General features: G+C 36.8%; 1 non-coding gene across 1 annotated transcript; it reads left to right on the top strand.

Annotated features, from left to right (window-relative positions):
- Positions 1–44,698: 44,698 nt before the first annotated feature.
- On the top strand, positions 44,699–44,805 carry LOC145167980 (small nucleolar RNA R71). The gene has a single exon (XR_013741577.1). It is a non-coding gene; the product is annotated as a small nucleolar RNA R71 (small nucleolar RNA).
- Positions 44,806–72,089: the final 27,284 nt, after the last annotated feature.

Raw genomic sequence — 72,089 nt, 5'->3', positions numbered from 1 at the left:
TGATTTTTATATGATTTACTATATACGTATTTTCATTCCTATAATATATTGGGCAGTGATAGGTAATGAGGGATGAATAAAACAATGAGGGAGATGGATGATAACAGATGAAAATAATAATAAAAGGCCTTAACTTACTAGTACTATTATACTAAGGGATGTAGTCATCTAAGAATGTATAGATGACGACCACCAGACTATTTGATGACAGTCCCGTGGAATAGGGGCAAGATTATAACCTTTAGGTGATGGACTTCGTGCCCATTTGATGTACTCTACTTCCTACTAACACTTATTGCGGAGAAATCCCTGTAACAATACTGTCGGCAACGACGATTAAAATAATACTTAGGACAGATCCTTAGGAATGAAAATAGACAGAAACCTACTAACATGTGTTGCATAGAAATCCCTGAAACAATATCGTCAGCAATGGTGACAATAATAACCCTTAGGATAGAACCTTAGGGAAGAATAAATAAACGAGAATGGGTAATTGGGTTAACTGTTTGATAATTAAATATATTACTTATATTATTGTGGGTTGACAACCTTTTTTACTCACCAGGTTTCCCAACCTAACCCACTCAGCTTCTTTATATCACAGGTAGCGGTATAAAGGTATATGAATGATGAAAGATTCAAGGAGATGTAGATTGGTAGTCTAAGATACTGTAAGACCTGTTTATGCTTATCTTTCTTGTATCAGTTACGACATCCTAAGTTTTTATAAATCCATGAAAAATATTTCTTCGGAAATACTTTTATGGGTCCATTTCCCTAAAATAAAGAATACTTTCTTTTAAAATAAGCATAAGTAAAAAGGTCTTTTCTGACCGTGAAAAATTGGGATGTCACTCTCACCATCGCTGGTTTTTTCTCTTAATTTCTCTTTTCTCGACTTCTCTGATCCATCTTCTCCAGTCAATGGATTTCAGTCCCCATTCATCTGATTTTTAATACAACACTTTTTATATCAATTCATTGAAATTATTAGTTATCATATGTTGTATGTATATATGATTATATGCATATTATTTCGTTCTAACTTTAGTGTGTGGTTGAATTTAACAATTCATTGAAAAAGTTATCATCATTGTTTATAAACAAATATTTGATAAGAAAGTCAAGATGAATCAACCACACACTAAAGTTAGAAAGAAATAATATGCATATATACATACCACATATGATAATTAATAATTTTAATTTATTGATATAAAAGTGTTGTATTGAAAATGCAGTGTATTGATAACGATCCAAACAAGTAATAAGAAAAAATTACTACAAATGGTAGTACAACACCCAAAAAAAATGAAACAATAGCTTTTTGGCTGAAACAGTAGACCATTTTTGGTCTACGGTTTGGGAAACAGTAGATCATCCAGAGGAAACCGTAGACCATAAAAAGGTCTACAGTTTTGTTTTACAAAAATGTTTTTTTTCCTTATATACATATGTGAAATAGTAGACCATTTCATTCACCTACGATTTTGATGGATAGTTTGGGATAAGTGCTAATTTTTGGCTAAAAACTAATATGTAATTTAGGGTTTTGGCTAGTTTTGTCATTTTTTATATTACATTTCGTTAAACAATTTAACTTATTGATTTATGTTTTTTGTAAAATACTTAACCAATGCAATTAATTAAAATCAAATCAATTATCATTTTATCCTTATATTTTATAATAAAGATAACAATAGTCAATAATCGTCATTTACTTAAGAATATTGTCATGGGTTCAAGTCTCATTAGGAGACATAAGTGGTTTTAGGAGTATGTTAGTTTACCGTTTCAAAAAAAAACTTAAGAATATGGTCAATAAATGTCATATCATGCTATGATTAGATCTACAAGGAATTATTTACTATTAATAAATATTCTTAGTATGAGTATTTGCCATATCTCATTAGATCTACAATAATATTATTTATTATAACTATTAATACTCAAGACATTTACTATGATCAAATCTGTTTGCCATATCTCATACTAAGAATATGTATTAATAGTTAATAATATCTTTGTGGATCTAATCATAGAAACTTGTAAAAAGTTTGATCATAGTCAATACCATGAGTATGATAACGATCAAAGTCAATGGCAAGAGTATGAGAAAATTCGTTTATGACAAGCCTTGATAAATGTGTATGGATATCCATGTATGTATTCTTTCTAAAAGAATCTCTTACTCCTTCTAACCTTGCTATTGAGAGGAGGATTAATTAAGCCCATACTTTATTACTAGACATGGATTACATCTCACTATTAATGACTCTAACTAATTAACCGGATTTAAAATTTGGTATAGCATTTTGGTAGTTGATGGATTTGCTAGAAACCATCAAGAAGAACTTATCAATGAGAGATTCCGCATTTTTCAAGTCATAGATGATTGCTATCATTAATGGGAACATATTGTATTTATGAATAGTTGTTATTCAAGTTCAACAATTCCTTGTTGAAACTAGTGCTAACTCTTGCAACATCAGGCTATAGTTCTTGAACTACTTCAAGTTATATGCACCTCCCACTTGCTTTCTGCTGACTCACCTTTCATGGGAATAAGAGAACTTATTCTTGGTGAGTTTTTATATAATAATCTAAGAAACTTTTAGAGTATTCTACAAATATGTAATTAGTATATTTTAGGATTATAAGCTTTACTCTAACATAGGCTTTAAATCCATAAAACATTAAGTAAGAGAAGGATGAAGCATTTACATACAAAATCTTATGAAGTGTTTTGTCTACTTATTAGTTGGTGTTTGTATTCAAGATACAATTAATAGTGATTATAGTATAATCCCAAGAGAATAAATGATGATTTTCTACAGCCTACAAAGTAAACCATATCAAATAATTTAATTCATCCTTTAATATCACTAAGGCTTTATATGGTGTTACTGGAGTGTATCTCGTCTTTATATTTGAAAACTTTAAAAAAGATTTCACAATTGTGTTTTAGCATATAAAATATAATTATAACTACTATAGTTATTAATAAAGTTGATTGGTATCTTGCACTAATTCTTGGACTTTCATTAGAAAGGAAGTCATACATCACAATGTATAGTTCCTTAGTAATTATTTTCTCTATAGTTTAGTGAACATATCATTAGGAATCTTTTATATATAAATAAGATTCACATAAGTCAAATAAACTACATTATTTTCCCTCAAATATTCATTTCTTGAAGTTGGAATATGTATAATAAAGATAACAATATCATAGATAATTTTGATTGAAAATAAGTTGAAGTCAAAACTGTTTGCATATAGAACTTGTTATTTATAAGACATTGATATTTACTTTATTATTCCATTATGAGATCTAGTCTCATAAATAAAATATAATCATTATTGGAATATGAATAATATCGTTATGAAAAATGATTTAAGTAAAGAATCAAATTTTAATAGATTAACGTAGACATATATTTAGAGATGCTAAATTAAAACATACATTGTCCAAAACAAACATTGTTTTACAATACAAGTACATTATGTTCTAAACATAAATTATAAATTAAACTCCCAGAGTGTAGTTCCAACTTGAATGTGCTCAGCCGGTTACTCTTCTTGAATATCTGCAAGCAGTTTACAAATACTAGCTTAACCTCTAAGTACCAAGTACTTGAGTGTTATATGAAAAGTAAGTTCTATCTAGTAGATACCTGAAGTACTAGTCTCTTCAAACTTTCTTTTAAGATAAAGGAGCAGTTCCTTTTCCAGTATCCTATTTCTTCATAGAAGTAACAAGATCCATCTTTATGGGTCTTATTGGATTTCTTGCGCCTAAAGGTATTCATTACCTAAACTATGGGTCTCTTATATCACGGGTGACTCTTTTTAGCCTTGTAATATTGTATTGTTTGAACTATATTAAAACAAAATATTGTTGTATTGTTGGAATATTTACATAACATGTTATATCATCATATCTACATATATATTATCCATTACTTCCTTGAATCAGGAATAACTATTCCAAGTATGATGTTAGAAGCATCTTTTACATCATAGTAGTGCCTTTACCAGGTATCATGTTCAGATATATTGCTCAAAGCAGGTGTTTAGGATTAGGTCATTTAAGAGTGTACAATTTCTGTTCTCTCAAGATATGAAACCATTTATTGTAATTGTATCTATTGCATGTTATTGTTTTTCAGATCATTAAGTAAATGACGATTCATGGTAATGAGAGTGGATTATATATATACAAAACTTTAACAAAATTCATTTAGTATTTTCGATATTTAATCTTTAATAATTATTACCCTTTTAGTTTTTAAAAACATTAATTATCATAGTCTGGGATCCAAGTTGCAAAACAAATTGAATGGTTAGGTGACCTTTATCCCATTTATCTGAATCCAACTAGGTAGATATCGATTATCAGTTATATAATAATATATAATTCCTAGATTTATGGGATCGCTAATAACAAAGTTTAATACACATGTTTGATCCCATCTATGCCTCAGATCTCTATAGCTTAGGTGACCTTTATCACAACAGATTTCCGATCAAATCATCCAATTTGAAGAACATGTAGTTACGACACATAACTAGCGGTTAGGTGATTTTTATCCCTCTAGAAAGTCTGAAACTACATCGGCCATCAACAGACAGATCTAAGTGGTCAGGAGACCTTTATCCCACATGAACCATACAAGTGACGTGCAAGTTTTTTGCAAAGCGGATTGCATAGATTTAAGGTTTTAAGGGGTCTTTGATGTTTTTATAATTCTAGTTTAAAAATAGACAAAACTGTAAAAATGGTCCCTGTGGTATGCTTTTTTTATGAGGTTTAGTCCAAACCTCGATATTTTTGGCTTCGTGGTCCTTTTGTGCTAGTTTCTTTGTGGATCTGGTTCCTCAGTAAACTGAAATGACTTTAATACCCTTGGGGTATTTATTTTTTATTTTTCTTTCATTTTTTTTAAATCTAATACTTATTTATTTATTTAAACAATTAAAATAATTTGAGGGGCCCTTGTGACATCCCCAAATTCACGGCCAGAAAAGACCGGTTTAATTTATGCTTTTGAAATAATTTCAGAGTAATCATTTGATTAAAAGTGTTGCGGAATTTGTTCCCAGAAAAACATAATAAATATGTTATCAAATCATTTCCGAAGAAATGTATTTTATTCACTTAAACCATTGGGATGTCATTGTCAATACAAAAACATAAGCATAAACAAAACTTACATTCATTTACACTAGTGATCTACTTCTCTTTTAATCTCTCAGTGTAAAGCAACTTCGTATCGATACCTGTGATACAAATAAACTGAGTGGGTCAGGCTTGGGAGCCTGGTGAGCATATAGGGTTTTCAACCCACAATAAATAATAAACTTATTAAGTTCTCAGTCAATAATAAATTTATTAATTTCATCAACCAAAAATAACCCTAATAATTACCCATTCCCCGTATCCTCACTTTACGTCCCTAAAACAACTATCACAAGGGACCTAGCCTAAGGATTATCACTAGGGGTGACAACATTGCTTTGGGGGTTCCTCAGCAAGTTATGTCAAATAAAACAAACATCGGGGTGACAACATTGCTTTCCCTCAGCAAGTTATGTCAAACAAGACATCCTAACATAAAACAACCAACAAGGTGACAACATAGCTTTCCTTCAGCAATTTATGTCAAATAGGCACGAAGTCACATCGTCGCCATGTGCTAGTCCATAGCTCTTATTCATCGACGGTATTTCCCAAGGGAGTTCCCCCCCCCCCCCCCGGCAATACATGTCAATGGTTTTTCCATATACTAAGTCCATAGCTCTTATTCATCGACAGTATTTCCCACGGGAGTTCCCCCCCGGAATACATGCCAATGGGTTTTTCCATACAGCTGATGAACATACTTAAGGGGTTTCCCCAGCCTTACTTGCCCTAAGGGCACTCATGAGGGGAATAGAGTACAGCGAATGAACACTTAAGTCCATTAACACCTACAGGTTACGAGCCTGCTAGTGTTCCACAGACCGTCAAAACAGTCCATGGTTGTCATCCATACTCTGCTGAATGACGGGGGTCTTAGAGTACAGCGAATGAACACTCAAGTCCATTAACACCTACAGGTTGCGAGCCTGCTAGTGTTCCACAGACCATCAAAACAGTCCATGGTTGTCATCCATACTCCGCTGAATGACGGGGGTCTTAGAGTACAACGAATGAACACTCAATTCCATTAACACCTATAGGTTACGAGCCTGCTAGTGTTCCACAGACCATCAAAACAGTCCATGGTTGTCATCCCTACTCTGCTGAATGACGGGGGTCAACGTTGGGTAAGGGCTTTTCTCATATTGCACCACTCACGCCAACATTTGGGTAAAAGCTTTTCCCATATTTCACCACTTACTCTCAATTCATGATCTATATCACTGATCATCTCATCTATCCAACTCACCTTTCATCACACAACCACTATTTAACTCATAATCTATATCACTAACTCATGAAGCTAGTCCGATCACTTCATAAAAGAACAAAGACTCCAAAGCTCTTCCAAATACAAGTATAGGGAAAATACAGATAAAGTACTCCCGTACGCTCCCGTACCCCGACACGTAATAGTGTCAAAAGGAAGAACTAATGGATGAACACATAGTTCAAAAATACCTAATGAACATACAGTTCAAACATACGTACCGATTACAAGTCTACTAACGTTCCACTGGGCTATCTAAAATAGTATGTGGCCGTTGTCTATACTCTGCTAGATGACTAGATCATCTTAAATATCGATACCTCTCACCACTTTTATTCCATCACACATCATCTAATTCATCTACCCACGTTTTACCCAACATATTTGTAGATAAAAATATATATACAGTTTAAAACTTGTATAAAACATCAATTCAACAGTCACCTCAAATAAAAAATTAATATATTTACACATAGCACGTATTTTAAGGTAAATACTTCATATCTATGTGTAAGGTGAAAGTGACTATACAATCACTTGATTTAGTGAAAATCGGGCAACAATTCGTTTCCTAAAACGATCGTTTCTAATAAAACCGGGAGTTTTATTGAGAAACCGGGCTCTGCGAAAGGTCGGGCTTCAAAACCGAAAAGATAAATTTTCCGGGCTTCCCGGGCACTTCAGGACGTGTTTCAAGCGTTGGAAATGATCTCGGGGCATCGGGGGATGTGAAAATAGCCAAAATATGAGTTTAGGGGTGAAAAAGGGCAAAATCCCAAAGTTACCCGGGAAGTCTCGCAACCCTCTATTTATAGGGGGAAGCTTCTGATCGGACGGCTGAGAAGCCTCCAGGTGGCGAAGATCCGAAGTTCGCAGGACATAGGCTCGCACGTGGCTGCGCATGCGAAGGCTTTGCTGGCAGTTCCTGATTGGACCGAAGTCTGGATCCGAGGAGGGAAGCTCGTGGCTTCTGCGAGGGTTCGGACACAAGGAATAGGGGGCACGCGTCGGATGACTCAGCAACATTCCGGACACGCGTCGGATTCCTAGTGGACCCCTTCGGATGACTCAGCAGCTCGGATGACTCATCCAAATTTCGGACACGTGGCATGCTCTAAGCGAAGGTGACGTGGCAAAAACGTGACTATGCGAATTTTCTCGATTTTTGTGCAAAAACTTCTAAAATCCATATCTTTCGCATACGAGCTCCGTTTTTGACGTTCTTTATATGCACGCGTAGGTAAAATTACGCTCTACAACTTCCATTTAGACTTCGTCGGCTAATTTTGATTTTAATTTTTAAATTATTATTTTTAACAGATCGGGACAGGAAATCTGTTAAAAATTCATAACTTCTTCATCCGACGTCCGTTTTCTTCAGACTTTTTACCATTGTGCTACTAATGACGAGACCTTTGATTCTCGTTTAGGTCGTGTCGGCTAAAAATCATTCGATCTAAAATTCGAGTTTTTAGTTGTCTACTGTTAAGCTGAAACTTCGAAAAATCATAACTTCCTCATATGAAGTCAGATTTGGGCGTTCTTTTTATACCTACTCTCGGTTTAACGAACACTACGAGTTTCATTTAGATCACTAAGGCTAAAAAGTAGTTTATCAAAAACTCACTTTTTACGACATTCGGCCCCGTGCCGGTTTTGTCGCGAAACTTCGACAGGTCATAACTTCTTCGTTATAACTCGGATTTCGGTATTCTTTATATATCCGTAATCCTTGTCTCGCCCACTACAAGTTTCTTAATAGATATCGGCTTTATCTAATATTTAATTTTTGACGCTCATTTTTATTCTTAATTAATTAAACCCTAATAATTAAGCATAAAACACATAATTCACATAATATTCACATAATTCCTTTTCATTTCTTCCAAATGAGTTACAAAGGTTAACCTAGACCATTATGTCAATATTAATGCCTAGCCTAGAAACACGGGCGTTACAACTCTCTCCCCCTTAGAATGATTCCGTCCCCGGAATCACACATCAGCAAACAAATACGGGTAGCGACTCCTCATGTCACTCTCCGTTTTTCCCAGGTGAGATTTGGCCCATTCGTATGTTTCCAATGCACAAGCACTAAATCGACCATTTTTACATCACAACTTCTTAGTCTTACGGTCAACGATTGCCTCAGGTTCTTCAATCAACCTCTTGTTTTCATCCAACCTTAATTTAGAAATGGGAATTATGTCGGGCACATCTCTCGTAAATTTTCTCAAATAACACACATAAAAGGTATTATGAATACCCTCCAGTTCTTCCGGTAATTCTAGCTTGTAAGCTTGATTCCCGATTCTCAGAAGAACTTTAAATGGTCCAATAAACCTTGGACTCAACTTTCCCCTTCTACCAAATCTTATAAGTCCCTTCCACGGCGAGACTTTAAGTAAAACCGAATCTCCAACTTCAAATGATATCGGTTGTCTTTTCTTGTCAGCATAGCTCTCTTGAGCAGCTAACATCCTTTCCCTAATCACTTTCAACTTTTCAGCAGTCTAATGGACTATTTCAAGTCCCATAAACTGCTTTTCCTCAGCTTTTCCTCAGCTTCCAGTCAACATGGCAGCATTCAACACTTTTCCCCATACAAAGCGTGATAAGGTGCCATCTTGATGCTTGAGTGGAAACTATTACTATAGGAAAATTCTACTAGAGGTAAGTGTTTACCCCAGTTACCTTGGAAATTCCAGGGTACATGCCCTCAGCATATCCTCCAACGTTTGAATTGTTTGTTCGCTCTGACCATCGGTTTGTGGATGGTAAGCTGTATTCAAACACAACTTGGTACCCAATTCCTCTTATAGACTCCTCCAAAATCTTGAGGTAAAACGGCTGTCACGATCGGATACAATCGTTAACGAAACACCGTGAAGCCTTACACTTTCCTTCACATAAGAATTCACAAGTTTATCCATAGACCATTTCTCGTTGGCTGCTATGAAATGCGCACTCTTAGTGAAGCGATCAACGACCACCCAAATCATGTCGTGATCGTTCCTTGTTCTGGGCAGTTTAGTCACAAAATCCATAGTGATACCTTCCCATTTACCCATGGGTACAGGCAAAAGTTCTAAACTCCCATACGGTTTCTGATGTTGTGCCTTAACCCTAGAACATGTTACACACTCGGCCACATACTTAAAAACATCGAGCTTCATCGTCGGCCATCCGTAATAGGGTTTTAGGTCCCTATGCATTCTTATACTGTCGGGATGAATCGAGTACATGGTCTTGTGAGCTTTTTCCATCAGAAGATCTCTTACTCCTCCCATCTTAGGTACCCAAATCCTATCTTTGAATACCTTTAGTCCTTGACCGTTTGTACCAAACACCAACGTTTTTCCCAAACGTTCCTCCTTTCGGTCATTTTTTTCTCTAAAGCTTCCTCTTGAGCTTTCTTTATACTTTCCACAATTGTAGAGACAACTTCAATTCTCAGCGCTCTTGGCCTCTTCCTTTCAAGATTCACCTTCTGACTGAGAGCATTAGCAACAACATTCGCTTTACCAGGGTGGTAAAGTATCTCACAGTCGTAGTCATTGAGTAACTCTAGCCAGCGTCGTTGCCTCATGTTCAATTTCTTCTGATTAAAGAGACATTGAAGACTCTTATAATCAGCAAAAAGTTTGCATTTAGTACCATAAAGATAGTGCCTCCCTATCTTTAAGGCGAATACTACCACTGCCAACTCCAAATCACGAGTGGGGTAGTTCTTTTCATGCTCCTTCAATTGCCTCAATGCATACGCTATTACTTTATCCCTTTGGGTCAGAACACAACCTAACCCAACTTCTTTAACAATGAACGTGATACTTCTATTGATCGCTTTGATCAGCCTTTACTTCAATTCGGCTTAAGTCAACTGCTACATCGAACTTGGTTCTCTGAACCACATAACAAACTCATCGTAGTCGGACTCAATTTGATATGACCACTAAGGTCGGAATAACAATCATCTTCTTAGTCATTACCGAAACGATGGTAACGACAGACTAGAATAAGACAGAATCAATTACGAGTTCCTTGGTAACCTTGTGACTTTCCCTGATCCAAGTGTGAGTCCTGTGCTTCCAGTAGTATAGATCTCTACTACTATTCACAGCTACTCATACTCGTCCCAAGTACTGTCTCGCAGTCCCCAAGTCCTAAAATCACAAAACAATTTAACACATACGAATGTGTCCAATTAATCATAAAATTTTCCTAGACTCTACTAGGACATCTTCCATGCGTATCTGCAGTCATCAATTCTGCTTCAACTTGGTTGGTTATGGAAATTCCAGACGATGGAACAACTTCAGGAATTACACCAATCGTTCCATCATCCTGCCAATCGAAGGTGTACTTCAGACGTACCATACTCCTCTAAACGTTTCATTATTTTATCAAACATATTCTAAGACAAGATACCACTCTTACGATATCTTCTGATAGGTATCATTCACTATAATAAGCTTTTCATTTCCTCCATCTACTCAATTCTCTACGAGTATTCACCATAACGTTTTGTACACCCAAGCAGATGTTCGGTGTACCAGGCGAGAATTTAAGATAAGAAAGCTTTATTTACGATAGACATATAAATCTCCTTATCACTTCGAAACGTTTACATGTTAGTTCTAATCTCGTAATCATACGCTTAGAATCCTACACACATAAGGTTTCCAGATCCGGTCGGCAACAGACCATAAATCCGAACAAATAATAGCATCATTATAGCTATAATACAAAACATTTAGCAAATAAAAGCATTTTAGGCATCCTTCCGAAAATAAACTAGTGCTCGTGTCAATTTAGGCGTACTACCTAAAATATAATAGACACACTCAACTCACAATCATCGCTAAGCATTCTAAGTTTAAGTCTAGAAATCCTACAAATTTCCTAGTTCGCTTAAACTAATGCTCTGATACCAACTGTGACATCCCCAAATTCACGGCCAGAAAAGACCGGTTTAATTTATGTTTTTGAAATAATTTCAGAGTAATCATTTGATTAAAAGTGTTGCGGAATTTGTTCCCAGAAAAACATAATAAATATGTTATCAAATCATTTCCGAAGAAATGTATTTTATTCACTTAAACCATTGGGATGTCATTGTCAATACAAAAGCATAAGCATAAGCATAAACAAAACTTACATTCATTTACACTAGTGATCTACTTCTCTTTTAATCTCTCAGTGTAAAGCAACTTCGTATCGATACCTGTGATACAAATAAACTGAGTGGGTCATGCTTGGGAGCCTGGTGAGCATATAGGGTTTTCAACCCACAATAAATAATGAACTTATTAAGTTCTCAGTCAATTATAAATTTATTAATTTCATCAACCAAAAATAACCCTAATAATTACCCATTCCCATTATCCCCACTTTACATCCCTAAAACAACTATCACAAGGGACCTAGCCTAAGGATTATCATTAGGGGTGACAACATTGCTTTGGGGGTTCCTCAGCAAGTTATGTCAAATAAAACAAACATCGGGGTGACAACATTGCTTTCCCTCAGCAAGTTATGTCAAACAAGACATCCTAACATAAAACAACCAACAAGGTGACAACATAGCTTTCCTTCAGCAATTTATGTCAAATAGGCACGAAGTCACATCGTCGCCATGTGCTAGTCCATAGCTCTTATTCATCGACGGTATTTCCCACGGGAGTTCCCCCCCCCCCCGCAATACATACATGTCAATGGTTTTTCCATATACTAAGTCCATAGCTCTTATTCATCGACGGTATTTCCCATGGGAGTTCCCCCCCCCCCCCCCCGCAATACATGTCAATGGGTTTTTCCATACAGCTGATGAACATACTTAAGGGGTTTCCCCAGCCTTACTTGCCCTAAGGGCACTCATGAGGGGAATAGAGTACAGCGAATGAACACTTAAGTCCATTAACACCTACAGGTTACGAGCCTGCTAGTGTTCCACAGACCGTCAAAACAGTCCATGGTTGTCATCCATACTCTGCTGAATGACGGGGGTCTTAGAGTACAGCGAATGAACACTCAAGTCCATTAACACCTACAGGTTGCGAGCCTGCTAGTGTTCTGCAGACCATCAAAACAGTCCATGGTTGTCATCCATACTCTGCTGAATGACGGGGGTCTTAGAGTACAACGAATGAACACTTAATTCCATTAACACCTACTGGTTACGAGCCTGCTAGTGTTCCACAGACCATCAAAACAGTCCATGGTTGTCATCCCTACTCTGCTGAATGACGGGGGTCAACGTTGGGTAAGGGCTTTTCTCATATTTCACCACTCACGCCAACATTTGGGTAAAAGCTTTTCCCATATTTCACCACTCACTCTCAACTCATGATCTATATCACTGATCATCTCATCTATCCAACTCACCTTTCATCACACAACCACTATTTAACTCATAATCTATATCACTAACTCATGAAGCTAGTCCGATCACTTCATAAAAGAACAAAGACTCCAAAGCTCTTCCAAATAAAAGTATAGGGAAAATACTGATAAAGTACTCCCGTACGCTCCCGTACCCCGACACGTAATAGTGTCAAAAGGAAGAACTAATGGATGAACACATAGTTCAAAAATACCTAATGAACATATAGTTCAAACATACGTACCGATTACAAGTCTACTAACGTTCCACTGGGCTATCTAAAATAGTTTATGGCCGTTGTCTATACTCTGCTAGATGACTAGATCAGCTTAAACATCGATACCTCTCATCACTTTTATTTCATCACACATCATCTAATTCATCTACCCATGTTTTACCCAACATATTTGTAGATAAAAATATATATACAGTTTAAAACTTGTATAAAACATCAATTCAACAGTCACCTCAAATAAACAATTAATATATTTACACATAGCACGTATTTTATGATAAATACTTCATATCTATGTGTAAGATGAAAGTGACTATACACTCACTTGATTTAATGAAAATCGGGCAGCAATTCGTTTCCTAAAACGATCGTTTCTAATAAAATCGGGAGTTTTATTGAGAAACCGGGCTCTGCGAAAGGTCGGGCTTCAAAACCGAAAAGATAAATTTTTCGGGCTTCTCGGGCACTTCGGGACGTGTTCCGGGCGTTGGAAATGATCTCAGGGCATCGGGGGATGTGAAAATAGCCAAAATATGAGTTTAGGGGTGAAAAAGGGCAAAATCCCAAAGTTACTCGGGAAGTCTCGCAACCCTCTATTTATAGGGGAAGCTTCTGATCGGACGGCTGAGAAGCCTCCAGGTGGAAAAGATCCGAAGTTCGCAGGACATAGGCTCGCACGTGGCTGCGCATGTGAAGGCTTCGCTGGCAGTTCCTGATTGGACCGAAGTCCGGATCCGAGGAGGGAAGCTCGTGGCTTCTGCGAGGGTTCGGACACAAGGAATAGGGGGCACGCGTCGGATGACTCAGCAACATTCCGGACACGCGTCGGATTCCTAGTGGACCCCTTCGGATGACTCAGCAGCTCGGATGACTCATCCAAATTTCGGACATGTGGCATGCTCTAAGCGAAGGTGACGTGGCAAAAACGTGATTATGCGAATTTTCTCGATTTTTGTGCAAATACTTCTAAAATCCATAACTTTCGCATACGAGCTCCGTTTTTGACGTTCTTTATATGAACGCGTAGGTAAAATTACGCTCTACAACTTCCGCTTAGACTTCGTCGGCTAATTTTGACTTTAATTTTTAAATTATTATTTTTAACAGACTGGGACAGGAAATCTGTTAAAAATTCATAACTTCTTCATCCGACGTCCGTTTTCGTCAGACTTTTTGTCATTGTGCTACTAATGACGAGACATTCGATTCTCATTTAGGTCGTGTCGGCTAAAAATCACTCGATCTAAAATTCGAGTTTTTAGCTGTCTACTACTAAGCTGAAACTTCGAAAAATCATAACTTCCTCATACGAAGTCAGATTTGGGCGTTCTTTTTATACCTACTCTCGGTTTAACGAACACTACGAGTTTCATTTAGATCACTAAGGCTAAAAAGTAGTTTATAAAAAACTCACTTTTTACGACATTCGGCCCCGTGCCGGTTTTGTCGCGAAACTTCGACAGGTCATATCTTCTTCGTTATAACTCGGATTTCGGTATTCTTTATATATCCGTAATCCTTGTCTCGCCCACTACAAGTTTCTTAATAGATATCGACTTTATCTGATATTTAATTTTTGACGCTCATTGTTATTCTTAATTAATTAAACCTTAATAATTAAGCATAAAACACATAATTCACATAATATTCACATAATTCCTTTTCATTTCTTCTAAATGAGTTACAAAGGTTAACCTAGACCATTATGTCAATATTAATGCCTAGCCTAGAAACACGGGCGTTACAGCCCTCCCTTTCTCTCTCTCTCTCTGTCTCTCTCTTTCTCCTTCTCTCGAAAAACATATACACATTCTCTCCAGATCATCAGCCTTCATCATCTTCCTCTTAACCACCATCATCCATACACCAAGAATGTTGAACCCAAGTACCCAATCTCCCTTCTTCAACCATTAAATCTACACCAACAAATACCTTAGGTGACCATCTCTACTCCTGGTCTTCATCTCGGGATTACAGACGCACAAGACATCATCAGCTCCAAAGAAACCTTCATCAGCTATAATTTTACCATCCCAACCTACAAATTTGAGAACTAGAAGGAGAAATAGGGAAATCCATACCCATTGCAAAATCGAATCTCAAGGAAATTAACCCCTCTCGCTACCTAATCCTCAAAAAATGAAACCCACCTTCTTCGTCTTCTCTATCTCTCACTCATCAAAAAGGCATCGACTTCAAAGTCTCCATTCCCGTCGAGACGCCCTAATGATTGTCTGATTTTTCGTTGCCCCTCATCGCCATATGGAGACCCTGATGGAGATAGATGAGCTTAATGGTGGTCCTCCGGTGGTATTCTCTTTTTTGCCATGGAATAAGACGCAATGAAGTGGGTTATGTTCTTTGTTGACAAAAACCACCAACCACCGTGTTCTACCACCACCCAAGTCAAATGAGTAGACAATATTAATTTATCAGGCTTTGTAAGTTGCTATAGGGTTTTAAAGTTATGTATTTGCATATTCACATCTTTTAGTGTTTTGATTTAAGATTTTCAAGTTCATGGTTTTCGAGTTTCAAGGGTTTCGATTCTAAGTTTTCTATGTTTCTATGGTTTACGATTTACATAAAATTTGAACATGATTTTTGCAGCTTGAAGATCGTTCTTGAGTTCTTGAAATTCGATATTGAATTCCTAGAATCGAGTTTGAGTCTCGATTTGTTTAGAACAGACAGGGATTTAAGATTTGTTTATTCATCAGTTTTTTTTATCATCATGTTCGGACAAGAACATCCAGAAAACCAAAAAACTTTGATCATCTTCATCACGTTTATGTTCGGGATCTGCCTTTTCATCAGTGTTCTAAAGCTCAAAATTATGCTCTTCAGAAGCTTGAACATCAATGGGAGAACCGAGAGATATTGGTTTTGTGTTTGTCTTTTAAAAACTGAACCTTGAATTTTTGTTTCTATAAGATGAATGAAGAACATATATTCATCTGGTTCATCCAAGAAACCTGAGTTCATGAACAAATGTGATAGAGCGGGGGGGGGGGACCTCTTATTTTTTATTGTTTAAATAAATAAATAAGTATTAGATTTAAAAAATCAAAGAAAAATATAAAATAAATACCCCAAGGGTATTAAATTAATTTCAGATTACTGAGGGACCAAATCCACAACGAAACTAGCTCAAAAGGACCACGAAGCCAAAAAAAGTCGAGGATTGGACTAAACATCAGAAAAATGCGTACCATAGGGACCATTTTTGCACTTTTGTCTTAAAAATAATATTAAATCATGATTATTGCATGCATCCAATAATTCATGGTATACTTTTAAAAATAATAGCTAATATTAAGTTTTACCATTTGAGCGCTTTAGAATATTTGTACACCGTTTGATAAAACTTCCTTATATAAAATAAGGTTTGGAGTTTGATAAGTTACTAAAATCTCAATTTTAATTTTATATAGTTTCAATTGATGAAATTTGTCGTTTGCTGTCGATTAGCTTGTTTTAGTTTAAAACATTTTACCATCTTATGTTAAATGACAAATTTTATTAAAACCAAACTCCTTCGTGAAGTTATTTATGTTCAAATATTATTTATTATTTTAAAACTAATTTATCAACCATAACATAATAATAACAACATAAATTTAAACAACACAAACATGCAAAAACATTTGTACATAAACCAACCAAGTCTAGTGACATTTTTGTGAGTCATCACAAAAAAAAAAGCCAACTCCATTTCTAAAGGGGCATGAAGGGACCAAAAAACTTCTAGTGATATTGTTGATGAAGCTCCCACTTGCAAAATATGTTGAAAACTTCTTGAAAGGTATTATTTCAGCAACATGCAACACTTCTCAGAAAAGGTTGTCTTAGGACCTGCACCTTGAGGAATCTGATGCAACACTTCCCAACAACAACACTTTACAGAAATGGTTGTGTTTACCCATGCTATTCTAAATAAAAAAATCAACCATTTTTTATTTTCAAAATGGCTCCATCTTCATTTATTGTTATATTTTTGTACAAAATAAATTATTTCAAAAACAAATCTAATAGTTACAAAAAAATGAAAAGTATTTATTTAATTATTACATACCATATGAATAAATAAATATTACAACCATTTAGGAAAATCAACACAAACAACAACACAAGGGTCTATGGCTAGTTTATGCACATTATATATATATATATATATATATATATATATATATATATATATATATATATATATATATATATATATATTCAAAAGAAAAAACATCATAAATGGTCCTTGTGGTTTTCCCAGATCTGAAGTTTAGTCCCCGTGGTTTAAAAACATCATAGATGGTCCCTGTGCTTTCAAAACTTTTGACGATTGGTCTTTATTGCTAACTCCGTTAAGTTTTGTTTGTTAACTGAAGGGCATTTTCGTCATTTCACTACCACATGGACCAATTATGATGTTTTCTATTATTTTAAAAAAATGAAAAAAAATGAAATCATATGCAAAGGGGGTCCCACCCCCCTCTCTCTCTCTCTCTCTCTCTCTCTCTCTCTCTCTCTCCAAAAAGTCAAAAAACCACCCCGATCCATCTTCTTCGCCAAATATTCCAAGGGTATGGATTTCCTACTTGGATTTTGTTTAAAGATGGATTAAAACTCATTTTTCGGCGATGTGCTTCATAGAGAACAGTCATCACCTTCTTTATCCATGTTGTTTACTTACTAGAACTCGATACACAAGAAAACATACCACAAGAAATAACTCTAGCCCCAAAGTGGTTCATCCACCTCAAATACAAACTCTCCCAAACCCTAATCGACCAACGTGATGGCTTAATCTACGATGCATATCTAGAATGGGATCTCTTCGTTGCCTTATCGGATTTCATCATAATCAGCCCAATCGGCACCCCTCGATCCATTTTAGCCCTAAGAGGTACCCCTCGATCCATCTTAGGTTTTTAGTATGGGAGAATTTGAAATGCCCGTGTGAGATTCAATGACACGTTGGAAGCTCTTAAGTCGATTGCGAAACATGGGTTGTTTGGTGAGGCGCATTCCTTTAATTTGTCTCCGGTTTCTCTTGTGATGAGTTTGAAGAATATGGGGATTTCATTTAAGGATGAAGAAATTAAGCATAATTACTCCACCACCCCAAAATCACTGTCACCCGATGTTGTGAAGTTTCTACTATTTTTCCATTTTATGTATTGAATGATCCTCTTGCTAAAAACAGGATGGTTGTGAAGCTTCTACCCATGTCTTCAAATCAAACAACCTTTTTAGTTCAATCTATTGATGGTTTTCTTTATTTTTCTCAATCTGGCGGCTTGATTTAGGATTAGGGTGGTTGAGTCTCCTTACAGCATGTAGTAGTCTGTAAAAATTCCTAACTTAATTTTTTATTTTACATTTATGTAACACTTGAATTTGGTAAGTTCTGAATTTAACCTCTTTATTCTTAAAAGTTTTCAATGTTAGTCCTTAAACTAGTACGTGGGGCGTACAAGGTGGTATGCTTAGCGTACTAGCCCGAAGTTGATCGCGCATCCAATCCACGTACGTTGGGCGTATGTGGAGTACGCATGACGTATGTGTGGACTTACGAAACCTTAATTTCTATGGTTTGCACCCTATTTAAACCTTATTATGGCCTCACTTGGTCATGTTTAGACAGCCTCCACCCTCCCTTGTCAAGAAATTGAAACCCTAGAGTGTTCTTGAGAGTTTTGATCCATAAAGTGTGTTTGTTGGTGCTTTGTGAATGAGAAGAAGAAGTGGACCATTTGGATTTGTGCTTGGTGCTTAAGGATCCAGGATTAGTTCATCATTTACTAACCTTTTGAGGTAAAAAAACTCCCATCTTGCTAATCTATGATGCTAGATCTAGTTATATGATATTTTTATGCTTTTGTGTCCTTGGAGTGATTGTTGAGCTTCTTGTTTCACTCCAGAAGTGATTGCTGGTAGATCTAGGGTTATTTTGGTCCCTTTGTCCAATAAAGAAGCTTTGAGGTGTTTATGGACTCATGCATGTGTTAAGAACCTTTGTTAAGCTCTTTTGATCTCTAGAGCCCCATTAAGCCATGTATGCACGTAGAGTTGCCAACTTTACGTGATAAATCACCTTAAGGAAGTCGGCTCTGAGAGTTGGGTTGAAGTCTTAACCGGATAAGAGCGTAATGATGAAAGTTGGCCAACTGGGGAGTACATTGGGCGTATAAGCTGGTACAATGCGCGTATAAGCCCCGGAGCACGTACACTAAGTGTACGAGCTGAGTACACCTCGCGTACTCAATAGTGGGCTTCGGAGTTTTGGGCTTTTCGATATTGAGCCCATGATTGGACCCTAGTAGTCTAGGGCTTTGTTGGGTCATCAGAATTCTATTTTTTAGGCTGATGTTATTTTATTGGACTCTTTTGGTTGAAGGCCCATGAAGGGATTTGGGCCCAATTTGGACGATTGGGCCATATTTTGGGCTTGGGTGATCATTTTGGAATTTGGGCCTTTTGGATAGTTGGATTGGGCCTTGGCCTTGGGCCAAGATAGGTGAAGGGTAAAAAGGACTTTTACCCTATTTTGTCTCTTAGTGTGAGTCGGGATCCGATTATTAATTGGATGTTATTCTTGTTGATAGCGCGGGGATTTTAGCGGACTAACAGCCAGAGATTTATCTATGAGATTCAGCAGTCTGAGGTGAGTTTCCTTACTGTGTTTAGTGGGTCAAAGGCATCAATGCCGACCCATGATCATTATGTTAGTATGCTAGATATTTGTGTGACTCTTGCATGTGTTATGTGCTGGTATGTATACCGAACGAGGTTCGATGTTGGGCGAGACCCGATGATTGTATTATATACTATTGTCTTTGTGATTATCGCATGTGTTAGCATGATTATATGTTTATATGTTTATTATGTATACCAGGAAGGGCCCGATATCAGGCGGGGCCCGATGTCATGCGAGGCCTAATGAATGATAGATCTGTAATCCAAGCGTGGCTCGATGTCGGGCGGGGCCCAAGGTCGAGTGAGACTCAATGTCGGGCGAGGCCCGATACGAAGTGGGGGCCCAATATGTGTTTATTACGTATATTATGTGGTAGTTTGGGGAACTCACTAAGCTTTCAGCTTACAGTTTTTAGTTTATTTTTTAGGTACTTCTGGTTCGAAAGGGAAGAGTCGGGGATGATTGCAGAGCATACACCACTCTATTCCGCACTTTGAGATTTACTTTGATATTTTGTTATGTAGTAATACACTTTGGTCTTTCTTGGTTGTATGACAATGTTTTGGATTACTGTTTATAAAATTTAAAATGAAATTTTTGGGACGTTACAATTTCGGTCTGGGTATTAGTTTGGTGAATAACGATAATGATTATATGTTATAGGAATCTGGATACTAGTTTTATGTGTTTAATAAATCAGGGCTCGAGATGAAAATAACGGGATATAATTTGAAGGGCTACAACAGAGCCATTACCGCTGAGGAAGAATTGGGCAGTGGTTCTGGTTGGATAATGTTGTTCATATATATATATATATATATATATATATATATATAGAGAGAGAGAGAGAGAGAGAGAGAGAGCGAGAGAGAGAGAGAGGGTGGGACCCCCTTTGCATATTATTTCATTTTTTTAAAATAATAGAAAACATCATAAATGGTCCATGTGGTAGTGAAATGATGAAAATACCCTTCAATTAACGGACAAAATTTAACGGAGTTAGCAACAAAGACCAATCGTCAAAAGTTTTGAAAGCACAGGGACCATCTATGATGTTTTTAAACCATGGGGACTAAACTTTAGATCTAGGAAAACCACAAGGACCATTTATGATGTTTTTCTATTCAAAATTATATAAAACAACTCTTTGTTTTTCTAAACAACTTTTATGACAAAAAATGCATGAAAACTTTTGTCACCATAAAATATACATTTAAATTTTTGGTCATAAATTTTTCTGGGTCATTATGATTTTTTGATCATAATGCTCAACTAAATCAAACGTTAGACGACCTTTCCCTTTTCCTATACACCCCACGATAGTAGCAGAACTTTGTTAGAGCCAGAAGGGGTTGTGGACCCCTCCCCTCCCCTCTTGTTTTTTTTTTTTTTTTTTTTTTTTTTTTTTTTTTTTGCTGCTTAGAAGTAGTAGTATCCCAATAACTTTTAGCGATATTAGGCCCAAAAGTATAAAACTTGGGTTGTGTCCCCCTTTCTCACCAATAGTCCGAAAAAGAGAAGTCGAACCATAGTCAAAATTACTTCATCTTTCATCGTTCTATGTTCTAACCCTCTCTAGTAGTTCCATCCTTTGCTAGTTTGCTCGCTCACTTCGCTAGACCATTCTTGTGATGCTAGAATCAACCAATCATCACCACCGATGTCCGCTGATAGCTCTGCATGACCGCCATTGCTCACTGTAACGCCTACAAGATTGAGCTAGATGATTAAAGAATAATAAGATAATTATTCGTCACGACGATAAATAGATGTTTTCAATAGAAGATTATTTAGGGAAAATAATCTAAACAAAATTCGTAGTAATCGTTAAACCGAGAGTGTGAATATAGAGAACATCTAAATCTGACTTCATAAGAAGAAGTTATGGTTTTTCAAAGTATTCAGTGCAACTGTGTTAGCACGGAAACCGAAATTCAAATTGGTTGATTGTTAGGAAAAGCAATCTAAATGAGAGTCGAAGAGCCGTCAATACCTACTCGTCGGTATAACGATAGACAAAAAGTCAAGAACGAATATAGTATAAAAGAGTTATGATTTTTATACGGACTTTAACAGTCCAAGCCTGTTAAAAATAAAGCTTTAAAAATAAAGTGAGAATCAACTTATGGAGTCTAAATAAAACTTGTAGATCTCGTCGATAGCTACGTGTGGATATCAGGAACATCGAAAACGGAGCTCACAGAGAGAATATATGAATTTTTAAAGAAAATGAGATTTTTCGCGCACATCCGCGCGCCCAGACAAGGTCCACCGCGTGCACATGTTTTCCAGCCCTATATAAACCCACAAAAATGCAACTAATTCTCACCCATTTCCTCCATAATCTCTCTAGAATTCTCTCGTATCTACAGTCCCTTTTACTTTCTAGTTCTCGACCACTTTAGTAAGGCCCTGAGGCGCCCGATAGTATGAGATATAAAGCTTTCGAATTGAGATTTTGCGTGCATAATTCTCGGTTTTTGCTAAAAGCTCTGTAAGTTAAGCTACCCTATTCTATTCAAGGGTAACTTTTAATTATAGTCATAGTCGTAATTATGAACCTATAATTAAGATTTATCAGTGATTCCAAGTGTGTATACAAATTGATCTCCTTACGTGGATGATGTTTAGGCTGAATATAGTGAGGTGTTTAAAGTGAGATTTCCAAACAGTATACTCTGTATACCAAAAGGAACCTATCTCAAATGTGATCGTAACTTGGTTGTTCCTTACATGATAGATTTTGATGTAGACATTGGGATTAGTGAAGAATCTAGAATATCAAGAGTCGCCATGAATTTAAGACTAAGACTTAGCAATGTGAACCTAGGTCGCGTCAGAGGAAAAGATAAAGTACTAAGGCGAAGTTCTGCCCAAATTCCGAGGCATCCACTTTTATCAATTAAGTGAATAGTTACTTTCATCTTAAATGTAGATATAAAGTATTTAGATAACCAAAATTCTATATGTGCTTATGTGCAAAATATTTTGTGTTAGATTAAATAATATAAAGTGATTTTTATACGATTTACTATATATGTATTTTCATACCTATAATATATTGGGTAGTGATGGGTAATGAGGGATGAATAGAATTATGAGGGAGATGAATGATGAGAGATGAAAATAAAGAAAAAAGGCCTTACCTTACTAGTACTATTGTACTAAGCAATGTAGTCATCTAACATAGTATAGATGACGACCACTGGACTATTTGATGATTGTCCCGTGGAACACAAACATGTTTATAACATGTAGGTGATGGACTTTGTGCCCATTTGATGTACTCTACTTCCTACTGACACGTATTGTGGAGAAATCCCTTTACCAGTATTGTCAGCAACGATGATTAAAATAATCCTTTGGACAGATCCTTAGGAATGAAAATAGACATAAACATATTGGCACATATTATGGAGAAATCTTTGAAACAATACTATCGGCAACGATGACTATAATAACCCTTAGGATAGAACCTTAAGGAAGAATGTATAAACAGGGATAGGTAATTGGGTTAATTGTTTGATAATTAAATATATTAATTATATTATTGTGGGTTGAAAAACTTATGCACTCACCAGGTTTCTTAACCTGACCCCTTCAGCTTCTTTGTATTACATGTAGCGGTATAAAGGTACATGAATGATGAGAGATTCAAGGAGATGTAGATTGTTAGTCTACGATATTGTAAGGATTGTTTATGCTTATATTTCTTGTATCAGTTACGACATTCCAAGGTTTGATAAATCAATGAAAAACATTTCTTTGAAAAAACTTTTATAGGACCAATTCCGCAAAATAAAGAATACTCTGTTTTAAAATAAGCATAAGTAAAAAGGTCTTTTCTTACCATGAAAAATGGGGATGTCATAGTTGGTATCAGAGTATTAGTTTAAGCGAACTAGGACTTTTAGAGGATTTGTAGACTTAAACTTAGAATGCTAAGCGGTGATCGTGATATGAGTGTCTATTAAATTTTAGGTAGTATACCTAAATTGATACTAGTACTAGCTTAATTTATGATAAGATGCCTAAATGTTGTTATGTGTTAAATGATTTATATTATAGGAGTCCTTAGTTTGCCAAGTTGCTATTACATGAATAAAAGGTCTATGACCGACCATAACTTGGATAAATGATTTTTATGTGTTTAGGCTTCTAAACGTTTAATTACGATATTAGAACTGACATATAACTTTTCGGAGTGATAAGGAGGATTATGCACCTATTCATAACAAAAAACTTCTTTGCCATAGTAAACTCACGTCTCAGTACACTGAACACCTGTTTTGCTGATGATTTCGAGACATAATCATCCTAAGGGGGGAGATAATTTTAACGCCCGCAAGATAGGGCTAGATGATTAAATAATAGTAGAATAGTTATTTGTCACGACGATAAATAGATGTTTTCAATAGATGATTATTTAGGGAGACTAATCTAAACGAAAATCAAAGTAATCGTTAAACAGAGAGCGTGCATATAGAGAACATCCAAATCTGACTTCATAAGAGGAAGTTATGATTTTTCGAAGTATCCAACGTAGCTGTGTTAGAACGGAAACCGAATTCCAAATTGGTCGATTGTTAGGAAAAATAATCTAAACGAGATTCAAAGATCTCATCAATACCTACCCTTATTTATAAAGACAGTATAGAACATATATAGTATAAGATATTTATGAGTTTTATTACAGTCTAAGCCCATTAAAAATATAGCTTTAAAAATAACATGAGAATCATCCAACGGAGTCTAAAAGAAAGTTGTAGATTTCATCGATAGCTATGCGTGGATATAAGGAACGTCGAAAACGGAGCTGGTACGGAGAATATATGATTTTTTAAAGAAAATGAGATTTTTTCGCGCAGCCGCGCATCCAGGGTGCACAGCCCGTACATGCTTTCCATCCCTATATAAACCCTCGAAAATGTAGCTCATTCTCACCCCTTTCTTCCGGAATCTCTCTAGAATTCTCTCGTATCTCCAGTCCCTTTTACTTTCTAGTTCTCGACCACTTTAGTGAGGCCTTCCGGCGCCAGATAGTATAAGATATAAAGCTTTCAGATCGAGATTCTGTCCGCATAATTTCCAATTTTCTTTAAAAGCTTTGTAGGTTAAGATACACTTATTCTATTCAAGTATAACTTTTAATTATAGACATAGTCATTATTCTAAACTTATAATTAAGATTTATCAGTTATTGCAAGTTATTATACAGACTGGTCTACTTATGTGGATGATGCCTAGGCTAGATTTAATAAGGTGTTTAAAGTGCGATTTCCAAACTGTATACTTTGTATACCGAACATACCCTACCTCCGATATTATCCTACATGGTTGTTCCTTACTTTATAGATCTTGATGTAGACATTGAGATTAGTGAGGAATCTAGACTATCACTAGTCACATGGAATATAAGACTAAGACTTAGTAATGTGAACTTATGTCATGTCAGAGAAAAGGATAAAGTACCATGGCGAAGTTCTGCCTAAATTCCGAGGCATCCACTTTTATCAAGTGAGTGCACAGTTAATTTCATCTTACACATTGATATGAAGTATTGAGATAACTAGATTTTATAGGTGTTTATGTGCAAAATGTTTTGTGTTAGATGAAATAATATAAAGTGGTTTTTATGCGATGTACTATATATGTATTTTCAGACCTATAATATATTGGGTAGTGATGGGTAATGATGGATGAATAGAATAATGAGGGAGATGGATGATGAGAGATGAAAATAATAATAAAAGGCCTTAACTTTCTAGTAATATTGTACTAAGTGATGTAGTCATCTAACAAAGTACAGATGATGACCACCAGACTATTTGATGATAGGTTTATAACTTGTAAGTGATGGACTTCATGCCCATTTAATGTACTCTACTTCCTACTGACACATATTGTGGAGAAATCCCTGTAACAATACTATCAATCACGATGATTAAAATAGTAGACCATCGAGAGGAAACCATAGACTGTTTTTTTTTTATTAAGAAAGTCAATATGATCTATGTTTTTTTTTTATTTTGCAAAAAACATTTTTTTATATACATATGCGAAAGAGTAGACCATTTCATTGGCCTACAGTGTTAATGACTAGTTTGGGATAAGTGCTAATTTTCGGCTAAAAACTAATATGTAATTAAGGTTTTGGCTGGTTTTGTCATTTTCTATTACATTTCATTAAACAATTTAACTTATTGATTTTTGTTTTTTTGTAAAATACTTAACCAATACAACTAATTAAAATCAAATCAATTAGCATTTTATCCTTATATTTTATAAAAAAACTAATGATTACTTAAACCAAAACCAATAATCGTAAATCATACTTAAAACAAATGGATTTATTTAAAAATAACTTAATAAAAAATTGGAGGTAATTTTTATGTAACCATTAAAAAGAAATTATTTACAAATAGAAAATTAACCGATAAAAGAAAACTATTTATGAAAAGAAACTTTCTTGTGCTACCGTATCCATCATCTGACGCATGTTTTTCAAACACTTATTTATTTTGGTTAGATTAATCAATTTCCTTAAGCTCAATAGGTTTCAATAAATGAATCAACAAAATAAAAAATAAAAACAAATATATATATATATATATATATATATATATATATATATATAATAAGAGCAAAATGTTCTTTTTATATGTTAGAGATGAAATAGTTGATATTTAAAAGATCATCCAAGTTTAAAAAAAAAATAAGGATCAAGTGTACAAATTGTTCCAAACTATAAGGACAAACCATAAGGACTGTTTCATGTAAATCATTCCTAATATACCAGGTCAATGGTAAAAAAATGAAACAACAATAAATAGAAGGGAAAATTACTAATCTAACTATAATTGTTAATGACTTATCAAAAAATAGTCAAAAAATAAGTCTTGTCCCAAACTAGCCCACAAAACAGTAGTTATTTATATTCGTCTACTGTTTCGTGTTTTCTATAAAAAAAATTTTGAAGTAACAAAACTGTAGGTTTTTTTAAAACTTACGGTATTCTCTCAATAAAATACGGTTTGGGTAAAAAAGTTACGTTTTTTTATTTTTTTTTTATTTTTTTTTTTAACTACGGTTTTGTGGTAAAAGCTACGGTTTTGTGCTAAAAACTATGTTTTTTTTTTATTAATTTTTTTTAATATAGAGTATTTTTTATATATTAAAAAAAATTTAATAAAAAAAACCGTAGTTTTTAGCACAAAACCGTAGTTAAAAAAAAATGTAACTTTTTTACCCAAACCGTAGGCTACGGTTTGGGAAACCGTAGGCTACGGTTTGGGAAACCGTATTTTATTGAGAGAATACCGTAGGTTTTAAAAAAACCTACAGTTTTGTTACTTCAAAAAAAAAATTATAGAAAACACGAAACAGTAGACGAAACACCGAAACAGTAGACGAATATAAATAACTACTGTTTCGTGGGCTAGTTTGGGACAAAGCTTAATTTTTGGCTAAAAATTGTTAATTACCTCCCTAATTTGGTTAGTTTACTAATTATCCCTAAATAAAATTATAGAAGATTAATTTTGTAATTATAGTAAATTTATTAAAAAATAACTAAATATATAAAATAAGGAAATTTGAATTGGTAAAATAGAAAACAAAATTGTAAAATACAGTATCATTTTTGTAATTATATTAAGGGAAAATGACTTGCGAGGATAATTATCTTTTCGTCTTGTTCATGTTTAAGCAACTTCATTTTTTTGTAAATATTTGACCATTTAACTTGTTAAATTTGTTCATGTATTATTATTCTCAACTGTTATAGCAAGTGATAATGGTAATATGTGAACACATTTAACAAGTTAAATGGTCAAACGTAAAAAAAAAGTTGTTTAAATGTAAATATTTTTTTTACAAATTTCTTAAGACTTTTTATAATTTCTTATAACATTTTTATGATATTTTTTCCTATAGGTTTTTCTAATACAATGTTTAAACTTTGCTTATAATTTTTTTTAACTTTTTTTATACTTTCATATAATTTTAATACAAGTGCTTTTAAACTAAATATTTTATAAATGTTTTAAATTTTTCTTACAAGTTTTTAATTTTTTGTTTTTTTACATTTTCATACAATTTTTTTGATAATTTCATATGGTTATTTCTAAACTTTCTTTTACAATATTTTTAAAGTGTTTCATAGATTTTGTATGACAATTTAATATTTTTTTTATAAACTTTTAAAATATTTTCGTTAAACACTAGTTTAAAACGTTATGTTAAAAAAATTAAAACTTTAAAAACTTCTAATTAAAAAGTATTAAAAAGTTGTAATAATTTTAAAACATTTACATTATATTGATTTTGTTTGTTTTTTTATCTACTAAGTAATGTTTTCTTTTTATTTTTTTAAAAGACTCTTCATACTTATTGTTGCATATTTAATTTATTTAATTTTATTGTTAGATACTATTTACTTTAAAAATATTGTATAAACTTAAAAACAAAAGAAAAAAAAATTATAAGATGTTATATAAAATATTTCACAAAACAAAAACATATTTATTAATTAAAAAGTAAATTTTAGAATTGATCAATATTTAATTAATATTTAGGAAATTATGGATATTTTAAAAATAACGTTTGAAAAAAATAATACAAACAAATATGAAAAATAAAATTGCTATTAAAAGTGGAGAAAATGACTTATCAGAGTAATTAACTTTCCTTTTGTTCACATTTAGACAATTTTTTTTTTGTACACATTTTACCATTGAACTTATTAATGTGTTCACATATTATCATTGTCATCTGCTATAGTCGATGACAATGATAATATGTGAACATATATAATAATTCAAATGGTCAAATGTGTACAAAAATAAAGAAGTTGCCTAAATATGAACAAAAACACAAAGATGATTACCTTTGTAAGTCATTTTCTCTTATATTAAACTAAAGGTAGAATAATCGATTATAATCGAACTTAGAAAAGTAAGTGATCGTTCTCATTGTCAATAAATGTTATATCATGGTTTTCATGGGTTTTTAGGTGTGAATAAAATTCTTCGCGAGGACTGTGTCCACTTTTTAAAGTGGTTTCTTTTCATACCCTTCCTAATTGCTTCTTTACATTTTAAAAAGATGTTTTGCCTTTTTGTTTTATTTATTTTTTGTTGATTTTTTTTAATATTTTTAATAAATATATATATTAATATTATTAACATTAAAAGTATATTTTTTGTTCGTTCGGACTTTTTTGTGTTAATGTTTCCATTCATACTATTAATGTGTTATTTGTTCGTTCGAACTATCCATGTATTATTCTTTCGTTCGGATTATCCACATTGTATTATTTCGTTTCAACAATCTTTGAGTTATTTTTTTCGCTGGGATTATCCCATATTATTTTTTCATTCTTATTATCACTGTGTCTGTTTTTGTTTCGATTATAACAAAAAAATAACACATGGTTAGTCCGAATGAAAATAATAATATATTGTTAGTCCAAATGAGAAAAATAACACATGGACACTCGAATGAAAAAAAATAAGACAGATATAGACGGGACGAGAAAATAGCACAAAGATAGTCTAAATGAAAAAAATAACCCAATAATAGTACGAATGAAAAAATAACACATAGATAGTATGGACGAAAAAAATAACATATGATAGTCGCAATAAAAAAATAGCACATGGATACATGGGACGAGAAATTAACACTAAGATAGACTAGTCAAAAAAATAACGCATGGATAGTCCGAGTGAAAAAATTACATAAGGATGATCCGACTGAAAATATAACACAAATATAGTCTGAACAAAAAAAAATAATCCGATAATAATACGAACGAAAAAATAACAAATGGATAGTCTGAATGAAAAAAAATAACTTAGAAATAGTCAAAAAAAAAAAAGAACATGATTAGTTCGAACTAAAAAAACAAAACAGAGTTAATCACATCGATAGTCATAATTTTTTTATTGAAAAATATATAGGATACCATCATTCTTAAAATTAAAAAAATCATTATATATAAGAAAAATATTTTCTAAAATACAAATAAATAAAAGAAAATAACATAGTTAAATAATAATAATAATAATAATAATAATAATAAAAATAAAGACAAAATAAAACAAAAGACGATAAAAACAAAAAAAAATAAAAAAAAATCAAATCAAAATGAGTTTTTTTAAGTAAAAAAGAGAGGGTTTTATTAAAATATCCTCTTATATTAATTATATTAATGTTTTATAATACTTCAGTTGCTAACTAGTATCCATACATTTTATTTTTTATTTTTATTATATTATAATATACAAATTATTTTTCTTTATAATAAAAATAGATTTGGTATAGTCTATTGACAAAATTGCAAGAATGGTCCTATGTCAAAACTCATATGTTTGGGCCAAAAAGGTTTGGATTTGTACCAATCGTCCAAAAGTTTTATTGTCTTGCGAATTTGGTCAAATTTTGTTTAAACTTTTTTGTAAAGACGATTTTGCCCTTATTATTTAATTTTTTATTTTTTTATTATCCGCAATTAAAAAAATTAAAAATAAAACAAAATTAAAATACCTCTCTCTCTCTCTCTCTCTCTCTGATCGAAGCTTCATTCGAATACGGAAAATATGTACATATGAAAAATCGATGCTCTCTTTCTAGCTTCAATCAGAGCTCTAATGTTTGCCAGTGGGTTTGTTATCAACCTTTTTGGGGTTTCTTGTTCTAAAGTCAAAATCAGATATGATGAAGGGTTTCTTGTTCTAAAGTCGAAATCAAGAGCTGAATAACACACACACTCACATTCATGAACCCCATATCTGATGAACACACACACACACACACGAAAATCTCTCTCTCAAAAGAAAACCCATAAATCCAATCTATAATCGATTTATGTATGTGTTTATGTATATGTAACCTTCTGAAAATCGATTTCTGTATGTTCATCCCTAAAGTTTGCCGGATCCTCCATAAGATCCAAATCAAAAAGCTTCATCAGCCTCTTTCTAAAACCAAAATCGAAGCCAACACCCACCTCCCATCCCTCATATCCACTTCTCCCCTACTCTGAACCGACATAAGCTGAATCAATGTTGCCATTGAAGCACTTCAAGTGGGAGTTTTCATAGGATTTTGTTGTTGCTGTAGGTTGGTTCTTAAGAGATCAACTATGGTTGGATAGTGATTTGAAGCTCTCTCAAGTAAGATTCGTACACCCTTCTCGTTTCTCTAATCATTGACTGTATATGAAAATCGAAACCACTTATCACTTAAGATTCATTAAATGGGTTCTTTTTAGTCTTCGAAGCTTTGAAGTTTTTCTGAGGGTTATGTTGGAATTTCTTATTCGTCGATCATGATCTGGAATATGGGGTTTGGATTTAGATATTGAACATTTTTTTTTATTTATATTCTTGTTTCAGTTTTGTTAACCAAATGTAATAACTGTTGTAATGGAGTTGAAGCTGGAAGAAGATGGAGATGAGTTTCAAAGTTGTTGTGTAGATGAGGAGGAACTCGATGTGGAAGAAATTAAGAAATAAGGTTTAAAAATTTACAGCGATGATGATTTCTTGTACAAATGTTCTTCAAGGGTGCCTCGATTTAGAGAGAGAGAGAGAGAGAGAGAGAGAGAGAGAGTATTTTATTTTTGTTTTATTTTTAATTGTTGGTAATAAAACAAAATGAAAAATTAAATAATAAGGGCAAAATCGTCTTTACAAAAAAGTTCAAACCAAATTGGACCAAAACTCGTAAAAAAAATGAAACTTTTAGAACATTGGTGCTAGCCCAAACATACAAGTTTTGACATGCCACAGTGACCATTCTTGCAATTTTGTCTAGTCTATAATAATTGTTGTTTATTTTAATTATGCTTGATTAAGATCGTATTAATTTCATTATTCCTTTGACGATATGTGGTTGTTTCGGCGGCACGTAGTTGATTAATCTTTATATACGGCGAGATCTAGTCTTTTATAATTATTATTATTAACGTTAAGCAAAACATATTAAAAAAACATAATTACAACTATTTTCAACCAAACACAACTACAATAAATAGAAAATACACTTTCATCAACCATGTTTTGTTAATATATGATATTGTTTAATAGTATATAATGTGTCATTTCACTTTGGGTTTTTAACCAAAACAGCGGTTATTTCACTTTGATATTGTTTAATATATGATATTGTTTAATAGTATATAATGTGTCATTTCACTTTGACCCAAATTTTAGGTGCGGCCCGTTATACTATCATGTGAATTTATGTGGGTTTTAAAAATTTTACTTGATGATAAAAAAATTTGACTCCTATCAAGGTTTTTTATGATAATGAATCTGATATTAAATTAGCATTAAGACTTATTTTCATGAAAAAAACAAAACTTGTTGAAGATGTTTGTTTCTAATGGAATTTTGAAATTGTTAAGATTGACGTTCAAAATAAACATCCTAATATCTTTACAAAGTCGTTGGCTTTTCAATATATGACTTTTTGAGTAATAAACTAGGCTTGGTTGATCTTTTTCGGTCTATGCATTGATCCAATGTTAAAATTAAGGGGGAGGGTGTTTGAAAGAATAAAAAAAATTATCATATTTTACCTTGTAATCTTGACATTGTTAAAAGAGTATATATATATATATATATATATATATATATATATATATATATATATATATATATATATATATATATATAACTTATTAAGGTAATTAACTTTTCGGTTTGTTTATATCTGAGTAACTATTTTTTTGTACACATTTAACTAACAAACTTGTTGGAAGTGTTCACATATGACCATTATGACCTGCTATAGCAGGTTACATCCTAGATGTGGACACTTTCAACAAGTTCGTTACCTAGATGTGCAAAAAAAATAGTTATCCACAAAACGAAAAGTAAGAGTAAATTACACAAATGGCACCTGTGGTTTTAGAGAATTTGTGTTTTTGGTCCCTAACTTATTTTATTTAAACGAAAAGTAAGAGTAGGGATCATCCGAGTTAAAAAAAAATAAATTAGGGACCAAACACACAAATTCCCCCAAACCACAAGGACCATTCGTGTAATTTACTCTTACTTTTTCGTTTTGTTCATATTTGGTTAACTATTTTTTTGTACACATCTAGGTAACGAACTTGTTGAAAGTGTTCACATCTAGGATGTAACCTGCTACAGCAAGTCATAATGGTCATACATGAACACTTCCAACAAGTTTGTTACCTAGATGTGTACAAAAAAAAGATAGTTACCCAGATATGAACGAACCGAAAAGTTAATTACCTTAATAAGTCATATATATATATATATATATATATATATATATATATATATATATATATATATATATATATATATATATATGATGGGTTTTGAGCATATCTACATTCTTATGTGATCATGCAACCCTAATTGCTTTGGATCTAAGTTTTTCTTTATTGAACATACAAGTTTGAACACCAAAGCAATAACCCTAGATCTAGTATATATAATTCGAAATTTCACATATATATTAGGGTTAGATAATTTACCTCACTTGTTATATTGTAATAACAAGAACGATCCTTGCTTGATCTTGACTTCTGAAAGCCTAGTGCCCCAAGTGTTGCACCTCTAATGGAGTCACAAACACTCAATGCAAAGAATGACTTGGAGAGAGGTGGAAAATCGGCTATCCTAGGGTTTCTTATGCTTAGGGCCGAAATTCCTATGCATGGGGGGTTCCTTATATAGTTGTGGGCTGCTAGGGTTTCTGGAGGAAACCCTAATTCCTACTTAAGGCTTAAGCAACCCATGGACTCCTCCTTATGAGGCCTTGGACGAAATCTATAGGGACTCCCTATAGGATTTCGTCCACTCCTAATTAAGGAGTCCAATAGCCCAGTTCTGCAACCATTAACGATTTGCAAAACAGCCCCTCCATTATTAATGAGTTCTTTTAATCCCAAAATTAATATCAAATTAATTTCTGATTAATCACTAATTAATAATATGATTTCCAAAAAAATTATTAATCTTATAATATATTAATAAAGTCATTCTGAGTACCAATTTATTATTCATATAATAAATCCTACTCTCTCTCTCCACTAGTCATCCTGTCAAGTTGCATGAGTGAAGGCAACCGAAAAGGACCATGCTACATATCAAATCAAGTACATACCAATTATAGTTATGGGCTCAGACACCTAATCCAACAGTCTCCCACTTGGATAAGTTTAATAACTTGTAACACCCATAAAATTCAAGCCAATTTAAAACTTTTTAAAACATTTAAAACCATTAAGTTATTACAGTTTGTTTTCAAAATAGTTTAAACATCAGAGTATCCCCAGAATCAAATCATGAAAAATATAAGGAGGTGCACGATCACGCCTTCGCCTTCCCGCGATCATCAGAGGTACCTGAAATAATAATCGATAAATGTAAGCTCGAAGGCTTAGTGAGTTACCCCTAAAATACCAACGCCATAAAACATATCAATAACATATAAGCAAACACAACATGCATAATGAGCCATCAGTCTGACTGGACTGCCCGCACCAGGCCGTCAGTCTATCTGGACCGCTCTCCGAGCCTTCGACACGTCTGGACCGCCTCTCAGGGCCTTCAACCTATCCGGACATCTCGTCGGGCCTTCGGCCTAACTATATGCCCTCCCGGGTCTGCAGTCTACCCGGTCCGCCCTGGGTATCTTGGCCTATAGCACAAAGTAGGACCTGCCTCAACCCAATCCCCCAAACCAACAAACATGTGCACATAATATCATACGCTAGCATGCAAGTACAAATAGTCATATATAGATCTAACGGATCACTAACATGACAACCATCCTATAACCAGAGTACCGATCTAACCGATCAATAACATAACAACCATCCTATAACTAGGATACCGATCTAGCAGATCTCTAACATAACAACCATCCTATAACCAGGATACCGACCTACCAGGTCACTAAGCATATCACCATCCCAACTACCAGGATGTAAGTGATGTGTGTAAAATGCACTAGTTTTATTCCTACTTTAAAAAATATAGATTTAGCACACAAAGGCAGTGAACCTGTCTTTTAGTGGTATAGTTGGATAAGTAGGGTGTCGAACTCAGGGAACGGAGATTAAACTAATAACTAATTTTAACTAAACAAATGATAAAAGTAAACGGTTTTTCTCTAGTTTTACAAGACTAGAAACTTAAACACACCACCTAACAAGTAATTAACTAATCAACTAAAACAAGTAAAAATTCACCAAATTTAATAAAGGGTTGCTGTTTAGGTCCAACCAATTCACTCATATGGTTAATTTTATGATAAAGTGATAAATTAATTGTTATTGGTTACCAACTATAGTGGTTAGATTCGCATTCACTATTACTAACCCTTAGAAAATTAATCAATTCAAGCAGTGGCCAATTGTTTAAACTAATTAACTCCCTAGCTCAATTATTTGGATGAAATAAGATTTGTAATTGGTTAATCAAATTAGTAATTCAACTAACCTCTTGTTTGTTGGTTTCTCAAACAAGCTCACACATTAATTTACCCATTCTCTAGTTAATTCTAGTTTCATATTCACTAATCCTAGGCATATAATGAAGTGTTCACATAAATCATATGAGGTTAACAATTAAGAGATGTTCATGCAGCCTAATTGTCTTCCAATTAACAGATAATAGTTATGGTTAATGCATAAGGTTCTTTAACAAACTTAATTTAATAAAATCACCAATAATCAATCAATAAAAGTATAAATCAAACCATAGGAGTAACTTGGTCTTTCCTAAACAGAAACTACGAAAATTCAGCTCATGATTACAGTAAGAACAAGCTGAAAAACGAATTTAGTTGATATAGACATGATTCACTTCTAAGATTAAGTGGAAAATTTAACCTAATTCGCCTTGAGTCTTCAAAAGATCAAAGATTAGGGTTCTTCAGGTCTCCAAAGGTTTCTTCAGTCGCAAGTTATCGTCCAAGAAAATCAGAAAGTCTCTCCATTCGGAATAAGATCCTTTATTTATACTTATCTCAAAACAGGGGCAACTCAGCGAGTAAGTCTCCAACTTGCCGAGTACCTTTGAGAAATCCGTGTGCGGTAAGGATTCTGGATATTACTTCGCGAACATTCTTCGGAACTCGCCGAGTAGCTTCTCCTTCTTCCTTTTTGCTCCAAGCATGTCTTCTGGACTGAAAATATAATTTAGACCTTATTAAGTACCTTTTGTCCATATTATGCAAATAATTAGCTAAAAATTAATAAAAATCTATACTAAACATATAGCTAATTATGCACATATCAAAATACCCCACACTTGACTTTTGCTTGCCCCCAAGCAAAACTGAATTTTAGCACATTAGAATCACATAAGACAACTCCAATTCAACCCAACCATTATGCCAAGACCGCAACGCATGCATTTGTGTCTAAAATTTTCCTAAAGACCCCCCAATACTATAAATACTAACAATCCTCATAAACACTCGCTCACTTCTTTTGAACGATGCTCATTTTATGCATCACTCCGAATCCATCCACAGAAAACCTCCTAGCCTCAAGGTATTTTTGGTTGAGCAACCCAAGCATACATATTCTAAAAATTACAATTTTCGATACCACTATGGAGCTTTTTGGAATTCTTCACTTTCTTTGATAGTTTGCACTTTAATTTCTTTGAATTCTTCAAAATTTGCCACCTTTTTGATTTTCTTTGATTTTTGGGTATCTTCAACTTTTGAACTTTGGAATTTTGATCTTTTGATCTTTACTTTAACTGCTCCAAAATTTCTTCAAACTTTTCTTGTAATTTTCTCATGTAACTCACTTCTTTTTTTTTCACTCAATACCTACATGCTTATGCAGGGGCGCTCAACTTCAACCTTTATTGATTAAAAATAAAAATTTTCCTGGATACATTTCTGGTACACAATGCTAAACATATTGCATCCTTCAAACTAAGCGAGGTTATGTTTTTGTCCCATGATTTCACTAGAATAAGGAGGCCACAAATGCACTAGAACGTGTATAAGCTCAACTAAACATTTGGGTCTGCATGCAATCATCAACATAATTCTAACATGGAATCCTAATTGCTTTTACCAAAGTTTTCTAAGTTAAGTCCTAGGCAAAAAAAATTTTATGCAAGAATTTTAAAATTATGCCTAAAATTAAGATTCTAAGTTAGCTAATGTAACCAACCCCCTACCCCACACTTAATTCATGCAATGTCCCCATTGCATGTTATGCATGATAAAGAACAATACTAAAGTAAAGGGGAAATTGGAACAAACTCCCCTGGGATAGCAGTGGCGAGGCTGATCATCTTCAATTAAGCTCCTACTTCAAATGACTTTAGGCATGGGAACAGCTCATCCATGCCTTGGGTGTCATGTCGCGTGTGGTAAACATCTAAGTAGCTCAAAATGCTTAGGAAAAAGCTCTCAGAAATCTTCCAGGAATGAGTCTCCACATAAGACATGGATAAGAACTGCAGTGAATGTGCTCAAAACAAATTCTGCGTGTGAAATGTTGATGGACTCGGCGAGTCAGGCGTGAACTCGGCGAGTAGATCGGCATTTAGCAGATAATCGTGGATTTACACATGCACTCGGCGAGTACCCTAGGTGCACTCGGCGAGTAAGTCGCTGAGTCGAAAATAAATTTCCCTGCTGTTGGTTCTTGACTGAGGTGCTAACTCAAAATACTTCAGTGACTCTTCTTCTATTTCCTTCAGTGATAGCACATTGTGTCACTCTCAATCCTAACGGACTCAACCTTAAATGTAACAATTCGCACTCTCATCTAAACCAATCCTCACTTTAGCCTTGACCAATGAGACTCCTAAATGCATCCTAATCTTCAAACCTGAAAAACATATAATCACAAGTGAAAGCAAACAAACCAAGGTCCTAATAATCCAAGTTCAACAAAGTTTAACATCAACCACAATAAAAACATAAAAAAAAACATCCAAATAAAACCAAGCTTCAAACTTCTTCTTCCATGTCTGCCCCTCCTATGCCACTTCCTCCTGCTTGATTGTTTCTCCTCTGCATCCGCTCATCCCAACTCATGATGTAAGGATATCCGGGCCCGAGCCTTGGGGCGATGTTCATTTGCTGAACGAGATAATTGAATGACTCATTGTTATAATTAACACCTTGACCAATGTCATCCAGATACCTCCTATATTCCACTTGATTCCATCCCTCATTCTCATTTTCCACCGGAATAACCGGTGGGTCTTCTCGGGCCCGTTCGTTCCTTTGCCTAACTTTTCTTCCCGGCCTCTCGGGAGCAGCCACCTCATCTACATGTGGAATTGCAAATGCATCCCCAAATTTTTCCACAATCCTTGCCCTCCAGAATAATGTAATGCTAAACGGAGGAGGAGAAATTACAGTCAACGCCCTTGCCTCTTGCATGTCCAAAATCCCATATGACCTTGCGAGTCTTGTCACAAACATACCCCCATTAATTTTGGAGTTAATCTTCTCTTTAACCGCTCCTTCCGCAAGGTATTTTGCCAAACAATAAGGCAAGTTGCAAAAGACGTCTGGGGTAATGATGCTCCACAAATAAAAAATGTCGAGGGTAGGAACTTTGTCATCATCCTTCCTCATATTTATGGTACTAGCGATGAGGCGGTGGATGAGACGATGGATCGGAGAACGAATATGGCCCTCTTGAGCAGAAGAGGGAATATAGACCCGGTTTGCAATAGTATTCCACCAAGTGGAGGCAACGACTCCCTCGGGAAGATCCTGGTGACATTGCTCCAAAAATGTTTCAAAATCCTCAGTCATGATAACATTTTGGTCATAGATACCAACCCTCCAGGCGAGTTCCGCTATGCTGCAGTGGCAACTCCCCTCCGAGGCAAAAAGTGATAATGTTGGCGTTATAATATTCACTACCACCCCGGAATGAGAGAGTAGCGAAGAATTCCCAACATAGTTCTGCAAACACAGGTTCTTGTATTTTGAACAGCTGCAACCATCCATCACAAATTATTGTTGATCCACCCACGTCAAAAGATTTCACCAAATAAGGTGTCAATTCTTCTTCCAACCCAGTTTTACCCAACCAATCCCAATTAATTGCATTGGGTAGATGAATCTCTTTCTGCTTCAAAACCTCCAACCTGTTCTTCGCCCTAACTTGAGAAGATTTTGAAGTGATTTGTGGAAAAGTAAGCCATGGAATGTCTCCTTGACCCCCTCCTCTTGAACTCTGACCTCTTCTGGACATGATTTCTGCAGAAAAACATCAAGAAAACAACAACAAACAAAACCCAGCAATTAAAGTTAACCATAACAAGTCTATCACAGCATCTACTCGCCGAGTTCATGAACTACTCGGCGAGTAGGATGAACTGCGAGAACAGATTTCAATCGGACCATATTAGGTCAATCAAAACACATAAATTTGCAAAGGGGTTTGCTGTTCTAAGTCCCTTAAACACAAATCCACAACAAATTTTGTCCAAATCTTCCTAATTCATAGTAAAATCGAAACCCTAGAATCAGAGTAAACCCCCAAATCCGGATTTAAGCAAAATAAGAACCAAGAATTGATAGAGTTATAACCTTTAACAAGAATACAAAGGAAAAATCATACCTTTTTGCCTTGTGAATGGAAATTCAACAAAAATCAAAGGAATGGCTTGAGAGGAAGAGAATGCTCGGCGAGTATGAATGTGTTGGTGAAAATGAGTAAAGTAAAAAGAAACCCTTATTTACAGATTGTAAAAAAAACCCGTTTAAATGCTTGTATTCGTCGAGTAGAAATTCCTAATCGCCGAGTAGGGACGCGTGTTCGCGTTTTGTCGTGATTTTCAAAAGGTACTCGCCGAGTAATCGTATGAACTCGGCGAGTATATCGTTCAGTTTGAAAAAAAACTCAATTTTTTTTAAACCACCACCCCACACTTTGAGCATTGCTTGCCCTCAAGCAATCATTTTAAGCAGAATTTCAGAAGAAGAATGAAAAGAAAACAAATCCTAAAAGTGAAAAAGAAAAACAAAGGGAAAAGAAATGCAAACTCTAAACTCGGTTTGCCTCCCGGAAGCGCTTCTTTTTAAGGAGTCGTTAGCTGGACTCCTTCCGTTCTACGTTTCTGCCATGCCCTCCAGCAGCAGCCCTTCTTCTATGTCTTCATTCCTCGGGATTCCTTCTTCATATTTTTTCACCCTATGTCCATTAACTTTGAAAGGAGTGCCATCTCTTGATAATAACTCGATAGCTCCATGTGGAAACACCTTCTTCACTAGAAATGGACCATCCCATCTTGACTTTAGTTTGCCCGGAAAGAGTTTGAGCCTTGAATTAAAAAGTAAAACTTTTTGCCCTTCATGAAAGTCTTTATTACCCTTGATTCTTTTGTCATGCCAACGCTTGGTTTTTTCTTTATAAATCACGGAGCTAGTATAAGCCTCATTCCTAAGTTCTTCAAGAGCATTCATTTGCATCAACCGGTTTTTTTTAAGTTCAGCTATATCAAAGTTGCATATTTTTAAAGCCCAAAAAGCTTTATGCTCTATTTCCACCGGTAAATGACATTGCTTCCCATAAACTAGCCTATATGGTGTAGTACCAATAGGTGTTTTGAAAGCTGTTCGGAAGGCCCAAAGTGCATCATCTAGTCTATCCAACCATTCCTTTCGATTGCTACCCACCGATCTCTCCAAAATTCTCTTTAATGCTCTATTCGTCACTTCAGTTTGCCCACTAGTTTGTGGATGGTAAGATGTAGAGAATTTATGGGTTACCCCATATTTCCTTAACACCTTTTCTAATTGATCATTGGCAAAATGAGTGCCTCGGTCACTTATAAGGGCTTTAGGAACTCCAAATCTTGAGAATAACTTCTTCAAAAAGCGCACCACCACCCGAGCATCATTAGTTGGTAAAGCTTGTGCCTCCGCCCACTTGGATACATAATCAACCGCCACCAAAATATATTTGTTGCCCTTTGAGATTGGAAATGGTCCCATGAAATCGATCCCCCATACGTCAAATACTTCGCACACTTGAATACTATGTTGTGGCATTTCGTTTCGGGAGGAGATGTTTCCCGCTCTTTGGCATGCATCACACTCTTTGACATATTGGGTAGCATCTTTAAAAATTGTGGGCCAATAAAACCCAATATCAAATATCTTCTTTGCCGTGTAATGTGCTCCATGATGTCCACCGGTGGGCCCGCTATGGCAATGCTCCAAAATTTCTCGGCTTTCATTCCCGAATACGCATCTCCTTATGATCCCATCCGCGCAGCTTCAGAAAAGATATGGCTCATCCCAAAAGTAGTATTTTATTTCCGAAAAGAATTTCTTCTTTTGTTGGCGGGTAAAGTCTTTTGGGATGTACTTGGTAGCTAAATAATTAGCTATATCTGCAAACCATGGCTCTTCCCCCGTGGTCACCAAAATGTATTCGTCCGGAAAATCATCTCCAATCTTTTCTTTTTCCAATGACTCCAAATGCGGGTTTTCTAGCCTTGATAAGTGGTCGGCTGCTACATTCTCCATTCCCTTCTTATCACGTATCTCGATATCAAATTCTTGTAGAAGTAGGACCCAACGTATCAATCTTGGCTTTGCATCCTGCTTGGCAAACAAGTACTTAATAGCAGAGTGGTCAGTAAAAATAGTGGTTTTAGATAAAACAAGATAAGGGCGGAATTTGTCAAAAGCATACACCACTGCTAGTAATTCTTTTTCAGTTGTGGTGTAATTTTCTTGGGCCGGATTCAAAGTCTTACTTGCATAATAAATGGGTCGAAAGTGCTTATCGACCCTTTGACCAAGGACAGCTCCTAATGCAAAGTCGCTTGCATCACACATTATTTCAAAAGGTAAGTTCCAATTCGGGGCAATAATGATCGGGGCATTAGTTAATTTTTCTTTCAAAAATTCAAAAGCGTCTAGACACTCTTTAGTGAAATTAAATGGTGCATCTTTTAAAAGCAATTGTGTTAGAGGTCTAGCTATTTTAGAAAAATCTTTTATGAAACGGCGGTAAAAACCCGCGTTTCCTAAAAAACTCCTAATGCCCTTTACATTAGTTGGTGGATGTAATTTGGCAATTGTATCTATTTTTGCCCGATCCACCTCAATTCCCGATTTGGATACCTTGTGGCCCAAAACTATACCCTCTTTAACCATAAAGTGACATTTTTCCCAATTAAGGACTAAATCGGTCTTTTCACATCTTGCAAGCATTAAATCAAGGTTAGTAAGACAATCATGGAAGGAAGATCCAAAAACAGAAAAGTCATCCATAAATACTTCCATGAATTTTTCCACCATGTCGTGGAATATGGCCGTCATGCACCTTTGAAATGTCGCAGGTGCATTGCATAACCCAAAGGGCATGCGGCGATAGGAAAAAGTCCTACTCGGGCAAGTGAAAGTGGTATTTTCTTGGTCCCTTGGGTCTATGGGTATTTGGAAGTAGCCCGAAAATCCGTCTAAGAAACAATAATAACTATGGCCGGACAATCTTTCAAGCATTTGATCAATAAAAGGTAAAGGAAAATGGTCTTTACGAGTGGCATCGTTTAGTTTTCGATAATCGATGCACACTCGCCAACCGGTTACCGTTCGGGTCGGAATAAGCTTGTTCTTCTCGTTTGTCACGACCGTCATCCCTCCTTTCTTGGGCACCACTTGAACAGGACTAACCCATGGACTATCGGAAATAGAATAAATGATCCCCACATGTAAAAGCTTGACTACTTCCTTTTTGACCACTTCTTGCATGTTTGGGTTCAATCTTCTTTGGTGTTGCACTACCGGCTTTGCTGCTTCTTCTAGGTTAATCTTGTGAGAGCAATAAGAGGGGCTTATTCCCTTGATATCGGTGATACTCCATGCAATGGCACTCTTCCTCTTCTTCAAGACTTGAACTAATTCTTCTTTTTCAGATTTGGAGAGGTCAGAAGCTATTATAACAGGTTTTTGTTGACCATCTTCAAGGAATGCATACTCCAAGTGATCTGGTAGTGCTTTGAGCTCAGTTTTTGCGTTCTGCATGCTGAACACGTCGAGTACAGGTAAAAGACTCGTCGAGTCCTCTTCAAAATTTGCGATTTCTCGGGATTCTTCAACTGGACTCGGCGAGTAGATCGCTTCTACTCGGCAAGTAGGTTGCTCCATGGTCTTCATTAACTCATCATAATCAGCTTCTTCCAGCAGTCTCTCTATTTCCAGTAGGTCTTTTTCAGCATCAAGTTCTTCAGTAAAGGGGATGGTGGACTTGTTTGGATCTTCATTATGCCATTCCTCCATCAATTCATCCAACATATCAATTGAAAATGCCGTGTCATCACTATGCCTTGCATGCTTCATGGCTTGATCAACCCCAAAAGTGACTGAATCATCCCCCACCCGTAGAGTAAGTTTTGAATCTCGCATGTCAACTATAGCGCTTGCGGTGTTAAGGAAAGGTCTTCCAAGGATGATCGGGACTTGAGGATCCGCTTCCATGTCTAGAATTATAAAGTCCGCGAGAATCATGAACTTATCTACCTTCACCAATAGATCTTCACATATTCCTCTTGGGAATGTAACAATTTTGTTTGCTAAGTGGATTGCCATTCGGATTGGCCTCGGTTCCGGGAGATCTAGTTTCTTGAAAAATGAATAAGGCATGAGGTTTACACTTGCTCCTGAATCGGCTAAAGCATGAATGGTGGCCAAATTCCCAAATTGACAAGGCAATGTTAAGCTTCCCGGGTCACCCTTCTTCTTCGGTAGCTTGTTTAACATGGCAGCTGAGCAATTCTCATTAAGAACTACTTAACTCACTTCTTCCATCTTCCTTCTATTAGTTAGAAGCTCTTTGAGAAACTTAGCGTATTTTGGCATTTGGGCAACCGCTTCTATGAATGGTATGTTGATTTGAAGAGCCTTTATATGTTCTAGAAACTTCTGGTAGTCTTCTTCATTCTTTTCTTTCTTAGCTCTGGCTGGATATGGCAATGGAGGCTGAAATGGCTTTGCAGGAATCTGACTTTTCTGATTAGGTAATGGACTCGTCGAGTCCATATTCTGGACTCGGCGAGTAGGGTCTATGTCATGCAGATTTTGATTTTGGCTTTGTTTTTCTGCATCCTCCTTTTGTAACTGCTTGGGCTCTTCAGACTGAATTGGGGCCAGAGGAGTAATTATCTTTCCACTTCTTGTTGTCACGATATTTATATGTGCGCCTCGTGGGTTGTTTTCGGTTTTACTAGGAAGTTCTCCCGGTGATCTTTGATTAATTTGTTGAGCAAGTTGCCCCAGCTGTGTCTCAATGTTGTGGATAGATGCTTGTTGATTTCTAAGCATTGTTCTTGTTTCTTGGATTGCAACATCATGATCATTATGTCTCTTTTCTGAAGCAGCTACAAACTTAGTAAGCATCTCCTCCAAACTTGGTTTCCTTTCTTGTGCCGGCTCCTCCTTTTGGTAAAAACCTCTTCCTTTTTGTTTAAACTTCTCCTCCTTAGCGCTCTTGTACTCATCATAAGGAAGCCACTCTTTCTTGGGTTTCCGCCAATCTTCATCATATCGGTCACCACTTGAGTAACATACTTGCACCTTCTTATTCCCATTCTCGTCCAAGTCACAATCTCTAGTAAGATGAGGTCCATTGCAATTCTCACAACCCACCCGAATAGCATGTATCGTTTGATCCATTTTATCCATCCTCCTATCCATGGTTTTCAACATAGCCATGACTGCTGACAAATCTTCTGAAGCTGCATAAGCTGATCCTCTTGTCACATCATTCCTTGGGGTTGTGGTATTCTCTAGAATGCTTAGAGAATTCTTCAATTAGTTGCTTTATCACCAGGGGTGCCTTCTTTGTTAGTGGACCTTGCGAGTCAAGTAATTTCCTTGTTGTAACATTTACTCCATCATAAAAAATGGAGACTTCTTGTTGACTATTGAGGTCATGATGTGGGCAATTCCTTAGCAGACTCTTGTACCTCTCCCAAGCTTCATAAAGTGACTCTCCAGCTTGTTGTTCAAAGTTGGCTATGGCTTTCTTTAACTTAGATATCTTGGAGGGTGGGCAAAATTGATCAATAAACTCTTCTTTCATCTTGGCCCATGTAGTGATGGATTCGGGGGGAAGTGACTTGAGCCAATCCTTTGCAGCACCCTTCAATGTAACCGGAAGCATGCGAAGTAGCTGAGTTTCGCGAGGCACGTTTAGAACATTAAAATAATCAGCTACATCATTTACTTCATCCAAGTGTTTGTAAGCATCTTCGTGGTCTTTTCCGTGGAAGGGGATCTCCTTGAGTAGAGCAAGATTGTGACCCTTAAGCTCAAAAGTGGCAGTTGTGGGAATTGCGGGTTGCACAAGTCCCGGCCCGGTATCATCGCATATCCTCTTCTTCCATTCCCCCATGGGGACTTCATCGATGTTAGCCATAGGGATAGCTAATTCGTCGTCGGAATCGGAAACGTGCCCGAATGTAGGGTCTTCTTCTCCTTCGGTTTCGTACTCGGTATCCTCTCTGATTGGGTCTTCGCTTGCTAAAGAGGCGCTGGATGCTCCTGATTTGCTGCTCTTCTTCTTGCTGAAAACGGACTTGAGATTCTTCAAAGGTGAATTCTTTGAAGAAGCGGATTCTCCAACGGTTTTTCCTTTGTTCTTTCTTAAAGCAGACTCCGGGTCTTCAAGTGGAGGAACCAAAGACGTATTGGATCCTCGGGTCATGTAACAACTGCAACCAAAGTAAGAAAAACGCGTAAAAAGAACAAAAAGAAAATAATAATAAAAAGTGCAAAACTGCAATGGACTCGCCGAGTAGCTTCGAATGCACTCGGCGAGTTCAAGGCAGAAACAAAAAAATTAAATTAAAATTCTAAAACAGAAAACTATTAAAATTAATCCTAATAACTAAATTACTTAAAAATAACTTTGTGCAAGATAAATCTCACACAAAGGATCGATAAAACTAGAAATTAGTGCTAATTTTTGAACCATTCCCCGGCAACGGCGCCAAAAACTTGATGTGTGTAAAATGCACTAGTTTTATTCCTACTTTAAAAAATATAGATTTAGCACACAAAGGCAGTGAACCTGTCTTTTAGTGGTATAGTTGGATAAGTAGGGTGTCGAACTCAGGGAACGGAGATTAAACTAATAACTAATTTTAACTAAACAAATGATAAAAGTAAAGGGTTTTTCTCTAGTTTTACAAGACTAGAAACTTAAACACACCACCTAACAAGTAATTAACTAATCAACTAAAACAAGTAAAAATTCACCAAATTTAATAAAGGGTTTCTGTTTAGGTCCAACCAATTCACTCCTATGGTTAATTTTATGATAAAGTGATAAATAAATTTTGTTATTGGTTACCAACTATAGTGGTTAGATTCGCATTCACTATTACTAACCCTTAGAAATTAATCAATTCAAGCAGTGGCCAATTGTTTAAACTAATTAACTCCCTAGCTCAATTATTTGGATTAAATAAGATTTGTAATTGGTTAATCAAATTAGTAATTCAACTAACCTCTTGTTTGTTGGTTTCTCAAACAAGCTCACACATTAATTTACCCATTCTCTAGTTAATTCTAGTTTCATATTCACTAATCCTAGGCATATAATGAAGTGTTCACATAAATCATATGAGGTTAACAATTAAGAGATGTTCATGCAGCCTAATTGTCTTCCAATTAACAGATAATAGTTATGGTTAATGCATAAGGTTCTTTAACAAACTTAATTTAATAAAATCACCAATAATCAATCAATAAAAGTATAAATCAAACCATAGGAGTAACTTGGTCTTTCCTAAACAGAAACTACGAAAATTCAGCTCATGATTACAGTAAGAACAAGCTGAAAAACGAATTTAGTTGATATAGACATGATTCACTTCTAAGATTAAGTGGAAAATTTAACCTAATTCGCCTTGAGTCTTCAAAAGATCAAAGATTAGGGTTCTTCAGGTCTCCAAAGGTTTCTTCAGTCGCAAGTTATCGTCTAAGAAAATCAGAAAGTCTCTCCATTCGGAATAAGATCCTTTATTTATACTTATCTCAAAACAGGGACAACTCGGCGAGTAAGTCTCCAACTCGCCGAGTACCTTTGAGAAATCCGTGTGCGGTAAGGATTCTGGATATTACTTCGCAAACATTCTTCGGAACTCGCCGAGTAGCTTCATGGACTCGCCGAGTAGCTCCAGGTTTTCTCTTCTTTCTTCATTCTCTAGCTTCTGATTGCTTCTCCTTCTTCCTTTTTGCTCCAAGCATGTCTTCTGGACTGAAAATATAATTTAGACCTTATTAAGTACCTTTTGTCCATATTATGCAAATAATTAGCTAAAAATTAATAAAAATCTATACTAAACATATAGCTAATTATGCATATATCAGTAAGTTAATAAGCATATCATACAATAAACCCGAATACAAATTCGATAAGGGACGGAATTGGTGCCTTAGACCCTGTTGATATAGTGAGGAGAACTCACCTCAGAAGTGTCGAACTGTAGCTATAAGATCAACTCCTGAATCATTGTCACGAACCCCACCACCTATAACCATCATAGGACCAAGTCCATCATAATTCCAATTTACCAAAATGCCCTCAAAAGTCCAACTGGTCAACCCTTGGTCAAAGTCAAAGTCAAAGATCAAAGTCAACGGTCCATGTTGACCTGACTCGTCGAGTGCAGCTAGCAACTCGTCGAGTTTTTCAAGAACTCAAAAAGTCATAAAACCCTCACTGACTCGCCGAGTTTCCAACCAACTCGTTGAGTCCATGCGTGTCTAGAAGTCGGGGAAAACCCTTACTGACTCGTCGAGTCCATGCAGAACCCAACCACGGTAAATCTTCATTAGACTTGCCGAGTCGTCTATGCGACTTGTCGAGTTCATGCAGTCTACTTCTTATACAAATGTTTTTAAGCTACTCCAAAGCTCCAATTGGTAGATCTAGTCTCCTAGGGCCTAGTTACCACGTAAAGTTGCAAACTTTACGTGCATGCAAGGTCTTAAGAGCCAAAACTAGGATAAAGAAGAATCTTATGGCAAGGAGAAGGCCATGACTTGACAAAGACTAGAACTTTGTGATAATAAGGGGCTAAAGGAGTCCAGATCTGAAGTTAAAACCTCAGATCTTGCCCCAAATCCGGAAATACCACAACAATACACTAGAAAGGGTTCTAAACCCATGTATGAAGAGATCTAGCTAATGGAGAGCCAAGGTAACGACTTGTTACCTTCAAAGTGATGCTAAGATGGAGTAGAATTCAGATCCACAACTTCTCCTTGTTCCAAGCTCCTTGGACTTCAAGCTCCTCCCACCAAAATCCACATTCCAAGCTTAATAACACACAAATATGGAAAGTAAATACGATTTAGGGTTTTTGAGCTCAAGGGGGGCTGTAAGGGAGGATAAGGGAGGCTAATGACCCTTTAAATAGGGTGCAAAACCCTGGAAATTAGGGTTTCATCCTCCAGTTCCAACTCGTCGAGTTGATCACTTAAGACACGCGGCCAAGTTCATTCCTACTCGACGAGTCAGGGCATCCAACTTGTCGAGTAGACCTTTCAAAATGACTATAAGGCTGTAAAGTTTATACCTGACAGTCGGGGTGTTACATAACTATTATTGCAAGTATGAATTCAGAATTTTACTAGCAATCGTAGCTTTCAAAAGCCGCTGTTGAACTCTGATCATATCAATAACGCGTCTTTTAGATAAGTGATCAAATATTCCTCCATTCTACAAGATATCGTATGGACATGAGACATGGATTATAATCATTCTCTCTGTCCATGTGTTGTTTCCCGATTTCCGATTTATGATGACTGACTAATTGAACAAATCAAATCAGTCCAGGCTTGGCCAAGCGCTTAGGGTGTCATCACTAAATCATCAAGGGGCCCACAGATATCGCTTTTATCCCATTTAGGGTAAAAGGAATGGATAAACTTCAACTCATATGCTTGTACTATTTACTCATCAAATCACACACAACAGTACGTTTTATAACATCAAGTTACTGATGCGTTTACGTATTATCAATTCGCAACCGACTTGTAAACAACAATTATATGTCTCCGTTCAAGAATATAAGATATTATCGTCTCACAATCACTCGTGATAAAATCCATGAAGTGATTCAAATGAGCGTGGGTATAATCCAATACTCAAATTCTATTTCAGGAGTACTCATGAACACTGTAGCAAACATTTGCTATGTCTAAGCACTTAGACAATCTATAGTCGGATTCATGACAGTCTTAATTCACTACTTACTTCCAAAGTATGATCGAATGTGGATGTTTGAATAATCTTATTATCCGAGAAGCAAACACATGCGAAATGAAACACAAGAATAACCTAATTAACTATGGTCTCAAAACTTTTGAATATAAATCAAACACTTTTATTTAATCACCATATTAATCAGACTTTACTCATTGTATAATGTTTCGAGTAATCAACTTAATACTTGAATTAAAAACATTAGTTATGCCATGCTCTAAGCATGCACACTATGTTTATCTATGGTCCTTCCTTTGTGAAATAGATCAATTTAACACATTCCCAATGATGCTCATTTCACAATTCCAAATCCTTATCACAAGTGTAAGAGTACCAAATTCTTGCCACTTTTAGAATCCGTTAGAGTCTAAACTTACATGCAATGATCCTTTTGTAATGTCAAGGCTCCAAAGTCACAGAGACTTGGCCAATGATATTACAAAGCATTCCATTTGAGATTGTTACAAGACAATTCCCCGAAAATGAAGTCTCACATTCAAGGTAGATTCCTTGAACATCCTTCTTGAATAAAAGTTTTTAACTTATACATAGATTCTTAATATCCAACTCCCATTATGGAAACATTTCCATAATTTCCATATGACAATCCATTCTTAATAGAATCCTATATATTCAAAATTATATCAATATGGTCCAACCGTTACTACACTTCCAACTGTCCACAAGTAACCAATCTTCGGTAAACCTTAGATTATCCTTGACAGTTGTTTAACAACCTTAGTCATATCTAGTTCCAGTCCTTTTTCCCTCTTAATGCGCTAGGCATTTAGAAAAATCAGAACATGCGAATATTATAGCCTTTGCAATCGATCCTATACCTGAAAGGGTATGGGATACGATACATAATGTCTCACATAAAGACATGATACTTGACCAGTCTCTTGCTATAATATTTCCATATATAGAATTTCCCATGATGAATTACTTCAACACGTTATTCATAAATATAATGATTAAGTTCCATTAAAATTTCAATATAAACTTTCAGATTTGAAATGAAGTATAATTATCTTCTCCCTAGAATCTTACTATAGCGAAATAATTTCCAAATTCTGCAACTTTGCAAATTGAAAACTTTGTTTCCCATAAACAACATTGATAACTCGCAATACTCATCATAATGATTATGCTCCCACTAGCATAACAATTATGTTCTTACTAGCATAACGATTATGTTCCCACTAGCTTTGGCATGTATTCAAAAATCAGCTGGACTTCTAGAAATCAATACTTATTGACTTTCTTATCAAAGTTCGTATTTCTGATACATGGTGCTTCGATAAGTCTTTTCCTAGACTTCTCAAGCTCATACACCTTTCATTAGACAGCTTAGGTGTGTCTAAACCTTTTTAGAACTTATAGAAATAAGTCCCGAAACCAATTGCCATTTCTCACAATTCAAACTATGAAGAGGGATGTCGTAATCATACTTGAATTTGAGAACGCAATTATCACAACCGCTAACTCTAATTCTTTAAAATCTATTAGTGAAAGTGTTTCCTCACAATCATTTTCATGAATGTCACAACTAGGAATTTTGATGCTTTGTAACAACAACAATGATAACAATTGTAAAACAACAATGTGAAAGCATGCATGATGCTTATTCAATAACAACAAAACTTCCATCAAACACTTTATACAAGCACTACAAATAGTCAACAAAGAATTGGAAGCCTTAGAAATCCCGGTTTAAGTCCATTTTGGACTAGGATTTCCTTATTGGGCCTAATGGACCAATAAGCTTCCAATTTAACTATCTTGAACATAGAACTCTCAAATGGGCCCTAATTGGACCCATATGCATGAAACTTAATATTTTGGGCCTTATAAGCCTAAAATGAACTAGGTTATCTTTAATGGGCCTTATTGGACCATAACAAATCTAATTAGCCCTAATGGATCATAAAAATCATTCCTTGATTTATTTTGGGCCAAAAATCACCTAATTGGGCCATAAGATAGACTTAAGAACAAAAAGCCCAAAATTTCCTTTTCTCCTTTCTCCTTCTCTCGGCCCAAAACCCCAAATGGAGGAAGAGTTGACTTCCACTTGCCACCTAATTATTATATCTTGGTTCTCCATGCAATATCCCATGCTTCCAAGTAACCATCTCATCAACACTCTCTCTTCTCCTCTCCCTTTTTCTCTCGGCCGAAGACACACACCCACACACACATTTCATCCAACTTTTTGAAACAAACTCTCTCAAGAATATCCTCACTCTTCTTCATCAAATTTTCGAGGTTTAGGAGCTTATCAAGGAGATTATTCCACAAAAAAATCATCATCTAAGGTAAGTTGATGTTTAAATCCATGATCTAACTACTTCATTTCATCAAAAATCTCCTCCTAATCTATTCAAACTCATGATCACCATCTTAGAAGCCTCTAAGTTCGAGATCCTCCGAGAAGGCTTGCTAGGATCGAATCTTCATCACTTCTTCCTTCAAAATCGAAAACAACAAGAAAAGGTGAGCTTCATACCCCTCTCTTTTCGGTTTTCATAAGTTTTATGGGGGAGAATACAAGTAAAATGTGTAGATCTATGTGTATGTGCATGCTATGTATGATTTTATGCATGTATGTGTGATTTTATGTGTTTTTGTGTTGAATATGTAAACAAAAAAGGAAGAAATCTCGAGATCTGTGTCCTAAGATGGAAAACAAACATGATCTAAGTTATATTACACTAAAAAAGTCAAGAATATTAACTTACAAGATTGTGATAAACATATTTCAACATAAAACCCATTTTTGGGCTTAAATTGTCAAAAATACAAAAGTTGGGTTAAAAATTGCCAAATCACGGTTTCTGAAAGGTCAAAAGAGTCAAAACAGTTACAATAATTGTTTTTATGAACATGATAACCTCCAAAGGACTTAAAATGTAAATATTAGCTTAATGGGCTAAATTTTGGGCTTTTCGGCCCAACAAGCCCAAAGTTGCGAAAATATGACATTTAAAGGGGCTGAAATGGTAAATTCTTCAAAACAGGGGATAACAAGTGTAACAAAACTATTTCAAGGGTTAAAAATGCTTATCATTTAAACAAGTCTATGATGCAAAAGTGTCAAGAAAATGTTTTAAGGGCCTAAAATGACTTTTCTTTTATATAAAGGACTAAAATTGTTATTTATAAAGAGAAAGCGGCTGAAAAGGTCAAACCACTATTTTAAACCACTTATTTTAATTATAGAATATTGAGAAAAAAATACTAATCTACGGCTTACAAAATCAAAGGACAAATACACGTATAACTCCAAATACCGTTATAAACAAATCGCTCGGTCTCGAGTCGATACAAAAATAACAAATCGTTCAATCGAACCCTCCAGTAGTTATGCGATACCTAAGACAAGTAAACATTCGACACTTGGGCTTGAAAGTTTCAAATCATGCTTGTTGGATCTTGCAAATCCATTCACATGATCTTTGGGGCCCAAGGGAAAACAATTATATCTTATTGGGCCTCCTATGACCCAATTCCGTATAAAGGGACCTTCAATGGCTTTTATGTGCTATTGGGCCCTAATGGTCCATTAGTATTGCTAGTAAGGTCAAAGTAATCAAATGCAAGATGGGCCAACGTGTTCTTCGCATCCCCGACAGCCTAAAGTAACTCACGAAAGTGGTAGGTCTTCATACTCCTCTTCTCTCGGTTGCTAAGGCTTGTGAGTAATCAAAGTAAACATACTCAGGTCGTTAATCAATAGTAATCAAGGTGGTTTGGATTAAGTGAGTAATAACGGACGGCACCTCTAAGGGTCGTTTGTAGTTGGTAGTTATAACCAGTCATTATCAGGCATAGTTATAACGACTCACTAGAATTGATAATCTCCGACACCACCCGAGTAATCAAGGAAGAGTAATAAAAAATCATTCGTTGTGGCGGTATAGAAATTAGTAATCAAGTATATCTTTCGTCATCGGAAAACATCGGGTTTTTCGGGGAATTCAACAACACTCGTTCGTAATCTAAATAATTGTAATACAAAACTCCCTTTTTATACACGTTATGAAATCATTCATGCATCAACTTATGGATCTTCACACTTTGATAAACTATTGTCTTTTCAGAAAATATCGGATTTTCTGGGTTTTACAAACTACACAAATCATTTTTATCACAACATTGCTTATGAACTCACCAACATTTCATATGTTGACGTTTTCCAAAATAACTTGTATTCTCAGGTAACAGGTAAGCGGAAGGTAATATCAAGTAATGTTAGGATGTTATGTTTTTGAAAAATCTCAAACAATTTATGTTATGAGTGTGTAATATTTAAAACAATGTACTGGATGTAAACAATATCAGTTGTAATGTATTGATGCATGGTGATGTTTATGTTATGATTCATGTATATTCATTGTGATGGTATTCAATTTAAGTCACGCGAGCCCCCGGACGTTTCCGTCGTCTGGTTTCGGGGGTGTGACAAGTTGGTATCAGAGCTCTGTTTATAGTGAACTGACATATCTAACCACACATTGATATGCAACTATAAACCAAAGAGGGACTAAAACAACTCTGAAAAAAACAAATAAAACACAACGATAAAACAACTTTACTTGTGTGATATAGGAGAAAGAATATGATACCAAATCAAATAAGATAACACTGACATCTCAGTAAGTCGGGACTGTTCATGGTTGTAGTAAGGGGTGAATGTAGCCTGATCAACTACATTTCTCCGAAGTGCAACTATCACATGCTCCGGGAAAAACCTCGATGGTCAGTAAACCCAAAAACATACCCTCATTACCAAGAAGAGAACATTAGTTCAAATTTCATAATAACTAAATCATATTAGGAGTAATAATAGTTTATACCCTCTCTCAGTCGACATGGAAGGAGAACATCAGGGCATGCAGTTTCATCAGGTCCTAGTAGCCCACAGGATGATCGAGGATGAGCTAGAGGTAGAGCAAGCAGGAGCACACAAAGTGGGGCCCGACGAGTACACAGACACAGACTATGAGTTTGATGGTACCGACGACGACATGGATGAAGAACAAGACTCAGGCAAGGATTCTGCCACATCACCAACCAACGAGATGCAGCAGGATCACCCCGCCCCACCGAGAAATCCCGCAAGGGAGAATCGCTCTCCGGAGGCTGAGATTGCTGCTCTGCGGCAACAGCTATTCGCTATGGAGGCACGCGCGGTGCAAGCAGGACATGAAAGAGATGAAGTCATTGGAGAAATGACCGAGATGGCCCAGTTGTTGGCACAACATTTCGGTATATGACCATATCTACCACCGGCAAACGCATCTCGGATTGTTAGGACTAGTCATATCTATCTTTAGTATTATGCTTAGGTGATCTATGCTATGTACCATCGACTCTATGTTTAAGTGATTACACTACTCATAGAGCCGTTACGCTGCCGAACTTGCACCACTTATGTATGCTTTTCTGAGCAAAATTTTCATGTATCAAAAATTCGGATAATATTAATGAAAAGTTTTATGTGTTATATTGTGATGTCGTGATCTGCTATGTGCTATATATACATGATTGTATGCTAATTTGTGAAACCACTTAAGTTCATGCAATACACCTAGTTTATAGGACCACAATCTCACAAAAATCATAGGCACTCAACATCTTTCCGTTCCATGACAGAAAGATGCCTCAACGACCAACCCGTGGAAACCCTGGACCAACCCCACCCGAAGTCAACTCAGCTGCATTCCAAGCAGCTGTATCTGCTGCAGTTACTGCAGCCATGGCACAAATCCAGCAAGGGAACAATGGTGGAGTCAATGGACAAGGGGCTGGGAGTTCGAACAATGGAACAAATCACGGACCTACCAGAACATGTTCCTACAAGGACTTCACCAACGCCAAGCCACGAACCTTTAATGGCACGGGTGGAATGATAACCCTAAAGAGGTGGATGGAAAAAGTGGAATCGGTATTCGAGATATGTGAATGTCCCGAGGAGGTGAAAGTGAAGTTCGCTGCATGCACATTCGTTGACCAAGCTCTCACTTGGTGGAATGGACATGTAGAGGCCATGACTATCCCCGTAGCCAACGCTATGCCATGGACGAAGTTGAAGGAAATGCTGATGGCTGAGTACTGCCCTCGTGGTGAAATTCAGAAAATGGAGCAAGAGCTGTGGGATCTCACCGTCCGAAACTCTGATATTGATGCGTACATATCAAGGTTTAGCGAGCTGTCATTGTTGTGCCCTGGCATGATTACGTCAGAAGGAAAGAAAATCGAACGATTCATCTGGGGATTGAACTCCCCAATTCAAGGAAATGTAATCGCTGCAAATCCTGAAACCTTCGACAATACCAAGAGGTTGGCCAAGAAACTATACGACCACAACAACAAGAAGGGCGAGTAGCCAGCGGAAAGTGAAGGCAAGAAGGAGAGTGACAACAAGAAAGGAAAGAACAACAAGAGAAAAGGGCGACAAGGCTCGGAGTCGACAAAGAAGCAACAAACAATGACAGTCAACGCTGCAACCACCCAAGTACCCTCCACACCACATGCTCCAGCCTCAGCTAATCCAAGCACTCCTAGGCAGTGTTCTGGGAATCTCCCAAAATGCAACAAGTGCAGTCTCCATCATAATGGAGAATGCAAGGAAATGAAATGCACCAATTGCAATCGGAAGGGTCACACGGCAAGGTATTGCAGGACCTATCCTCCACAGAACCAACAACAAGGGAACAACAACAACCGCAACAACAACAATAGCAACAACAACAACACCAACAATAGCCCAATAACACAGGATCAAGCCCCACTTGTTATGGATGTGGAAAGACTGGGCATATCCGTCGAAACTGCCCCAACACCAACAACCCTGGGAATGGAGGAACAGGACGGGTGCTAGCTATGGGTCAGGGAGAAGCGGTTCAGGATCCCGCTGTTGTTACCGGTACGTTTCTCCTAAACCACACTTATGCATGCATCCTATTTGATACCGGGGCAGAACGAAGTTTTGTGACCAATAAATTCAAACACTTATTAAAACAACAACCCCAGAAGCTTAATGAAACCTTCACGGCGGAAATGGCTAATAGGAAAACAGAATCCACTGGGGAAATCTACATCGGATGTATCCTGACCTTAAATCATCACGTCTTTCAAATAAACTTAATGCCTGTTTCCATTAGGAGTTTTGATGTGATTATCGGCATGGATTGGTTAAGCCCCCACCATGCTGAAATTATGTGTCACGAGAAGGCCGTTTGCCTTCATCTCCCAAATCACGAAACCCTAGTTATTTACGGAGACAAACCCAGCACGAACCTTCGTCTCATCTCGTGCATTAAGGCACAAAAGTACCTACGAAAGAAGGACTTGACGTTTCTAGCTCATATAGTGGATAAGTCCAAAGAAGAGATCAATATTCGGAACATCCCTGTGGCTTGTGATTTCCTGGATGTCTTTCCGGAGGATCTTCCAGGGATACCCCCAGAAAGACAAGTCGAGTTCCGAATTGATCTAGTGCCAGGAGCTACTCCCATCGCCAAATCACCCTACAGATTGGCTCCTGCGGAGATGCAAGAGTTGTCCAGTCAACTCAGCGAGCTTTTGAACAAAGGATTCATCCGACCCAGCTTCTCACCTTGGGGAGCTTCGGTTCTCTTTATCAAGAAGAAAGACGGTACCTTCAGGATGTGTATCGACTACAGGGAACTTAATAAGCTTACCATCAAAAACCGCTATCCACTTCCGCGAATCGACGATCTATTTGACCAGCTCCAAGGAGCTAGTTACTTCTCAAAGATAGATCTGCGATCTGGATACCACCAACTCAAAGTCCGGGACGAGGATATTCCTAAAACCGCCTTCCGAACTCGTTACGGAAATTATGAATTTGTCGTAATGCCCTTCGGTCTAACGAATGCTCCTGCCGCATTCATGGACCTAATGAATCGAATTTGCCGACCGTTCCTCGATAACTTTGTCATCGTCTTCATCGACGACATCCTCGTCTATTCTCGAAGCGAGGAAGAACACGAACGACATCTCCGACAAATCCTGGAAACCCTGCGAACCGAAAAGTTATATGCAAAACTCTCTAAGTGCGAGTTTTGGCTCCGTAGTGTGAACTTTTTGGGACATGTTGTTAGTCAGGAAGGAATTCATGTGGATCCTTCTAAAATCCAAGCCATCGAAGGATGGGCGATCCCAACAACACCTACCGAAATTCGCCAATTTTTAGGCCTCGCAGGCTACTACAGGAGATTCATTCAAAACTTCTCCAAAACAGCAAAGACACTTACCTCGCTTACACAAAAGGGCGTACCCTTCGAATGGACGGACAAGCAAGAAGCTGCATTCTGGACCCTGAAACAAGCACTCTGCAGTGCGCCGGTGCTGTCACTACCAGAAGGAACATAAGACTTTATAGTTTACTGTGATGCGTCAAATCAGGGTTTAGGCTGTGTACTCATGCAGCGTGGAAAGGTGATAGCTTACGCGTCCCGGCAACTAAAGACGCATGAGGTAAATTACACCACTCATGATCTGGAACTGGGAGCAGTGGTCTTCGCCCTGAAGATTTGGAGGCACTACCTTTATGGTACTAAGTGCGCCATCTTCACCGACCACAAGAGTCTCCAGCACATTTTGAACCAAAAGGAGTTGAACATGAGGCAACGAAGATGGGCTGAGCTGCTGAACGACTATGAGTGTGAAATCAAGTACCACCCAGGCAAGGCTAACGTGGTAGCTGATGCCTTGAGTCGGAAAGAATACTCGAATCGTCGTTTGAAGACTCTCTCCATAACCATTCGATCCCACCTAACCTCTCAAATCAGGGCAGCCCAACTCGATGCCATGAAGGCAGAAAACAAAACAAGCGAAGCGTTGCGTGGAATGGAGAAGAACTTTGAAGTGAAGGGAGACGGAAAAAATTACTTCATGAACCGCATTTGGGTCCCTAAACTTGGGGGATTCAGAGAAGTAGTCATGAACGAAGCCCACAAGATGCGATACTCTATCCATCCGGGTTCCGACAAAATGTACTTGGATGTTAAGCAACATTATTGGTGGCCTAACATGAAGGCAGAGATTGCCACTTACGTTAGCAAGTGCCTCACATGTGCTAAAGTAAAGGTGGAATATCAGAAGCCCTCCGGATTACTACAGCAACCAGTAATTCCCGAGTGGAAATGGGAAAGGATTACCATGGATTTTGTGACCAAACTACCCAAGTCGACGGATGGTTTGGATACCATATGGGTAATAGTTGATAGATTAACAAAATCCGCTCATTTCCTACCAATAAAAGAATCATACAAGATGGAGCGCCTGACAAGAATCTACATCAAAGAAATCGTGAGACTCCACGGAGTGCCCGTATCTATCATCTCAGATAGAGATAGTAGGTTTACGTCACGCTTTTGGCAATCGCTTCAGAAAGCTATGGGAACACAACTTGACATGAGCACTGCCTACCACCCACAAACGGATGGTCAAAGCGAGCGAACCATTCAAACGCTAGAAGATATGCTTCGCGCGTGTGTGATAGATTTTGGAACATCGTGGAATACCCACTTGCCTTTGATCGAGTTCTCATACAACAACAGCTATCACTCGAGCATCAAAGTCGCTCCTTTCGAAGCATTGTACGGGCGTAAATGTAGATCACCGTTGTGTTGGGCTGAGGTAGGAGACACCCAGCTAGCAAGAGGACAAACGTCAAACAATGCCTTAACGGGGCCGGAAATCATACGCTAGACGACCGAGAAGATAATTCAGATCAGGGCCCGACTGCAATCATCACGAGACAGACAAAAGAGCTACGCTGACAAACGGCGAAAGCCCTTGGAATTTAGAGTCGGGGATAGGGTGTTATTAAAAGTCTCTCATTGGAAAAGGGTGATTCGTTTTGGAAAGCGGGGTAAACTGAACCCTCGATACATTGGACCCTTCGAGATTCTTGCCCGAATCGGTCCAGTGGCTTATAGACTGCAGCTACCCGCTGAGCTCAGCAGTGTACACCCCGTGTTCCACGTTTCCAACTTGAAAAAGTGCTTACCCGACGAGACTGTCGTCATTCCATTAGAAGAAGTCGAAATCAATGAGAATCTCCTGTTCATTGAGGAACCAGTCGAAATCATGGACAGGGAGGTGAAGCGTACTAAGCAGAGTCGCATTCCGATTGTGAAAGTTTGATGGAACGCGAGACACGGACCGGAATTCACATGGGAAAGTGAAGACCAAATGAAGCAGAAGTACCATCACCTGTTCTCGCATTCTCAAATCTAGCTTTCAAAAGAATTTCGGGACGAAATTCCCTCTAACGGGGGGATGATGTCACAACTAGGAATTTTGATGCTTTGTAACAACAACAATGATAACAATTGTAAACCAACAATGTGAAAGCATGCATGATGCTTATTCAATAACAACAAACCTTCCATCAAACACTTTATACAAGCACTACAAATAGTCAACAAAGAATTGGAAGCCCTAGAAATCCTGGTTTAAGTCCATTTTGGACTAGGATTTCCTTATTGGGCCTAATGGACCAATAAGCTTCCAATTTAACTATCTTGAACATAGAACTCTCAAATGGGCCCTAATTGGACCCATATACAGGAAACTTAATATTTTGGGCCTTATAAGCCTAAAATGAACTAGGTTATCTTTAATGGGCCTTATTGGACCATAACAAATCTAATTAGCCCTAATGGATCATAAAAATCATTCCTTGATTTATTTTGGGCCAAAAATCACCTAATTGGGCCATAAGATAGACTTAAGAACAAAAAGCCCAAAATTTCCTTTTCTCCTTTCTCATTCTCTCGGCCCAAAACCCCAAATGGAGGAAGAGTTGACTTCCACTTGCCACCTCATTATTATATCTTGGTTCTCCATGTAATATCCCATGCTTCCAAGTAACCATCTCATCAACACTCTCTCTTCTCCTCTCCCTTTTTCTCTCGGCCGAAGACACACACCCACACACACATTTCATCCAACTTTTTGAAACAAACTCTCTCAAGAATATCCTCACTCTTCTTCATCAAATTTTCGAGGTTTAGGAGCTTATCAAGGAGATTATTCCACAAAAAAATCATCATCTAAGGTAAGTTCATGTTTAAATCCATGATCTAACTACTTCATTTCATCAAAAATCTCCTCCTAATCTATTCAAACTCATGATCACCATCTTAGAAGCCTCTAAGTTCGAGATCCTCCGAGAAGGCTTGCTAGGATCGAATCTTCATCACTTCTTCCTTCAAAATCGAAAACAACAAGCAAAGGTGAGCTTCATACCCCTCTCTTTTCGGTTTTCATAAGTTTTATGGGGGAGAATACAAGTAAAATGTGTAGATCTATGTGTATGTGTATGCGATGTATGATTTTATGCATGTATGTGTGATTTTATGTGTTTTTGTGTTGAATATGTAAACAAAAAGGGAAGAAATCTCGAGATCTATGTCCTAAGAAGGAAAACAAACATGATCTAAGTTATATTACACTAAACAAGTCAAGAATATTAACTTACAAGATTGTGATAAACATATTTCAACATAAAACCCATTTTTGGGCTTAAATTGTCAAAAATACAAAAGTTGGGTTAAAAATTGCCAAATCACGGTTTCTGAAAGGTCAAAAGAGTCAAAACAGTTACAATAATTGTTTTTATGAACATTATAACCTCCAAAGGACTTAAAATGTAAATATTAGCTTAATGGGCTAAATTTTGGGCTTTTCGGCCCAACAAGCCCAAAGTTGCAAAAATATGACATTTAAAGGGGCTGAAATGGTAAATTCTTCAAAACAGGGGATAACAAGTGTAACAAAACTATTTCAAGGGTTAAAAATGCTTATCTTTTCCAAAAAGGATAAAAAATGCAAAGTTTTTAGATTTTGGGCTAAAATTGTAAAAATTGCAAAAATTTGGGTTTTAGCCGAAAAACACTATTCTGGAAGGGCTGAAACTGCCAAAGAATAAGTCTTGAGTTAGAAATATCATTTAAACAAGCCTATGATGCAAAAGTGTCAAGAAAATGTTTTAAGGGCCTAAAATGACTTTTCTTTTATATAAAGGACTAAAATTCTTATTTATAAAGAGAAAGCGGCTGAAAAGGTCAAACCACTATTTTAAACCACTTATTTTAATTATAGAATATTGAGACAAAAATACTAATCTACGGCTTACAAAATCAAAGGATAAATACACGTATAACTCCAAATACCGTTATAAACAAATCGCTCGGTCTCGAGTCGATACAAAAATAACAAATCGTTCAATCGAACCCTCCAGTAGTTATGCGATACCTAAGACAAGTAAAAATTCGACACATGGGCTTGAAAGTTTCAAATCATGCTTGTTGGATCTTGCAAATCCATTAACATGATCTTTGGGGCCCAAGGGAAAACAATTATATGTTATTGGGCCTCATATGACCCAATTCCGTATAAAGGGACCTTCAATGGCTTTTATGTGCTATTGGGCCCTAATGGTCCATTAGTATTGCTAGTAAGGTCAAAGTAATCAAATGCGAGATGGGCCAACGTGTTCTTCGCATCCCCGACAGCCTAAAGTAACTCACGAAAGTGGTAGGTCTTCATACTCCTCTTCTCTCGGTTGCTAAGGCTTGTGAGTAATCAAAGTAAACAGACTCAGGTCGTTAATCAATAGTAATCAAGGTGGTTTGGATTAAGTAAGTAATAACGGACGACACCTCTAAGGGTCGTTTGTAGTTGGTAGTTATAACCAGTCATTATCAGGCATAGTTATAACGACTCACTAGAATTGATAATCTCCGACACCACCCGAGTAATCAAGGAAGAGTAATCAAAAATCATTCGTTATGGCGGTATAGAAATTAGTAATGAAGTATATCTTTCGTCATCGGAAAACATCGGGTTTTTCGGGGAATTCAACAACACTCGTTCGTAATCTAAATAATTGTAATACAAAACTCCCTTTTTATGCACGTTATGAAATCATTCATGCATCAACTTATGGATCTTCACACTTTGATAAACTATTGTCTTTTCAGAAAATATCGGATTTTCTGGGTTTTACAAACTACACAAATCATTTTTATCACAACATTGCTTATGAACTCACCAACATTTCATATGTTGACGTTTTCCAAAATAACTTGTATTCTCAGGTAACAGGTAAGCGGAAGGTAATATCAAGTAATGTTAGGACGTTATGTTTTTGAAAACTCTCAAACAATTTATGTTATGAGTGTGTAATATTTAAAACAATGTACTGGATGTAAACAATATTAGTTGTAATGTATTGATGCATGGTGATGTTTATGTTATGATTCATGTATATTCATTGTGATGGTATTCAATTTAAGTCAGGCGAGCCCCCGGACGTTTCCGCCGTCTGGTTTCGGGGGTGTGACAATGAAGTAGAGAGAAACCTCTTGCCATCTAGATTTTATGGTGTATGTGTTCCTATTCATTTGAAATTTTCATTTCCAACCACTGTCACAAGACAAGGTTCATGACAAATTCAAACTCATATGGACTGAACTTACTTATTCTTAATTTCTTCCCATCTAGCAGCATAAGAGGCGTACCATTGCTTCCAGGTCATTGAGCAGCTCACCCATACAGATCAGTGTACTTTCATTAATCAGGTGCTTTGCCATATGCAATCAAATGAGAACTCATAGAACTCATACGCACAGTCAAATTAACTGGAATATGCACAAAAACAAGAATATGTCAACACGATAGGTTATCAACCTCAGGTCGTGTGCTAGTGATAACTAAAAGGTTTATTTTTGATCAGTTCCTGAAACTATTCAAGACCATTAAGACTCCCACTGACCTCTTAACATATAAGATTCTCTGTCAAGAGACATTCCTTGACAAACAAATATTCAAGGGTTAGTGAGTGTTCTTAAAAAAAACACTTCATATAATTGGTCTTAGTTGGTCTTTTTTTAGCCAAAACATCACAACTACCAATTTCAAATGTGCAAGAGTAAGAAAACATTTCCACTCCACATTTCATGAGGTGTTATAAACCTACTTAGAACATGTTACTCAAGGTACAACTTGGAGTAACTAGATTTTTGGAACGAAGTATGACTCATCTTCTTGATTTAACCATTTCAAAAGTTCCCGATTCCTCTTCTTAGTCATATAAATGCACTAAGGTGTCCTTAGAGGATCAATTATGACATGGTTCCATAATCATTAGGATGATCATAAAACATGATACCAAAGTTTTCTACTTTCCTTTCAGATTGGAGAAACTTTTATCATTCTGCCCAATTTGATTCTTCTTATTCGCTCTGCTATACTTTGAAACTTTTCAAGGTATTAGAATTACACTTAATCTTGTAAGCATAACCATATTTACTGAACCAACAGTAAATCATGATGAATAGACTTATCATCCTTTGTGGTGGATCTGACCAATGCACATCAATGTGTACTAGATCCTTTAGTCTTTCACTTGACTCACATACACATGTGAACAAGGAATCAGTCCCAATTTCCCAAGGATCACGATTCTCATACATCATATAATTCAAATCATATGATTCCAAGTTTCTATCCAATTGAAACTTGGGTGATGAGAATCCTTCCTCACTTGGTAAATTTTGACACTACCACAAACGATATAACCAAGAATCAAATCCATTGCTAATAATAGAAATATATAAACACCAATTTTCCATAAATGCCATTGCAAGGAAACATAATGTAAATAAAACAATTTTATGAATAATGTGCGGAAAACTTATCCTTACAACGCAAACACATATGAAATCTATGTTTCTAAATATTCCTAAGCAATCTATCATAACTCCTGATCAGCAGCTCAAAAATCTGATCATCGAACCATGCGAACAAAATTCACTTCTTCATGATCAGACTCAACTTACTTTTCTTTTAAGCTTCATTCTTTCTTTTAGATTCTACAAAACATCAAAATGTAACTTTACATCATGTAATAAGAATCTATAAATAAGAACTTAATAGAGTTAGATAGTGAATGTACCTGAAGTAGAGCCATACAATTTGACTTTACCATCTCTTAGATCTCTCAGGTAGTCAGGGTAGCTTCGCTTCCAATGCCTCTTCAGTTGGAAATAAAAACTAATGGACTCTTTTAGGAGTGACACGTTGAACTATCTCAGAATCAACCTTTCTCTTACGGTCAAACTTTTTGACCTTGGTTAATTTCTCTCCCTTAGGAGAAGAAATCATTTCTGGACTATCAACGTTGTCATCACCTATTTCCTTGGAAATTTGGGAGGTAGATCTCCCAATCAATTTTGCTTTACCAGTGCGCCAAATTATTGCTGATTCAGCAGCAATTAGCAATTATGTCAGATCAATAAGGGTCACGTCGTGGTCTGTCACATAGTAGTCCTTAACGAACTGACTATACGACTCAAGAAGTTATTAAAGAACCAAGTCAACAGCCAGCTTCCTTGGGAAAATGACACCCAACATTCCCAGTTTGTCAATGTGTAGCTTCATTTTCAGAACGTGTGCACACACAGGACATCCATCTCGATGCATGCATGCCAATAGGGCTTGAGTGACCTTGAACTTTTTAAGTCGACGAAAACGTGGGTCAGGGAGAATCACTGGAGGAGGTGGAGGAAGTGAAGTATGATTTCCAGTTCCATCAATGCACGAAGAAGGGATTGATCTTTCACCTCGATCAACACGTAGAAAATCATCTTCATGAGGAAAGCTTTTTCCAAAAGGATAAGGAAGACCATAGTTGTTAGAACTAGACATCTACAAGGGGGAAATTCAAGTTAGTTGATTTAATACTTAATATAACACCCAAAAGAAATATTAAGGCTATGACCCAACACATTAATTTACAATTCAGAAGAGGGATGTCGTAATCCAATTGTAAACTATTTGAAGGTAGGTAAATGATGATTTACCAATTCCACCACGAAAACAAAATTTTAACGAATTAGGTTTTAGATGAAATTCCTAGATCTTTTGAGATTCATTGAAATTTTCAATGGCATGTTTAATCTCGATTATGCCCTTCAAGTTTGTGACTGGGATACTGAGGATCACAAACAAGGTGTGAATGACCATGCAAATTAGCTTGGCACTCTCGATATCATTTATCACCTAATCAATGTGCCAGTTAGCCACACACGCTCCATCGATTTATGATAATTTACGAGCTACCCATTGCCATCCTTTATTAGTCCATATTAGTATGCTGGTTAACCACACACGCTCCACCAACTGACCAATAAGGTGTAATGTGCAATTTCATGGATTAGCATCAAATTCACATTTTCCTAAAGTAACTAAGATTTGGGAATTTATGAAAGCATTTAGTTACTTGGTATTTTCATTATACTTTTAATGAGATTCAATGCCCTATCCTACCCGTTCGGCTAACGACCCTCCACTAGTCAAGAGTGCGGTGGGTAAGAGTGGATACCCAATGACGGTCATTTTACAGGCCGCTTCCTTAAACACCCCTTATAGACCAGCTTCGTGAATGAGGCCTACTAACGGTAAGACTGACCTTTTTTTATACATATATATAATTAAACCTTTAATCTTATATAGTATAAGGGTGTATTTTATACATTTAAAATACTAAGTGGTTTAATCTTTTAATTTAATTAAATTTAAACCTATCTATGGATTTATTAATAGTCTTTTAATTAAAACACTTAATTAATTAATTAATAAATCCACGAGGGTGTTTTTTTAAACTATTAAAAAATATTAGGGTTTTACCATTTAAATTTCCAAAAATTAAAACTTTTAATTTCAAATTCAAACTATAAAACCAAAAGGGTGTAATTTGAAACTTTTCAAAATCTAGGTTAAATCTATGAATCAAAATAATCTTATATTATCCAAATTAACCAAATCCTTTAATTTTGATAAGGATATGATGATACCAATCAAAAAATCGATTTAGGCAATAAAAACGAATTATGGTAATTATCCAAATCAAAATCAAATATAAAAATCGAAATTTTAGGCATTTGACGAGTCAACTCGTCGAGTTGGGCAAGGAACTCGTCGAGTTCACCCAACTCATCGAGTTCAACATTGAACTCGTCAAGTTCAGCAGTCAGACAACCAAAAAATCGATTTATTGTTCTTTGGACAGTTCACTCTTGCATCAATTCAATAGAAAACATCCTAGGCTCTGATACCACTGATGGGTTTTGAGCATATCTACATTCCTATGTGATCATGCAACCCTAATTTCTTTGGATATAAGTTTTTCTCTATTGAACATACTGTTGGATTAGGTTTCTAAAGTTCATAACTATTTCTGGAATGTACTTGACCCGGTTGGCATGGTCCATTTGGGTTAAATGGCATTGCAACACTTGGATAGACTAAATGAGAGAAAGGACACTTATGGTTTATTAATATATTATAAGTTATAATATATTAATAATATTATTTAATTAGTTTTGATCAAGAATTAATTTAGAATTAATTTGGTGGTAAAAAAGGAGACTAGTTAAATATATGGGGTTGATTATGTAAATCATCCATTCTTTTATAGTGGGCTAATGATCCATGGTTTATTGGATTGGGCTAAATCCATAAGGTGCTCCATGGATACTCAATGGAGGTTATAAACCCATGGATCATGGAATATGAAAAGCCATGTCAATTAGGGTTTACATGGTGTAACCCTACTTGTGACACAACTATAAAAGGACTCCATGGGCTACCAAAATCGGCACTATGTGTAGAACTAGAGGGCTAGCCGATTTTGAGTAACTGTAGGACTTCTCTTAAAGTTATTCCAAGTGTTGTGGTGTTGTGTGAAACATTTGAGGCATCACACTTGAGGTGCTAGGCTCACAAAGTTCTCAAGGAATCCAAGCTATAAAAAGGTATGTTCTTTCTACTAGCTTTTGTGTTTCAAAGTTCCCCATGCCATGCTAGTTAGGTTAAGAACCTTGGAAAACCAAATTTGCATGTATCTTAGTAAAACATGGGTGTACACTCTCACCCACCGCTTCCTTGACGGGTGGAGGGTCGTTAGCCGAACGGGTAGGACAATGAATTTAAATCCTCATTAAAAGTATGATGGTTACAAAGTAACTAAATGTTTTATAAATTCCCAATCTTAGTTACTTTAGAAAAATGTGAATAAGGTGCTAACCCATGAAATTACACTTTGCACTTTGCTTAAGTCGTTAGTGGAGCGTGTGTCGTTAACCGGCACACTAACCTGGATTTCACAAGGTAGGCAAAGGGTGGCTTAAGGTTTATCATAGATCGGTGGAGCGCGTGTGGTTAACCGGCACATCGGTTGAGTGATAAACATTAAGAGTACCAAGTAATTTGCATGGTTACTACACACCTTGTTTTGTGATCCTCGGCATCCCAGTCACAAAACTTGAAGGGCACACTCGAGATTGAAACATGCCATTGAAAAGTTCAATGAATCTCAAAAGAATCTAGGAGTTTCAAAACAAATTAAAACCTAATAATACATTTCGTTTTTATGGTGGAAATTGGTGAATCGTCATTCACCTACCTTCAAATATTTTATAGCTTGGATTACGACATCCCTCTTCTAAGTTATAAAATATTGCGTTGGGTCCTAGCCTTAATATTATATTTGGGTGTCTTATTAAGGACTATCTTTATATCTAATCTAAACTTGTCTTTCTTCTTTTCTTCAGATGTCTTCCAACAATGCTGCTTCTGACTCAAATCCTACCGGCTCCTTCTCTCTCATAAACCTTTGTGGGAGAGTCATCTTCGATGGATCCAACTTTATGGATTGGATCAGGAACATCAGGATGGTCACTCGGTATGAGGACAAGGGATATGTCCCCGACAAGGAGCTTAAGGAACTTGATGAGTCGTCTGCTACTCCAGAGGAGGTCGCTGAATTCCGAGCACATGAGAGAGATGCCACTAAGGTGGCATGTATCATGTTGGCCATGATGACAGTCGAGCTCCAAAAGTCATATGAGGGCTATTACCCTTTTGAGATGCAACAGGACTTGATGGACCGCTACCATCAAAGTGCTCTTCAAGAGAGGTATGACATCATCTCCTCCATGATAACAACCCGGATGAAGGATGGTGAACCCATCACGGGCCACATGCAGAAAATGCAAAGATTCATGGACCGTTTGCTGAAATTGAATGTGAACTTCCCGGAGGAGTTGGAAATTGACATCATTTTGCACTCCTTACCTTCATGTTATGATTAATTCCGAATGACATATCACATGAACAAGGAGGAAGTTACACTCAACAAACTTCAAGGACTTCTGAAGACCGTCAAAAGTGGTCTTAAAGGTAAATTGATTGTTACTACTTCTACTCACGCTGTAACACCTGATTCCTGGTATGTATTTTATTCAAGAATTGTATGTATTTTCTCTGTGACTCGACGAGTTGGAGGCCCAACTCGTCGAGTAGAGTCGAAATCCGCGGACATTTTAAGTAACCTACTCGACGAGTCGGAAGACTGACTCGGCGAGTAGGTGCTGCTTGGGTAAAACCCTAAATTTAGGGTTTGCACCCTATTTAAACACCTTATCTCAGCCTCCATCATCCCATATACTCCCAGAGGGCATCATATCGAAACCCTAGCCGTTTTTGAGTGTTCTAAGGCCATTTTAGTGCTTTTTGGTGGGTTGTGAAGCTTGAGAAGATGGAAGGAACTTGTGAGACCATGGGGAAACAAGAAGATCCAGAGTTTGAAGCTCATTTTCAGCTTATTGAAGGTATGAAGCAGAACCTTTGTCTATAGATCTTGATTTTTGGGCCTTTTCCTTCATATTTCTAAGCCCTAGGGAGGTTGTATTCGGGATTTAGTGTTGGAAGTTAGTGTGTGCTTTAGATCCAGGTCTATTGGGGGATTTTATGGCACAAAGGTGCCCATTTTGTTGCCATGAACACCCCATGCACTTTGGAGGCCATATTTTATGGTTTTTTGGGCCAAAGACCCCTTGCATGTGTACCAAGTTTGGAACTTTACATGTAAAATGGACATTAGGAGGCCAGATCTATGGTTTTGGTGTGTTAAGACCCATTTAAATCGACTGTATAGTGTTGGCCAAGGATGGACTCGACGATTTGTTCTTGGAACTCGGCGAGTCGCGGTGTATTGACCACCAAATCCTTTTTGTGGATGGACCAGTTGTCAGGGAGAAAGTACCTTAGTTGTTTAGACGCGTAAAGAGACTTGGGAATCATAGGACTCGGCGAGTGTATGAACAAACTCGGCGAGTCCAAGGCAATCTCCCAATCTTTGAAGATGGACTCGACGAGTTATTCATACAACTCGGCGAGTCATAGACTGGACACATTCTTATGAGGGAGATGAACTCGACGAGTTCAAGGATGAACTCGGCGAGTCGGATGAAGATGGTCCCGATGGTTTGAATGAAGGAGAACCCGTCGAGTTCTTGCTAGACTCGACGAGTGGAGTCGGGGTTGGATCGGGTTAGTAGAGTATGAACTCGACGAGTTAGTAGACCAACATGGCGAGTCAGGTCAACTGGGTGTTGACTTTGACCAATGTTGACTTTGCCTGGTTTTGGTATTGACCCTGGTTAGGGATGTATGTTCGGTTTGATGACTTGAATATTGTTGTGTAGGGATTGAGAGGTCGAGGAGAGTCGACCTCCACGCAGAGGACAGTTCAGACACTACACGACATCGAGGTGAGTTACCTTCCAGTAGCGGTGGGTCTACGGCCACAATGCCAGCCCACCAGTAGGAGTTATGTTGGATGATTGTCTTTGTGATATTCATCTTTGTGTGCTACTACCTGTGATGTTATGTGCAAGTATGATATGTTTTATGTGGTAGTGGTAGTAGGAGGGGAATAGTCCCCAGGTTCGGTTGTTAGGACCGAGGGGTAGGTCGGACACCCCGGTATGTCTGACAGGGGTAGGTTGAGCACCCCGGTATGCTCAACAGGGTAGGTCGGGCACCCAGATATGCCCGACAGTATGTTTTAGTATGGTATGTGGTATGATGGGGGAACTCACTAAGCTTCGTGCTTATAGTTTTCAGTTTTGTTTCAGGTACCTCCTCAGCGAAGGGGAAGGAGCCGGCGCGGTAGCGGCACATCACACTCACGCATGATTTCCGCATTGAGTTTCTGGGATTTGTACTCTGATCATTACTATTATTACTATCCGATGATATGCTTTTGAGACACAACGTAATGGTTTTATAAATTAATATAATGTTAGCAATGTTTGACAAATGATTTTATATGATTACTTAATTAAAAATGAAATTTTTAGCCTCGAAAATTGGGATGTTACAAGTTGGTATCAGAGCCTTGTTTTGAGGGATTCGGGCACGCTCTTGAGTGTGTCTGGACTCAAACTAAGGACTTGGTATAGAAATTTTCAAAAGTAAAATCATTTTATATAAAGGAATTTGAAAAAGAAGTTTGAAAAGTGGAAAAAGGAACACTGAAAAAAAACAAGATGTGTGATGTGCGCGACCGGCTGAGCTCAAGTAAGTTTTCCCCAAGATACCCATACATGTTATGTTATGATATGATATGATTATGAGAATTGCATGCTAGATTAGGGATAGAGGATTTAGGAAGGATGCCTTATATGCCTACTGTATATGTATGAGAATTGCATGCTAGATTAGGACTAAGAATCTAGGAAGATGCCTGATATGCCTGCTATATGTGTTTTTGAGCTGCAAGATGTTATTGATTAGCCAGTTATATGATAACTTGGATAGAGTATGATTGGATTGGGTACTCGATGCCCGAATGTTGTTGCTTTGTGCTTCTGGAGTCCTAGTTATCTTTAGCTAACTAGTAAACGAATACGTTAAGTTACATGTTGCGAGGACGAAATAATTCCAGAAGGTTAGGTCTAGCCCCACTGCGCAGCTCTTGTTTGAGTCCAACCGTTGTGGGGTAGGACCTTTCATTCAAAGAATTATCTGGTCTTAGTAATATGTAATGGTATCCGCGAGATAGTTAGGTAAAGGTAGCAGGGGTTCCTTATGCAGATGATGGCGGAGAGTAGGTCGGAGAGTTACCCTAGGGTAAGCCTAGGACAAGATTAGAACAGAGTGCAACAGTAATAGGAGGGACTTGGTGAAGTCGAAGCAATCCTCGAGGAAAGTACGGATAGATGTGGAAGGTAGTATGGGCCCGTACTACTAAAAGCAGAGGATCCATACTCGAATCGAGGAGGGCCGAGATGGAACCAGGAAACTTGTAGAGTGTATGAAACCTCCCAAGGTTTATGTATGATTCTGACTGTTATGTGTTATGTTTCAGAATGGTGATGATCACACGTCATGGAGGAGGAGGTTCAGGATCAGGATCCGGTACAGGATCAGGATCCGGTACAGGATCGGTCTCGGGGGCAGGTTCCGAGCCAGTGGACGAGGGACTACGTGAGTTCATCACTTCTGAGATTACGAGAGGTATCCTTGAGTCGACCCCGGTGATTTTCGGGTCGATCAAGGAAGGGATCATAGAGCTGATGGAGGATCGTCTCAGAGCGTTCAGGAGCGATATGGAATTCAGTCAGTCAGGGTCACGCACACTGTCCTTTAAGGACTTCAGGGGCAGTGGTGCGCCAGATTTCCATGGGGCTAAGGACCCCATTGCCGCCAGACGATGGATTGCGGACATGGAGTCCGTACAGCTGACGAGCTTCTGCCCTAAGGGGTCGAAGGTCCGTTATGCTGCGGGATGGTTGAGGGACAGGGCTAGGGACTGGTGGGAGTCGGTTGGTGACTCTCTGGGAGCCTCGGCAATTGAGGCTATGACTTGGTTGGATTTTGTAGCCCGGTTCAGGGCTGAGTTCACGCCAGCTGTGGAGCTTCAGCAGCTGGCCAGGGAGTTTCTCGATATGCGGCAGACGACTGAGTCAGTGGCGGAAATTACCGCCAAGTTTCGGGAGAGGGCATTGTTGGTGCCCCAGTATGCGGGGGACGAGGAGATGCGGAAAACCCGCTATCATGATATGTTACGAGCTGATATCCGAAAGCATGTCAGCTACTCAGCTTGCCCGACCCTGGATTCTATGATCGCCAGGGCAAGGGAGAGGGAG

This window comes from Lactuca virosa, chromosome 3, assembly GCF_052849685.1.
Source record: "Lactuca virosa cultivar CGN04683 chromosome 3, Lactuca_virosa_CGN04683_v6, whole genome shotgun sequence".
In the NCBI taxonomy this organism is placed as follows: Eukaryota; Viridiplantae; Streptophyta; class Magnoliopsida; order Asterales; family Asteraceae; genus Lactuca; species Lactuca virosa.
Note: the sequence above shows the minus strand (reverse complement) of the source record. Positions and strands in the feature narration are given on the sequence as shown.